General features: G+C 37.0%; 1 protein-coding gene and 1 pseudogene across 2 annotated transcripts; one reads left to right on the forward strand and one right to left on the reverse strand.

The window, feature by feature from the left end:
- Positions 1–27,651: 27,651 nt before the first annotated feature.
- Positions 27,652–47,822, reverse strand: LOC308420072 (acidic mammalian chitinase-like; the record flags this gene model as incomplete). The annotated part of the gene is made up of 11 exons (XM_080916016.1): positions 27,652–27,662; positions 28,664–28,805; positions 28,892–29,011; positions 30,485–30,670; positions 30,934–31,057; positions 31,694–31,818; positions 38,085–38,250; positions 39,172–39,228; positions 44,672–44,873; positions 45,391–45,420; positions 47,747–47,822. The coding sequence occupies 11 exons, from the start codon at positions 47,820–47,822 to the stop codon at positions 27,652–27,654; spliced, it is 1,239 nt and encodes a 412-aa protein (XP_080772142.1).
- A 467-nt stretch (positions 47,823–48,289) lies between these two features.
- Positions 48,290–50,646, forward strand: LOC308420073 (WD repeat-containing protein 37-like; annotated as a pseudogene). The gene is made up of 2 exons: positions 48,290–48,421; positions 49,169–50,646. The product of its transcript is annotated as a WD repeat-containing protein 37-like (transcript).
- Positions 50,647–72,089: the final 21,443 nt, after the last annotated feature.

The following is a 72,089-nucleotide window of genomic DNA, read 5'->3' on the forward strand; positions in this document are numbered from 1 at the left end:
ACTATTTCAGAGTAAAAGGGTGGGAAAAAAACTTCCAAGCAAACAGCCCCAAGAAGCAAGCTGAGGTGGCTATTCTAATATCGAATAAAGTAAATTTTCAACCAAAAGTTATCAAAAAAGATAAGGAAGGACACTTTTTACTCATTACCAGGGAAATCTGCCAGGAGGAACTCTCAATTTTTAACATATATGCTCCAAATATAAAAGCACCCACATTAATAAAAGAATCCCTACTAAAGCTCAAAATAGTGGGAGACTTTAATACCCTACTCTCGCCAATGGACAGATCATGGAAACAGAAACTGAACAAGGACACTGCAAAACTAGCAGCGACTTTGAACCAACTAGAATTACTAGAAATCTACAGAACATATCATCCTAAAGTAAAAGAATACACGTTCTTCTCACCACGCCATGGCACCTTCTCGAAAATTGACCACATAATTGGACAGAGAAGGAGCCTCAATCGATATAAGAAGATTGAAATACTCCCATGCATCCTCTCAGATCACCATGGTCTACAGCTGGTGTTTAACAACAACAAAGACAACAAAAAGGCCACATACAAAGGGAAACTAAATAATGTGCTGTTAAACGATAGCAGGGTCAAAGAAGAAATAAAGGAAGAAATTAAGGATTTTCTAGAATTTAACGAAAACAAAAACACAACATGCCCAAACCTATGGGATGCAATGAAAGCAGTACTGAGAGGAAAACTGAAAGCCCAAAATGTTTGCAAAAAGAAACTGAAGAGAGCTTACATCAGCAACCTGACAGCACAGCTAAAAGCCCTAGAACAAAAGGAAGCAGATATACCCAAGAACAGTAGACAGCAAGAAATAATCAAAATTAGGGCAGAAATAGACCAAATAGAAACAAAAAGAACCATTGAAAAAATCAACAAAACCAAGAGTTGGTTCTTTGAGAAAATCAACAAGATTGATAAACCCCTCTAGCCAGACTAACTAGAGGTCAAAAAGAGAGTATACAAATTAACAAAATCAGAAAGGAAAGTGGAGACCTAACAACTGAAATTGAGGAAATTCAAGAAATCATCAGATCCTACTACAAAAACTTATACTCCACAAAATTGGATAATCCGGAGGAAATAGATGAATTCCTAGACAGATAGAAGATCCTAAAGTTAAACCAAGACCAAGGAAACCATCTAAATAACCCCATAATACCTAAGGAAATAGAAGAAGTCATCAAAAGTCTCCCAACCAAAAAAAGCCCAGGTCTAGACAGGTTCAGTGCAGAAATTTATCAGACATTTATTGGGGATATAACACCAATACTCTCCAAACTATTCCAAAAAGATAGAATCAGATGGAATACTACCTAACTCATTTTTTGAGGCTACAATAACCTTTGTACCTAAACCACACAAAGACCCTACATGGAAAGAGAACTTCAGACCAGTCTCTCTTATGAACATTGATGCAAAATTACTCAACAAAATCCTTGCAAACCGAATCTAAGAACACATCAAAATGATCATTCATAATGACCAAGTAGGCTATATTCCTGGGATGCAGAGATAATTTAATATAAGGAGATCCATCAATGTAATCCACCATATAAACAAACTCAAAGAACAAAGTCACACCGACATATCACTCGTTGTTGAGAAGGCATTTTCAAAATTCAACACCCCTTCATGTTAAAAGTCCTGGAAAGAACAGGAAACCAAGGTCCATACTTAAACATAATAAAAGCAATATATGGCAAACCAACAGCCAACATCAAAGTTAACGATGGGAAACTTGAAGCAATCCCACTAAAATCAGGGACTCGACAAGGATTCCCACTTCCCCCTACCTATTCAACATAGTACTGGAAGTCCTGGCTGGAGCTATTAGACAGCAAAAGGAGATCAAGGGAATACAAATCGGAAATGAAGAGATAAAAACATCAATCTTTGCTGATGACATGATAGTGTACTTAAGTGACCCCAAAAATTCCACCAGAGAACTCCTACAGCTGATAAACAAGTTCAGCAAAGTGGCCGGATACAAAATTAACTCTAACAAATCAGTAGCCTTCCTATACACAAAGGACAAACATGTGGAGAAAGAAATTAGGGAAAAGGTACCCTTCACAATTGTCACAAAAACTATGAAGTACCTTGGTGTGACTCTAACTTAGCAAGTGAAGGACTTGTATGACAAGAACTTCAAATCTCTAAAGAAGGAAATTGAGGAGGATCTCAGAAAATGGAAAGATCTCCCATGCTCATGGATTGGAAAGATCAATATTTTAAAAATGGCCATCCTACCAAAAGCAATCTACAGATTCAATGCAATCCCCATCAAAATTCCAACCCAGTTCTTCATGGAATTGGAAAGATCAATGTGCAATTACATATAGAATAACAAAGACCTAGAATAGCGAAATCCATCCTCAACAACAAGAAAACATCTGCAGGAATCACTATCCCTGAACTTAAGCTATATTACAAGGCAATTTTGCTGAAAACTCCATGGTACTGGTACATAAATAGGCATGTTGATCAATGGAATAGAATAGAAAATCCAGAAATGAGCCCTCATATATATGGTCACCTGATTTTTGACAAAGGTGCCGTAAACATTCAATGGAAAAAGAACAGCCAATGAACAAATGGTGTTGGTCCTACTGGCAGTCAGCATGCAAAAGAATGAAAATAGACCCTTTCTTATCTCCTTGTACAAAGCTCAAGTGTAAGTGGATCAAAGATCCCCACATTAAATCAGATACACTGAAACTATTAGATGAGAAAGTAGAAAAAAACATTAGAACACATAGGCACAGGAGAAAATTTTCTGAACAAAACACCAATGGCTCAAGCTCTAAGGTCAAAGATTAACAAATGGGACTTAATGAGATTGCAAATTTTCTGTAAGGCTAAGGACATAGTCAAGAATACAAAACCGCAGCCAACAGAATGGGGAAAGTTCTTTACCAACTCCACATCAGATAGAGGCCTAATATCCAAGGTATACAAAGAACTGAAAAAGCTAGACACCAGAGAATCAAATAACCCTATTAAAAATGGGGTACAGAGCTAAACAAAATGTTCTTAGTTGAGGAATATCGAATGGCTGAAAAACATTTGAGGAAATGCTCGACATACTTAGCCACCAGGGAAATGCAAATCAAAACAACCCTAAGATTCCACCTCACACCAGTCAGATTGGCCAAGATTCAAAACTTAGATGACTACAGATGCTGGCGAGGTTGCTGAGAAAGAGGAACACTTCTCCAGTGTTGGTGAGTTTGCAAAATAAAACAACCAGTCTGGAAATCAGTCTGGTGATACCTCAGAAAATTGGACATAGTACTACCTGAAGACCCAGCTATTCCACTTCTGGGCATACCCCAGAGACACTGTAATGCACAACAAAGATATATGCACCACAATGTTCATAGCAGCTTTATTTATAATAGCCAGAAGCTGGAAAGAACTCAGATGTCCTTCAGTAGATGAATGAATACAAATATTGTGGTACATTTACACAATGGAATACTACTCAGCCACCAGAAACAATGACTTACACAAATTCTTTAGAAAATGGCTGCATCTAGAGAATATCATCCTGAGTGAGATAACCCAGTTACTAAAGATCAGACATAATTTGCCATAACTGATAGTTTGATGCTAACCCCAGAGGCTTGCACTACCCCAGAAACAAATCACCGACTATATGAAGTCCAAGAAAAAAAAAGAAAACAAAACAAAACAAAAAAATAGTCATGCTCAAACCATACCCACCATTGACAAATTGCGTGTTGTACCCTGTATTACATGTACTGTCTGCTCATTGTAACAAAAAAAAAAAAAAATCTTTACACACCAAAAAAACTTTGACTATTTCCAGGTTGCATCTTGTTTTACATGTACTTTATGCTCATTGTTACTTGTGGGATCTTTATCACACTATCAAACCTTTAAAAAAAAAACAAGTACTGACAAAAATGTATTGTATAATTATATGGAAAAAATGCTTAAAATCTGTACATTTATCTTTGTTTTGTAAAATAAAATTGTTTAAAAAAAGTCTTTAGCAAAAAATAGAAAAAGGTAGAAATTATGTTTAAATAACACAGACAGAGAAAGACAAATACATCTATTCTGGTATGAAGAATGTAAATTTACATGTACATATGTTTTGTGTGTGCATATGCAAACATGTTGTTTGTGCATGACATGGTAGTAGAAATTAGTAAAAGTGGTCTTTAGGGAGAGGATGTGGAAAAAATACAGTACAAGTAACATGCAATCAATCATATCTGCTGATTCAAGAATTATTGAGGAGGAGGAGATCAGGACTAAGGAGGAGATGGAACAGGTAAAGGACAGTTGAGAAAGAGGGTAAATAAAAAACATACAGTGATATCTAAAAAAAATCTTCAACAAATTATAAAAGAAAACTTTCCTTACCTAAAGAAAGAGATGATGATGAACATACAAGAAGCCTACAAAATCCCAAGTAATTGTACCAGAAAAAAAAAAAAAAAAAAAAAAAAAAAAACTCCTCCGGACACATAAATGTGAACACAGCAAATGTTCAAAACAAAGAATACTAAAAGCAGTAAGAGAAAAAGGACAGGAAACATATAAAGGCAAACCAAACAGAATTTACCAGACTTTTCAGCATAGACTATGAAACCTAGAAGATCCTGAACATACAGATGCTTAGAGAATACAAATGCCAGCTCAGTTTACTATATCCATCAAAACTCTATATTACTATAGATGAGAAACCAAGATGTTCCAGGATAAAAGAAAATTTACCCAATATTTGTCCACAAATCCAGCCCTACAATGACAATAGATGAAATGCTCCACCATAAAGAAGGAAATACCAACCTAGGAAAATTAAGAAAAAAATCTTCTTGCAAAAACACCAAAGAAGAAAACATAGCTCTACCAGTAACAACAAAAATAGCAGGAAACAAAAATCACTATTCTTTAATATCCTTTAACATTAATGGTCTAATTCTCCAATAAAAAGAAATAGACTATTAGACTGTATATATAAACAGTATTCAGCATATTGCTGCATACAGGAAACTCATCTCAGCAACAAAGACAGGCACTACATCAGAGTAAAACATTGAAAAAAATACTTTTCAAGCAAATGGTCTCAAGAAACAAGCTGGAGTAGCCATTCTAATATCAAATAATATAGATTTTCAAAAAAATGTCATCAAAAAAAGAAAAGGAAGAACACTCTTTACAAATCAAAGAGAAAATCTATCAAGATGAACAATCAATCCTGAGATCTATGCTACAAACACAAGACCACTCACATTCATAAAAGAAACTGCTATAAATCAGAGCATATATTACACCACACAAATAGTGGGAGACTGCAACACCGCACTCTCATAAATGGACAGATCATGAAAGCAGAAACTGAACAGAGACACAGTGAAGATAAAAGAAGTTATGAACCAAATGGATTTAACAGACGTCTATAGAATATTTCATCCTAAAACAAAAAAATATATGTTTATCTCAGCACCTCATGGCACCTTCTCCAAAACTGACCATACACTCAGTAGAACAACAGGCCTCAACAGATAAAAGAATATCGAAATCATCTCATGTATTCTATCAGATCACCACGGACTAAGGCTGATCTTCAATAACAACAAAAACAACAACAAAAAGCACACATACATATGAAAGCTAAACAATGCTTTACTCAATGATGGCCTGGTTAAGGAAGGAGCAAAGAAAGGAATCAAAGACTTTTTAGAATTTTACAAAAATGAGGTGACAGCGTACCCAAACTTATGGGATCCAATGAAAGCAGTGGTAACAGGAAAACTCATAGCGCTGAGTGTGTCCAAAAAGAAATTGAAGACCACACACACTAGCAACTTGATAGCACAACTGAAATCTCTAGAATAAAAAGAAGCAGATGCACCCAAGAGAAATCAAAAGGAAAAAAAATAATAAAATTCAGAGCTGAAAACAACCAAATAGAGACAAAATGAACTCCCTCCCCCCCCCCAAAAAAAACAACAACAAAACAAAGAGAAAATCTATATAAAACCTTTATCAAGACTAAATGAGGGACACAAAGGGAGTGTCCATATTCACAAAATAAGTAATGAAAGGGGAAACATAACCACAGAAACTGAGGAAATTCAAAAAAAAAATCATCAGATCCTGTTTAAAAAGCCTATACTCAATAATACTAGAAAATCTAAAAAGATTGACAATTTTCTAGACAGATACCAGGTACCAAAGTTAAATCAGGATCATAAAAACCATCTAAACAGCACATAACACCTAAAGAAATAGTAGCAGTCATCAAAAACCTTCAAACCAAAAAAAGGCCAGTACCAGGTGCAAATCAATATCTTCTAGTTGTACAAAGCACAAGTCCAAGTGGATCAAAGTCCTACACATAAAACCAGGTACACTAAAACTAACTGAACAGAAACTTAGGAAGAGCTTAGAACATATAGGCACAGGGGAAATTTTCTTGAACAGAATACAAATTGCAAGTTTATGCTCTAAGAACAATAATTGACAAATGGAACCACATGAAATTGTAAAGTCTTTGTAAGAACAAGGACACTGTCAAAAGGATAAAATGGCAACTAAGGGATTGGACAAACATCTTTACCAATCTTACATATGATAGAGGACTATTACCTAATATCTACAAAGAACTCAAGAAGTTAAACACTAGAGAATCAAATAATCCTGTTAAAAATGTGGTGTAGAGCTACACAGAGACTCTCAATGAAGGAATATCAAAAGCCTTCGAAGCACCAAAAGAAATGCTAAATATCCATAATCACTAAAGAAATGCAAATTAAAACAACCCTAAGATTCCACCTCACACCAGTCAGAATGGGTAAGATCAAAAACTCAGGTGAGATCAGATGCTGGGGAGGATGTGGAGAAAGAGGAACACTCCTCCACTGTTGGTGGGATTATAAACAGGTACAAACACTCTGGAAATCAGTCTGGAGAAACATCAGAAAACTGAACATAGTGCTACCTGAGGACTCAGCTCTACCACTTCTGGGTATATATCCAAAAGTATTTACAACATCTAACAAGAACACAGGCACAACAATGTTCATAGTAGCCTTATTTATAAGAGCCAGAAGCTGTAAAGAACCCTCAAAAGAAGAATGGCCACAGAAACTGTGGTACATATACACAATGGAGTACTACTCAGCTATTAAAAACAGTGAGTTCATAAAATTCCTAGGCAAATGGATGGAACTTGAAGCTATCATTCTAAGTGAGGTAAAATAGTAACAAAAGAACACTTATGTTATGCACTAACTTATAAGCAGATACTACCCCCACACCAAAAATAAGAAACTTCAGAATACCCAGGAAACCATCCACAGAAATTATAAAGCTCAAAAAGAAGGAAGACCAAAATGTGTATGCCTCAGCCCTACTTAGAAAGGAGAAAAACACAGTGGAGTAAAATAAGGTCATAAGGATAGAACACTGTCAAGAAAACAAAACGGCAGCCAACAAATTGGGAAAAGATATTTACCAACCCCACATCAGATAGATGCCTAATAGCCAAGGTCTACAAAGAATTCAAGAAGCTAGACACCAGATAATCAAACAACCCTATTAAAAATGGGGTACAGCGCTAAACAAAAAGTTCTTAATTGAGGAATAGCCAATGGCTGAGAAGCATCTAAGGAATCATCATTAGCCATCAAGGAAATGCAAATCAAAACAACCCTGAGATTCCACCTCACACCAGTCAGAATGACTAAGATCCAAAATTCAGATGACAGCAGATGCTGGTGAGGATGTGGAGAAAGAGGAACACTTCTCCACTGTTGGTGTGGTTGTAAACTGTACAACCACTCTGGAAATCAGTCTGGTGATTTCTCAGAAAATTGGAAATAGTACTACCTGAAGACTCAGTTATTCCACTTCTGGGCATATACACCAGAGAAGCTCCAACATACAACAAAGACACATACACCACAATATTCATATCAGCCCTATTTATAATAGCCAGAAGCTGGAAAGAACCCAGATGTCCTTCAGTATATGAATCGATACAAAATTTGTGGTATATTTACACAATGGAGTACTACTTAGCTATCAGAAACAATGACTTTATGAAATTCTTAATAAAATTGATGCATCTAGAGAATATCATCCTGAATGAGATAACCCAGTCTCAAAAGAACAGACGTAATACGCTGTCACTGATAATTGGATACTAACCCCAGAAAGCTCTGAACACCCCAGAAACAACTCACAGGCCATATGAAGCTCAAAAAAAAAAAAAAAAAAAAAAAAAAAAAAAAAAAAAAAGCAGTATGGAGCACACTCTTAGAGTGTGGTATGCCTAGACCTTAAATCATTAATATTTCAAGACCTGTGAATATAGCCCTGTGGCAATTGTTGGAATTCAAAAATCATTATGTTTAATTTATTCACATTAAGAAAACTCTGACAGTTCTCGTGTTATGTTCCATTCTATATGTACTTTATGCTTATGGTAACTTGTAAGATTTCAATGCATACCATCAACTTCTAAAAGAATTAATTACTGACAAAAATATATTCATATAGTGTTATGCCAAAAAGCTTTAAAAATCAGTACTTGTGTTTCTCTTTTTTTTAAATAAAGTTTTAAGAAAAATAAAGTAATTTAGCTTTTCTATTCCTCTGTGGCCTTGCTTAGTTGAATATGCTTGACTCCAAGTAATAATAAGATTAAATTCAATATCCACCAGTATGTAGAAAGAGATGGGATCACGGTATGGTAATAAAACCTATGAATATGACTGTTATCCCTCATGACCAAAACTTAGAATCTCACATTTTAGGAGGCAGAGATAGAAGAATCACAAGTTTGGGCATGCAGAACAAACACTCAATCCATTTGCCACCTGGAACAGCACAGATCCATGGATGAAGGCCTGGTGAGATTGTTCCATGAGTGGCCAGGACTCAGAGAGTTCTGGGCTGAGTGCATGGAAAGCACGGCCCCACGATTGGCTTAGGGGATCAGAACCCTGGAATAGGGACTTGGTATCCGCTGAAAAGGCCATCACGTGCGAAACAAATGCTCTGGGCATTTGCCAGGACGAATAGCAGAGATCCAGGGACACAGGCCTGGCAGCAAGACTGCTCTGTAAGTAGCCAGGGCACAGAGAGAGCTAGCCTAGCACACAGTAGGTGCAGCCCTCCTGTTTTTCCAGGGGAACAGGAACTCTGCTGTAGGGACACAGTGTTCACCCAGAAGGCCTTTGATTGTGGAACAAATCCTCAAGCCATTTGCCACCTAAAACAGCAGAGATCCAGGAACACAGGTCAGGTACAGTCAGAGACTGGAAGCAATCACTGACAAGACCAATTATGATCACAGACAACAAGATAGCAAGAGGAAAGCAAAAGAACATAAGCAATGGAAACCAAGACAACCTGGCAAAATCAGAACCCAACTCTCCCATCACAGCAAGCAGCGTAATGTCAAACACTCCAGGATAAAAAGACTCAGACCTGAAATCATACATCAAGATGATGATGGAAATATTTGAGAAGAGCATGAATAACTCACTTAAACAAGAACTAAAGGAAAACCATAGACGAAAAGATTTTAAAGAGGAAACATGAAAAACACTCAAAGAAATCAAAGAACTAGAGAAAACTGAAACAAAGAAATGAAGGAATTGATGAAGGAATTGAAAATGGAAAAGGAAACAATAAAGAAAACACTAAAGGAGACAACCCTTGAGGTGAAAAACCAAAAAAAGAAAAAAAAAATCTGGAGTCACAGATGGAAGCACATTGAACAGACTACAAGAGATGGAAGAGAGAATCTCAGGGACTGAAGACAACATGGAAAACAGACAAAACAGTCAGAGAAGATGCAAAAGCTAAAATGCTCCTAAAACAAAATGTGCAGGATATCCAGGACACAATGAGACAACCAAACCTAAGGATAATAGGAATAGAAGACGATGAAGAATATCAACTATGAAGTACATTAAATATCTTCAACAAAATCATAGAAGAAAACTTTCCTACCCTTTAGTATGAGATGACCATGAGCATAAAAGAAGCCTATAGAACTCCAAAGAGAGTGGACCAGAAGAGAAATTTCTCCCAACACATAATAGTGAAAATGGCAAGTGTCCATAACAAAGAAAGAATACTAAAAGAAGTAAGAGGAAAAAGTCATGTAACATATAAAGGCAGTCCAATCAGAATTACACTGGACTTAACAACAAAGAATATGAAAGGTAGAAGGTCCTTCCAATCCAGGAGCATGGGAGTTCTTTCTATTTTCTGAGATATTCCTCAATTTCCTTCTTGAAAGTTTTAAAGTTCTTGTCATAGAGGCCCTTCACTTGCTTAGTTACAGTCACACCAAACTATACCATATGTTTGTGACTATTGTAAAGAGTATCTTTTCCCTAATTTCTTTCTCTGCATGTTGGTCCTTTGAGTAGAGCAAGGCTACTAATTTGTTTGAGTTAATTTTATATCCAGCCACTTTACTGAAATTGTTTATCAGCTGTAGAAGTTCTTTGGTAGAATTTTTGGGGTCACTTACATACACTATCATGTCATCTGCAGTGATGCTTCTTCTTCTTCCTTTCCAATTTTAATCCCTTTGATTTCCTTTAGCTGTCTATTTGCTCTGTCCAGGACTTCAAGTACTGTGTTGAATAGATAGGGGGTAAGTGGGCATTTTTGTCTAGTCCCTGATTTTAGTGGAATTGTTTCAAGTTTCTCACTGTTAAGTTTGATGTTGGCTATTGGTTTGCTGTATATTGCTTTTATTATGTTTAAGTATGGGCCTTGGATTCATGTTCTTTCCAAGACTTTTTTAACAGGAAGTAGTGTTGAATTTTGTCAAATGCTTTCTCAGCATCTAGTGAGATGACCATGTGGTATTTTTCTTTGAGTTTATTTATGTGGTGGATGAAACTGATGGATTTACATATATTGAACCACCCTTGAATCACATGGATGAAGCCAACTTGATCATGGTGAATGATAATTTTGATGTGTTCTTCAATTCATTTTGCAACGATTTTTCTGAGTATTTTTGAAACAATGCCCAAAAGTGAAATTGGTCTAAAGTTCTATTTCATTGTAGGGTCTTTGTGTGGTTTAGGAATGAGGGTTATTATAGCCTCAGAAAATTAGACAATGAGTTAGGGAGCCAGGGGTCAGAGAGATCTCAGAGGAGCACTCTGAAAGTGTGCGCATGCCCACCCAGCGTGATTCAGAGATCCAGCAACCCGGCAGCATCAGGCCCTCTGTTCCCAGTCAACGGCTTCCAGGGTGCACAACAGGCACTTGAAACATCCCTACCAGGAAAGGTGGAGAACCAGACAACACAGGACTGGCGAGAACCAGGTGAGAAGGGATTCTGAGTAGCCAGGGGGCAGAGAGATCTTAGCGGAGCACTCAGAAAGTGTGCTCCTGCCTGCTTGTGTTGATTCAGGGATCCAGGAACCCATTGGGATCAAGCTTTCTGTGCCCAATCGATGACTTCCCGGGTGCATAACAAGCACTCAGAACATCCCCACCAGGAAAGGCACAACAGGCACTGGGAACATCCCTACCAGGAAAGGTGGAGAACCAGACAACACAGGACTGGAGAGAACCAGGTGAGAAGGGATTCCAACTAGTTAGGGAACAGAGAGATATCAGCTGAGCATGAGTAAAGTGTGCACCTGCCCGCCCAGCTTGATCCAGGGATTCAGGAACCTGGCTGAATCAGACCCACTGTTCCCAGATGATGGCTTCCAGGGTGCACAACAGGCACTCAGAATATCTGCCACCAGGAATAGCAGAGATCCAGGGACACAGGCCCGGTACAATGGAAAGGCAAGAATCAGTCACTGAGAGCAAGATGGCAAGAGGAAAGTGAAAGAATGTGCCCCAGGGAAACCAAAACAACCTGGCAACACTAGAACTCAGCTCTCCCATCACAACAAACAGCGAATCCAAAACACTCCAGGAAAAAAAGACTCAGACACAAAATCTTACCTCAAGACGATGATAGAGATCCTTAAACAAGAATGGGAGGAAAGCATAAAGAATTAGAAGCTTTTAAAGAAGAAACAAGAAAAACACTAAAAGCACTAGAAGAAAACAGAACCAAAGGGATGAAGGAATGGAAAAAGGAATTTAAAATGGAAATAGACATAATAAAGAAAACACTAAAAGAGACAACCCTAGAGGTAGAAAACCTAAAAAAGAAATTAGGAGTCAAAGATGGAAGCATTTCCAACAGACTACATGAGATGGAAGAGAGAATCTCGGGGGTGGAAGACAACATTGAAAACATAGACAAAACAGTCAGAGAAGATGCAAACACCAAAAAGCTCCTAATCCAAAGTGTCCAGGAGATCCAGGAGACAATGAGAAGACCAAACCTAAGGATAATAGGAATAGAAGAGGGCAAGGAATATAAACCAAGAGGTACAGTAAGTATCTTCAACAAAATCCTGGAAGAAAACTTCTCTACCCTTAAAATGAGATGACCACGAGCATAAATGAAGCCTACAGAACTCCAAATAGGTTGGAAGAGAAAAGAAATTCCTCCTGACACATAATAGTCAAAACACCAAGTGCCCAAAGCAAAAAATAATACTAAAAGCAGTAAGGAAAAAAGGTCATGTAACATATAAAGGCAGACCAATCAGAATCACACCCAATTTTGCAAGAGAGACTATGAAATCTAGAAGAGCCTGGACAGATATCATGCACACCCTGAGAGAGCACAAGTGCCAGCCCAAACTGCTATACCCAGCAAAACTATCAATCACCATAGATGGCTAGAAGATATTCCAAGACAAAACTAAATTAACACAATATATGACCACAAACCCAGCACTACAATGAATTTTAGGTGGTAAACCCAATAGAAGAAACCACCTCATAATAAAAACAAGAAAACTCATAAGGAAGAAAACCAAAAGAAGAAAGACAAACAGGCACAATTCAAAGTATAGCAACAATAGCAGGAAACAACAACCACTATTCCTTGATATCTATTAACATAAATGGACTCAACTCCCCAATAAAAAGATATAGGCTATCAGACTGGATACATAAACAAAATACAGCATTTTGCTGCATACAGGGAACTCACCTCAAGACAAAGACAGACACTATCTCAGAATAAACGGTTGGGAAAAAAACTTCCAAGATAATGGCCCCGAGAAGCAAGCTGGAGTGACTGTTCTAATATCAAATAAAGTAGATTTTCAAACAAAAATTATCAAAAAATAAGGAAGTACACTTTTTACTCATTACAGGGTAAATCTGTCAGGAGGAACTCTCAATTCTTAACATATATGCTCCAAATACAAAACCACCCATATTCATAAAAAAAACCCTACTAAAGCACAAAAAATACATTTTACCCTACACAATAATAGTGAGAGGCTTTAATACCCCACTGTTACCTATGGACAGATCATGGGAACAGAAACTGAACAAGGACATTGTAAAACTAACAGAGAGTATGAACCAACTGGAATTAATTGATATCTATAAAACATATCATCCTAAAACTAAAGAATACACGTTCTACTCATTACCTCATGGCACATTCTTGAAAATAGACAACATAATTGGACACAGAACAAGCCTCAATTGATACAAGAAATTGAAATACTCCCATGCATCCTCTCAGATCACCATGGCCTAAGGCTGGTCTTTAATAACAACAAAGACAAAAAAAATCCCATATACAAATGGAAAATAAACAATGTTCTATTAAATGATATCAAGGTCAAAGAATAAATAAATAAATAAATTAGGGATTTTCTAGAATTCAATGAAAATGAAAACACTACATACCCAAACCTATGGGATGCAATGAAAGCAGTACTGAGAAGAAAACTCATAGCAATGAGTGCTTCCAAAAAGGAACTGGAGAGAGTATACACTAGCATCCTGACAGCACAGTTGAAAGCTGTAGGAAGGAAGCAGATACACCTCAGAGGAGTACATGGCAAGAAATAATCAAACATAGAGCAAAAATAGACCAAATCTAAACAAAAAGAACCATCAAAAGAATCAACAAAACCAAGAGCTGGTTCTTTGAGAAAATTGACAAGATTGATAAACCCTTAGCCGGCCTGACAAGAGGGCAAAGGGAGCGTATCCAAATTAACAAAATCAGAAAGGAAAGTGGAGAAATAACGACAGAAACTGAGGAAATTCAAGAAATCATCAGATCCTACTACAAAAGCCTATACTCAACAAAGCTGGAAAATCTGGAGGAAATGGATGAATTTCTAGACAGATACAAGATACCAAAGTTAAACAAGGACCAGGTAAACCAGCTAAATAATCCCATAACACCTAAAGAAATAGAAGCACTCATCAAAAGCCTCCCAACCAAAAAAAAGCGCAGGTCCAGATTGGTTCAGTGTAGAGTTTTATCAGACATTAATTGACATCATAATACCAATACTCTCCAAAGTATTCCACAAAATAGAATCCGAGGGAACACTACCTAACTGAATTTTTGAGGCTACAATAACCTTCGTTCCTGAACCACACAAAGACCCTACAAGGATAGAGAACTTCAGAACAATCTAATTTATAAATATTGATTCAAAAATACTCAACAAAATCGTTGCAAACTGAATCCAAGAACACATCAAAACGATCATTCACCATGATCAAGTAGGCTTCATCACTGGGATGCAGGGATGGTTTGATATAAGGAAATTCATCAATGTAATCCACCATGTAAACAAACTCAAAGTAAAAAACCACATGGTTATCTCACTAGATGCTGTGAAAACATTTGACTAAATCCAACACCACTCATGTTAAAAGTCTTGTAAAGAACAGGAATCTAAGGTCCATTCCTAAACATAATAAAAGCAATATACAGCAAACCAACAGCCAACATCAAACTCAACTGTGGGAAACCTGAAGCAATCCCACTGAAATCAGGGACTCGACAATGCTGCTTACTCTCCACCTACCTATTCAACAAAATACTAGAAGTCTTGGCCGGAGCAATCGAACAACAAATGGAAATAAAAGGGATAAAAATTGGAAAGGAAGAAGTAAAAAGATCACTATTTGCAGATGACATGATAGTGTGCTTAAGTAGCCTCCCCAATTCCACCAGAGAACTCGTAAAGCTGATAAACAAGTTCAGCAAAGTGGGTGGATATAAAATTGACTCAAATAAAATAGTAGCATTCCTATATTCAAAGGAAAAACATGTGGAGAAAGAAATTAGCTAAAAGATACGCCTCACAATAGTCACAAAAACTATGAAATACCTTGGTGTGACTCTAACTAAGCAAGTGAAGGACCTATATGACAAGAACTTCAAACCTCTAAAGAAGGAAATCGAGGAAGATCTCAGAAAATTGAAAGATTGCCCATGCTCATGGAATGGAAGGATCAACATTGTAAAAATGGCCATTTTACCAAAAGCAATCTACAGATTCAAATCAATTCCCATCAAAATTCCAACCCAGTTCTTCATTGAGTTGGAAAGAGTAATGTGCAGTTTCCTCTGGAATAACAAATGACCTAGAATAGCGAAATCCATCTTCAACAAGAAAACATCTGTTGGGATCACTATCCTTGACTTCAAGCTATATTACAAGGCTATTTTGCTGAAAACTGCATAGTACTGGTACAGAAATAGTCATGTGGATCAATGGAGTAGAATAGACTGTCCATAAATGAGCCCTCACGTATATGGTCACGTGATTTCTGACAAAGGAGCTGTAATCATGCAATGGAAAAGTAATAGCCTATTCAACAAATGGTGTTCATCCAACTGGCACTCAGCATGCAGAAGAATGAAAATAGACCCTTTCTTATCTCCTGGTACAAAGTTCAAGTGTAAGTGGATCAAAGATCTCCACATTAAACCATGTACACTAAAACATTAGATGAAAAATTAGGGAAAACTTTAGAACACATAGGCACAGGAGAAAATTTCCTGAACAGAACACCAGTGGATCAAGCTCTAAGGTCAAAGTTTGACAAATGGGACTTAATGAGATTGCAAACTTTCTGTAAAGCTAAGAACATTGTCAAGAATATAAAATGGCCGTCAACAGAGTGGGAAAAGATCTTTACCAACACCACATCACATAGTGGCCTCATATCCAAGGTATACAAAAACTCAAAAAGCTAGACACCAGAGAACTAAACAACCCTATTAAAAATAGGGTAACAACTTAAACAAAAAGTTCTCAATCGAGGAATATCGAATGACTGAGAAACATCTAAGGAAGTGCTCAACATCCTTATCCATCAGAAAAATGCAAATCAAAACAACCCTGAGATTCCACCTCACACCAGTCTGATTGGCCAAGATCCAAAACTCAGATGACAACAGATGCTGGCAATGATGTGGAGAATAGGAACACTTCTCCACTGCTGGTGGGGTTGTAAACTGATACAACCACTCTGGAAATCAGTCTGGCAGTTTCTCAGAAAATTGGACATAGTACTAACTGAAGTCCCAGTTATTCCACTTCTGGGTATTTTCCCCAGAGATGCTCCAACATAAAACAAAGATACATGCACCACAATGTTCATTGCAGCTTTATTTATAATAGCCAGAAGCTGGAAAGAACCCAGATGTCCTTCAGTAGATTAATGGATACAAAAATTGTGGTACATTTACACATTTACACTCAGCTATCAGAAACAATGACTTAACTAAATTCTCAAGAAAATGGATGCATCTATATAATATCATCCTGAGTGAGATAACCCAGTCACAAAATACCAGACATAGTATGCAGTCACTGATAATGTGATACTAACCCCAGAAAGCTCTGAACACCCAAGACACAACCCATAGACTGTGTGAAAATCAAGAAAAAAAGAAAATAAAGCAATATATTTTAATTAAAATAGAACTGTATCACATCCCCCTTTCCTCCCTACATCCCTTCCTAGTTTCTCTCCTATTCCCTCAAATTAATAGCCTCTTTTCCTATATTATTGTTACATATATATATGTGTGTGTGTGTGTGTGTGTGTGTGTGTGTGTGTACCCACAAATACTTAATTACAACCTTATGTAGCTTTACCATATAAAACATGCTCCTTCATAAATGTCTGAACAACTTGCTCCTCCCTAACACAGGCAGCAGAATGCCTAAGAATCTGGCCTTGCTTTGCTCTGCCGGTCTGATCTCACAGTGGTGACTGTGGCTGGGATGAGATTACCTAGATCCCATCATAACACAGGGCACATGACAACCCTGAATCAATTAAGGCAAGTTGAGGATGCTTACCAGGATAGGCAGAACACGCAAAACAATGCTCATTGTAGCCTAATATGTGTAATTATTTGGTACTGAATAATTAACCATGATATCCCCAAATATGAAATAGACAGGGAGCCTAGTAAGGTTTTCCTTGTTCTGTATCTGGTATTCTCAACCTTACTAATGTAACACTTTGCTACAGCAACTCATGCTGTAGTGACCAGCAGTCATTATTTTTTCATTGCTACTTTGTAACTGTAATTTTGCTACTGTTATGAGTTTTAATGCAAATATCTGTTTTCTGGTGGTCTTATGTGACCCCAGTGAAAGGGCTGCTTGACCCTCAAAGGTTGCAACCCACAGGTTGAGAACCAGTCTTCTATATAACCAAAAAAATTCCAAGACATAACAATGAAAGACTACCTTGAATCATAGAAGTAGAGAAATATGTCCTTTCAGCCAATTTCAAGACTTGAATTATGTTACAAATACAGAACCTCTCAAATGATGCGTGGCTATGTCCCTCAGAGGGCAATTTTAATACAGCATCGAAAATGTTTACTCTTGGGGGATGGAAGCAGGGAAGGTTAAAGGACTAACATCTCAAATGTAAATACAGAATAATAAAAATTTTTTTAAAAAAGTTAGGTAGTGGTCCATCTGGCTCTATTTCATGGAATAGTTAGGAGTGTATTGGTATTAGGTCATCAATAAGTGTCTGATAGAATTCTGAACTGAACCCATCTGGACCTCGGTTTTTATTGGTTGGGAGGCTTTTGATGACTGCTTCTATTTCTTTAGGTGGTATGGGATTATTTAGATGGTTTACCTGGTCCTGGTTTAACTTTAGCTTTTGATGTATGTCTAAAAATTCATCCATGTCCTCCAGATTTTCCAGCTTTGTTGTGTTTAGGCTTTTGCAGTTGGATCCCATATTTTCTTAAATTTTCTAAATTTCAGTTGTTATGGCTCTACTTTCCTTTCTGATTTTGTTAATTTGGATACTCTTTATGTTTTCTCTAGTCAGTCTGGCTAAGGGTTTATCAATCTTGTTACTTTTCACAAAGAACCAGATCTTGGTTTTGTTGATTCTTTCAATAATTCTTTTTGTTTCTATTTGGTCAATTTCTGCTCTGAGTTTGATTATTTCTTGCTGTCTACTCCTCTTGGGTGTATGTGCTTCCTTTTGTTCTAGAGGTTTCAACTATGCTGTCAAGTTGCTAGTATACGCTCTCCCAATTTTATTTTGGAAGCACTCAGAGCTATGAGTTTTCCTCTCAGTACTGCTTTAACTGCATCCCATAGGTTTGGGTATGTTGTGTTTTAATTCTCATTAACTTTAGAAAATCCTTAATTTCTTTCTTTATTTCTTCTTTGTTCATGCTATCATTTAATAGGGAATTGTTTAGTTTCCATGTGTATATGGGCTTTTTGTTTTCCTTTTGTTATTAAAGACCATCATTTGTCCGTGGTGATCTGATATGATGCATGGAAGTATTTCAATCTTCTTATATCAATTGAGGCTTGTTTTATGACCAATTATATGCTGAATTTTGTAGAAGGTGCCTTGAGGTGCTGAGAAGAAGGTGTATTCTTTTGTTTTAGGATGAAATGTTCTGTTGATCTCTATCAATTTCAATTGTTTCATAACCTCTACTAGTTTCACTGCGTCCCTGTTCAGTTTCTGCTTCCATGATCTGTCCATTGATGAGAGTAGGGTGTTGACATCTCCCACTATTATTATGTGGGGTGTAATGTATTTTTTGAGCTTTAGTAGGGTTTCTTTTATGAATATGGTTGCTCTTGTATTTGCGGCATATATGTTAAGAATTAAAAGTTCCTCCTGATAAATTTTCCCTGTAATGAGTAAAAAGTGTCGGTGCTTATCTTTTTTGATAACTTTTGGTTAAATATCTACCTTATTCAATATTAGATTGGCTACTCCAGTTTGTTTCTTGGGGCTGTTTGCTTGGAAGGTTTTTTCCCAATGTTTTGATCTGGTTTTAGATTCAGTTTGCAAAATTTTTGAGTATTTTTGCATCAATGTTAATGAGGGAGATTGGTCTGAAATTCTCTTTCCTTGTAGTGTCTTTGTGTGGTTTAGGAATGATAGTAATTTTGGCTTCAAAGAATGAGTTGGGTAGTGTAGCTTCTAACACTATTTGGTGGAATAGTTTGGAGAGTATTCATATTAGGTCACCAATGAATGTCTGATAGAATTGTGCACTACACTCATCTGGTCCTGGGTTTGTTGGGGACGCTTTTGATGACTGCTTCTATCTCTTTAGGTGTTAGGGGACTGTTTCTATGTCTGATCCTCATTCAACTTTAGTATCTGGTATCTGTCTAGAAATTTTTCCATTTCCTACAGATTTTCCAGTAATGTTGAGTATACACTTTTGTAGTACGATCTGATAATTTTTTGAATTTCTTCTGATTCTGTTGTTTTGTCTCTCCCTTCATTTCTGATTTTGTTAATTTGAATACTTTCCCTATGCCCTCTAGTTTGTCTGGCTAAGGGTTTGTACATCTTGTTGATTTTCATTAAGAACAAGCTCCCAGTTTTTGTTTGTTTGTTTGTTTTGTTTTCATTTTGTTTTATTTTTTATATGGTTCTTTTTGTTTCTACTTGGTTGATTTCTGTTTTGAGTTTGAATATGTTCTGCCATCTACTCTTCTTGGCTGTATCTGCTTCCTTTTTGTTTTAGAGCTTTCAACTGTGCTGTCAAGTTGCTAGTGTATGCTCTCTCCATTTTCGTTTTGGATGCACTCAGAGCTATGTGTTTTCCTCTTAGTACTGCTTTTATTGCATCCCATAGGTTTGGGTATGTTGTGCTTTTATTTTCATTAAATTCTAAAAAAATCTTTAATTACTTTCTTTATTACTTTCTTGACCATGTTATCAATAAATAGAGCATTGTTCAGCTTTCTGGTGTATGTGGAATTTTTGATGTTTTTGTTGTTCTTAAAAAACAACCTTAGTCCATGGTGATCTGATAGGACACCTGGGAGTATTTGAATGTTCTTTTATCTGTTGAGACTTATTTTGTGGCAGACTATATGGGAAATTTTGGAAAAGTTGCTATGAGGTGCTGAAAGAAGGTATATTCTTTTCTATTAGGATGAAATGTTCTGTTGATGTCTATTACTTCTAATTGTTTCATAACCTCTACTTGTTTCCTGAATAACTATTCAATTTCTGCTTCGATGATTTGTCCATTGATGAGAGTGGTGTGTTGAAGTCTTTCACTATTATTGTGTGTGGTACAATAGATGATTTTACCTTTAGTACGATTTATTTCATGAATTTGGGTCCTCTTAAATTTGGAGCATAGATATTTATGATTAAGAATTCATCACGATAGATTTTTCCAGTAATGAGTAAAAAGTGTACTTCCTCATCTTTTTTGATAACTTTTATTTGAAAATCTATTTTATTCAATATTTGAATGGCTACTTCAGCTTGTTTCTTGGGACAATTTGTTTGGAAAGTTTTTTTTTTATCCCAGCTTTTATTCTGAGGTAGTCTCTGTCTTTGTCTCTGAGGTGAATTTTCTGTATGCAGCAAAATGCTGGATCGTATTTACATATCCAGTCTGATAATCTATGTCCCCTTAATTTGGAATTGAGTCCATTTATATTAACAAATATTAAAAAATAATGATTGTTGTTTCCATACATTGTTGTTGTTAGAAGTAAGATTATGTTTCTGTGTCTTTCTTCATTAGGTTTTCTTGCTTAATTCTTTTTTTTTTCTTAAACAATTAAGTCAATTTATTTAAACAGTTGTCTTAGGCATCTGCAATGGTGATTTCAACCTCCACTCCTGGCTCAATACTGATGGAAGTAATCTGCTCAACAATCTCAAAAAGACTATGTAAGTCAATGAGTTGCTTGTGGATGCTCTTCTGGAAATGATACCCTATCTTGCAAACTTCACCTCAAGGCATTTTAGGGGTAGTGAGTCTCAATGTCTTGGTATGCATGCACACCTGTCCTTTCCCTTTCACATTCTTTTCTTTTACACCTCAGATCAAGTCCACACAAACCTTGTCCTGCAACTTCGCTTTGTATCTGGTGAGCATGATTTGAATTCAGTGAATTGCCACTTAAGCTTCACTAGCATCCTTCGGGTATTTTTTTTTTTAAGACTATATTTTATTTGTTTTTTTTTTATAAATCTAACAACTTTTTTTTAAAAAAACAAAGAGAAACGTACAGATTTTAAGCATTTTTGTATAAAATTATACAAATACATTGTTGTCAGTACTTGATATTTTTAAAAGGTTTGAAAGTATGCTTTAAAATCATACTAGTTACAATGAGCATAAAGTACATGTAAAACAAGATGCAACATGGAAATAGTCAAAGTTTTCTTGTGTGTAATGATTAAGCATAATGGTTTTTCACTTTTTTTGGTCTTTGTTTTTTCTTGAACTTCATATAGTCTGTGAGTTGTTTCTGGGGTGTTCAGAGCTTTCTGGGGTTTGTATCCAATTATCAATGACTGCATATTATGTCTGTTCTTTTGTGACTGGGTTATCACACTCAGGATGATATTCTCTAGATGCATCATTTTTACTAAGAATTTCATAAAGTCATTTTTTTTCTGATGGCTGAGTAGAACTCCATTGTGTAAATATACCATAATTTTTTATCGATTCATCTACTGAAGGACATCTGGGTTCTTTTCAGCTTCTGGCTATTATAAATAGGGCTGCTATGAACATTGTGGTGCATGTGTCTTTGTTGTATGTTGGAGCATCTCTGGAGTATATGCCCAGAAGTAGAATATCTGAGTCTTCAGGTAGTACTATGTCAAATTTTCTGAGGAATCACCAGACTGATTTCCAGAGTGGTTGTGCCAGTTTACAACCCCATCAACAGTGGAGAAGTGTTCCCCTTTCTCTGCATCCTCACCAGTATCTGCTGTCATCTGAGTTTTTGATCTTAGCCATTCTGACTGGTGTGATGTAGAATCTCAAGGTTGTTTTGATTTGCATTTCCCTGATGACTAGGGATGTCGAACACTTCCTTAGATGCTTCTCAGCCATTAGAGATTCCTCAATTAAGAATGTTTTATTTAGCTATATACACCATTTTTTCATAGGATTCTTTGATTCTCTTGCATCAAACTTCTTGACTTTTTTGTATACCTTAGATATTAGGCTTCTATCTGATATGGGGTTGATAAAGATCTTCTTCCACTCTGATGGCTGCAGCTTTGTTTTCTTGACAGTGTCCCTAGCCTTACAGAAACTTTGCAGTCTCATTAAGTTTCATTTCTTGATCGATGGTCTTAGAGCACAAACCATTGGTGTTCTGTTCATGAAATTTCCCCCTGTGCCTATGTGTTCAAAGGTTTTCACTACTTTCTCTTCTAATAGTTTCAGTGTACCTGGTTTAATGTGGAGATCTTTGATCCACTTAGACTTGAGCTTTGTACAAGGAAATAAGAAAGGGTCTACTTTCATTCTTCTGCATGCTGAGTGCCACTTGAGCCAACACAATTTGTTGTAGAGGCTGTCCTTTTTCCATTGAATGTTTTCAGCTACTTTGTCCAAAATAAATTTACCATATGTGTCAGGGTTCATTTCTGGATCTTCTATTTTGTTCCATCAATCAACCTACCCATCTCCTTACCAGTCCCATGCAGTTTTTTACATAATTGTTTTGTAAAATAGCTTGAGGTCAGGGATGGTGATTATAGCAGATGTTTTCTTGTTGTTGAGGTTTGATTTTGATATTCTAGGTTTATTGTTAGTCCAGATGAATTTGCAAATTGCAATTCTCTTTGAAGAATTGAGTTGGAATTTTGATGGGGATTGCATTGAATCTGTAGATTGTTTTGGTAAGATGGCCATATTTAAAATGTTGATCCTTCCAACCCATAAGCATGGGAGATCTTTCCATTTTCTGAGATCTTCTTCAATTTTCTTCTTCAGAAATTTGAAGTTCTTGTCATACAGGTCCTTCATTTCCTTAGATAGAGTCACACCAAAGTGTTTCACATTGTTTGTGACTATTGTAAAAATCTCTTTTCCCTAATTTCTTTCTCAGCAAGTTTGTCCTTTGAGTAAAGGAAGGCTACTGATTTGAGTTAATTTTATTGCTATTTGGTAAATTTCTGCTCAGAGTTTGATTATTTTTTTACTGTATACTCCTCTTGGGTGAATCTGCTTCTTTTTGTTCTAGAGCTTTCAACTGTGCTGTCAAGTTGCTAGTGTATGCTCTCTCCAGTTTAGTTTTGGATGCACTCAGGGCTATGCCTTTTCCTCTTAGTACTGCTTTTATTGCATCCCATAAGTTTGGATATGTTGTGCTTTCATTTTCATTAAATTCTAGAAAATTCTTAATTTCTTTCTTTATTTTTTCTTTGACCATGCATTCTTGAGCAGAACATTGTTCACCTTCCATGGGTATAAGGGCTTTTTTATGTTTTGGTTGTTATCAAAGACCATCCTTTGTCCATGGTGATCTGATAGGATGCATGGGAGTATTTCAATCTTCTTATATCTATTGAGGCTTGTTTTGTGACCAACTATATGATCAATTTTGGAGAAGGTTCGATGAGGTGCTGAGAAGTAAGTGTATTTTTTGTTTTAATGTGAAATGATTTCTACATCTCTATTAATTACATTTGGTTCACAACCTCTGCTAGTTTTACTGTGTATCCTTGTTTAGTGTCTTCTACCATGATCTGTCCATTGATGAGAGTAGGGTGTTGAGGTCCCCCACTATTATCGTGTGTGGTGCAATGTATGTTTTGAGATTAGTGTGGTTAGTTTTATTAATATGGGTGCTCTTGTATTTGGAGAATATATGTTAAGTATTAAGAGTTTCTTCTGATAAATATTCCCTGTAATGAGTAAAAAGTGCCCTTCCTTATCTTTTTTGATAACTTTTGGTTGAAAATCTACTTTACTCAATATTACAATGGCTATTCCAGCTTGTTTCTTGGGGCTGTTTGCTTGGAAAGTTTTTCCCAGCCTTTTACTCTGAGTTGGTTTCTGTCTTTGTCTCTGAGATGAGTTTCTTGTATGCAGCATAATGCTGGATTCTGTTTATGTATTTAGTCTGACAGTCTATTTCTCCTTATTGGGGAATTGAGTGCATTTATGTTAACAGATATTAAGGAATAGTCGTTGCTGTTTCCTGATATTTTTCCTTTTAGAGGTAGAATTATGTCTTTATGTCTTCTTTTGGTTTTCTTGCTTAGTTCTATTCTTGCTTTTTCTAGGATGTAGTTTTTCTCCTTGTATTGAGTTTTCCATCTATTATTCTTTGTAGGTCTGGATTTGTGGTCAGATATTGCATAAATTTGGTTTTGTCCTGGAATATCTTGATCTCTCCATCTATGGTGTTTTAGAGTTTTGCTAGGTATCTTAGCCTGGGCTGACATTTTTGTTCTCTTAGGGTCTGTATAATGTTTGTGCAGGATCTTTTAGCCTTCATAGTCTCTGTTAAGAGGTCAGGTGTAATTCTGATTGGTCTGCCTTTATGTTACATGACCTTATTCCCTTACTGCTTTTAGTATTCTTTCTTTGTTTTGAATACTTACTGTTTTGAGTTGAGAAGAAATTTTTTTCTGGTCTATTTGGAGTTATGTAGGCTTCTTTTATGCTCATAGTCATCTCGTTATTAGGGGTGGGAACATTTTGTCTACTATTTTGCTGAAGATATTTACTGTGCCTTTTAGTTGATATTCTTATTATCCTTTGGTTTGGTCTTCTCATTGTGTCCTAGATCTCCTGGACATTTTGGCATAGGAGCTTTTTAAATTTTGCATCTTCTTGGAATGTTTTGTCTATGTTTTCAACATTGTCTTTAGCCCCTGAGATTTTCTCTTCCATCTCTTGTAGTCTGTTGCAGATGCTTGCATCTGTGACTCCTGATTTCTTTTTTAGGTTTTTCATCTCCAGGGTTGTCACATTTTGTGGGTTTTTTTTTTTTTTTATTGTTTCTATTTCCATTTTCAATTCCTTCATCTCTTTGTTTCTGTTTTCTGGTAGTTCTTTGAGTTCTTTGAGTGTTTTTTGTATTTCTTCTTTAAGAGCTTTTATTCGTTTATGGTTCTCCTCCCGTACTTGTTTAAGGGAGTTATTAATGCTCTTCTCAAAGATTTCCATCATCATCTTGAGGTATGATTTCAGATCTGAGTCTTCTTATCCTGGAGATTTTGGCAATCCACTGTTTGCTGTAGTAAGAGAGCTGAGTTCTAATATTGCCAGGTTGTCTTGGTTTCTGTTGCTTAAGTTCTTTCATCTCTCCTATGGACTTGAAGGTCTGTGGGCTCAGGAAGATAACCCCTTCAGAGTTTTTGGCTTTCAGTGGGCAAGTGTAGTAGTGACTTCTGGTAGTAGTGACTCAGCTCTGTCTTTTTTGGGCTCAGGTGTGGGAGCTCTTGTGAGGCTGTTCTTGTAGCTCAGCCCTGTTCCCAGGGGTTCTGACTACTACTGGCAGGGACCTGGCTCTTTCTCTAGGTCAAAACAGACTTTTTTTTCAGATAGCACAGTACTTTCTGCTCTCTGAGAACTCCTGGTGTGCTCTCCCTGGCACATGTGCCAGGCTCCCCTTTGTTCCAGGTGTAAGAGGGCCTATAGAGTTAAACTTTAAGCACTGCCTTTCATGGGCAGAAACAGGCTTCTACTGACAAGGGCCTGTGCCTTACTGTGGGCCTATGAGTCTAGTCTGTGTACCTGGGCTTTCCGGGTGGACCACGAGTCCCTCTGCCAGAGGTCTGGCCCTAATGTGGACCAAAATAGGTTCATTTTCTGTTTCCTCCATGCAGCCTTTTCTGTGCTCTAGTCACTCACTGCATAATCTCACCTAGCCTGTGTCCCAGATTTCTGGTTTTCCAGGTGGCAAAGCGGGCAGATCCTGAGTTTCTCTGCCATAGGTCTGGCCTTACCGTAGGCTGCAAGGGTGCATTTTCTTTGTGCTCTGCCTAGCCCTCTCTGCGACTTGGTTAATCATAGTGCATTATCACCAGGCCTGTGTCCCCAGATCTCTGCTGTCCCAGGTGGCAAATGGCCTGAGCATTTGGCCCATGCACACTATTTTTATTTTTTTAGAAGAACATTTTTAAATTTATATTAGATAGGCAAATTACAAGATAAATTAAAATTTAGCTTTTTATTTTACTGTACACTCAAAACATCACCTAAGGTGCAATAAGTCTTATGAAAAATGAAATAGGATCCATTAGTAGACAAAAGAGACATCTTCACCTCCACTGTTAGAAGTCCAACAAAAGCCCTAAGCTAAAGAAACACAGCATTATGCAGATGGCCTATTGCAGACCTATGTAGACCCTGTTGCTATGGTTTTAGTCTCTGTGAGCTGCTACGAGCCCTGCTTAGTTGATTCTGTGGTCCATGTTGTCCTAATACCCTCCACCCCTCTGGCTCTAACAATTTTTTCTGACTTCTGTGGATTTTCCTGTGCTCAACTTAATGTTGGGCTAAGGGTCTTTGTAGCTGCTCGTATCAGTTGCCTGTTATGCTGAGTTTTGTTGATATTACTAGGACACCTTGTTTTCTCTGAATAGAAATAGAAATACAAAAATATAGAGGCAATGAATCTGGGAAAGGGGATATGGGAAGGGACTGGGAGGAAAGGTTCAGGGTAAACAGCAGTTGGATGTATTTATTATATAAGTATAGCAGAAATAGAATAAAATATATTTTAAAATTTATAAAAAATGAAATTAACTCAAATAAATCAGTGCCTTTCTTCATACAAATAATAAACAGGCTATACCTCATTTTTAATTGTGATATTTGGTTTTATTGGGAGTCTAACTCCTAGAATTCCTTTTATGTTTTGGATATTGGTCCTATATTGAATATAGGATTAAGTTTTAACAGTTTCAAAGCTCTGGCCCAAGCCCTAGACTAGATTTGCCAAGTCTGTTCCTGGATAAATAGATAGAATTAGAAGTCCATTCAGGAGCAAGTTTGATCAGTATGTCACAAAGAAAGGGGGTAAGAAGTAGTGTGGTATGTGTATGATAAAATGAATTGTACAGATTTGTGTAATTAACAAAGAAATATAAACCTATTTTAAAAGAATAAATAAATATAAATTTTGCTAAATTGAAAAATTATCAAAGACACTCATGTTCTGACTGCTTGTTTTATTTTAGTATATTAGGTAGAAGTAAGATGGTCCTAGAAAGGGGCAAGAGACACAATGTAGAGCCTCTGGAGAAAGGTAGCAGATAGTGTCCGTGTCTAGATCAGCAGTGTCAGCTGCTCTTAAGAACAGATTGTCCTTGTCAGTTCCAGAATGTGATTCCATTCAGGCAGTGCCAGGTGCTACTTCTGTTATTTGCTACTGAGTTAAAACAAAGGCTACAATGCCCCAGAGCTGCTGTTCTTGATACCAGTCCCGTTAGCTGGAAGAGCAGTTACCTTACCGGCAACCTAAAACATATAGCATAAAAAGAAGATCAATGAGTTTATATGAGGATATTGACTGCTCTTAAACAAGAGAACTGGGCAGGGGTAAGTGGCCTGGGGTGTTGGTACAATAAACTCAAGAGTTGCTCAGGTAGTATCAGAAATTATGAGCACTTATTGTATCAAGCCTGCCTAATTCACAATTTAAGAAGTTGACCTCCCTTTGTTGGGTAATTTATGTCAACTTGACAAAAGATAAAGTCATCTGATATAAGTGAACCTCAATTTAAAAAATTCTTCCATAAAACTGGAATGCAGGCAAACCTGTAGGGCATTGTATTATCAATTGATGGGGAGGACCATGCCCATTGTAGTCTGGGATAGTAGTCTGAGTTCTTTTGGAAAGCAAGATGAGCAAACAATGGTGAACAAGACAATAAGCAGCACCCCTCCATGGCCTCTGAAATAGCTCCTGCCTGCAGATCCCTGGTTTTTAGAAGTTCCTGCTCTAGCTCCCTTGAGGGAAATGGAAATGGAAGTCTAAGCCAAATAAATCCTTTCCTTTCCAAGCTGCTTTTAGTCATGGTGCTTCTTCACAGCAATAGTACCCTTAACTAAGACATTTCCCATATAACTCATTTAAGAAATAGCCACTGACACCCTGTATATATAAAACCTTTCTAGAGGTTGTGGTATAAATAACAAACAAATGCATTTTTTAAAAAGCATGGAATAAATATAGGCATTAGTAATCCCCATGAATAATAGGTTAGATTTATGAGATCTAGGTAGAGATTCCCATTAAACCCTCCCAGGGTGCCTATCTAATCTAAAAACAAATAAGAAAACAAAACAAAAAAACCTAAGAACTCCTGATTTCCCATAAAATATAAAATTTCTGGAATGGAGATTAGCAGTTAGAGAAATAGTGAGAATCTCACTGGGAAAGAGCCTGGCATGTCAATGCTTCCTAAGAATTGATGAAGGAACACATATATCTCCTGTATACTCTTACAATCACTTACTTGCACTGGCCACTTTGAGGGCTTTCTTCAAGGTAGAGGTCAGGGGAAATGTACCCTGATCACAGAAAGAGCCAGTGTAGTCATCCAAACCCATGGCCCAAATCATGGCACCTCCAAAATTGTTCCTTTTAAGCCACTGAGCCTGGTTTAAAAAAAATCACAGCAGGAGTTACTTGGCTTCCTGGGACTCAGAGTCAGGGCCTAGAGTATTCAAGAAGCTAAACTTACCTTGATTTGAAAGCTCTTGATATTGTCATAGCCAACCCACTCATTGCCATGGAAGGCATAGGGCACTTGCTGAGCAGAATTCCAGACTTGAACAGCTCCATTTTTCAGGAATGTACAAATCTTTGAAAAGTTAAGAATTTCAGATCATTTAAATATTAATTCCATGTAAAAATGTTCATATGTATTTTATTTTCTTTCTTTGTCTCCACAAGGTTTACCTCAAATCTGTAATTGATTAGATTTCTGGGAAACTAATTCTACAGATTAGATATGAGAATTTGGATTGCTTTATTTTGTACACTAAAGATCACCCCAAGGCCTTGCTAATAATAAGAATTTTACAAATGAGCTACAACCTCATTCCTTTTTTGTTTGAGAGATCTCAGTCTGTATGGACTCACTGCAAAATGGTGATACTCTTGCCTGTTTCTTGAGTACAGAGTTAATGTGTGCAAGCCACCATGCCTACCAAATATATTAATCATATATCACTATATACTATGAGATTATTTTTATTTTTGTGATAATGGGGACTGAAGCCAGAGCTGTATATGTTCTAGGTAACTGATGAAGAACTGAGATATATCTACACTTTTTAAGACTACACAAATGGCCCACAATTTTAGTGTTTGTTTATGAGATTCATGGTATTCGGAGACTTTTGTTTGTTTGTGTAGGTTGTCCTGAAGCTGTTTGCACTTTAATGTTAATTCCACTTTCCCAATAAGGGCTGCCCAATCACATACTCACAAGGTGACTTCATCTGAACCTTCCCATTTTAATTAGTAAAATAAAGGAAAGCCAGTGACTTGGCAAAGGTAAGAGAGGTGAAGAGAAATGAAGGATGAGAGGTCAGAGAATGAGAGAGAAACTACAACATGGAAGTCCAGAAAGACCAGCTAGATCCAGGTGGGAATAATTGACATTAAACAGCTATGAACATTAAGGATTTTATAAGTTTAATATCTCATATAAAAGGGTAGTTTGTATCTTTGTATATTTAATATAATCTTGTTATGCAGAGGGTTTGTGGATTGAGAATTGAATACATAAACCTATATAAAAGGCTATTGGGCTGTAGAGTTGTGTTTGTATGGGTTTTGGGGTAAACGAACACCCCAGGACAGAGGCTGAAAACAGGCGGTAGAAAACCAGCAAGGGAAGGGCATTGTGCAGACAAAGTTAGGCATGGGGGTAACTTGGACCAGGCGACAGTGGTGTGTGTGGATCCTTACTAAAACCTGGCCTGAGGAATGAGAACTTGGGGCCAATAAAGATATAAACTATACTTATTTTTTTAATATCTATTGCAACATGTTTATGCATGTATGTATGTATGTGTATGTATGTATGTATGTATGTATGTATGTATATAAAGATGAATATAAAGAGTATGGTCTGCTAATTGAAAGAACATGTGTTATTAAATGTTTATCACTTTTGGTTACTTGGAAGCTATGGTACAAAAAATTTAAGTTCTTGAAATAACATTCATCTCAGTGTAAGAAAAATTCAGAATAAACATTTAGAGTCAGCACATTTTTCTACTTAGGCACATAAGATTCATAGAGCACTGTACAGTCAACTACTAACCTCATAATAGGCCCAAAATCCAGTTTTCTTTGTGTAGGATCCTGGATGGCCACCACGATTGCTAGGGGCACCAATTTCTGTCTTAGTGGAATCACTCAGGATGAAGGTGTGTCCATAGGCTGGGAACCCAACAATGAGCTTTTCAGGTGGTACCCCTTTGCTCTTCCACTTATTCATGATATATTTCTGCAATGACAGAAATTAGCTATAGTGTCCAAGCCACAGATCATCTATGATTAATTATGTTGGCTATTTATCCTAAGCATTTAAAATTTCTATATTGACCTAAAAATGACTAGCAATTTTTTATAAAACATTTCAATAAATTTGAATTTTACTCAGTGAGATATGACTGATGACGTAAAATGATGAAATTTGCATTAATTGTGTTGTTTTTCTGCCTAAATCTAATTATGATTTATATCATAACTTGTCTTGCAGTATCTTACTATGTTGTGAAAGGCCTTGACTCCAGTTTCAGATGGATATTTATAGAGAGGGCTGTTTTGTCCAGTGTAGCCTTCCCAAGCTCCATGGAGGTCATAGGTCATGACTTGCATGTAATCCAAAGACCTAGGGTAAGGAGAAATTACTTAAAATCATTTCTTTTTTCTTTATCTTTTTATTGTTAATTATTTGAATTATATACCAAATGTTGCTCCCTTTTAGTCCCCTTTTTCAGAGATCTTACCCCCCCACACACACCTCTTTTTATTTCTAAGAGGGTGAAACCCCTAGGTATCCCATATCCCTAGGGAATCAGGTCTCTAAAAAGTTAGGAACATCCTTTCCCAATAAGGCCAGACAAAGCAGTCCTCTGCTACATATACGCTGGGAACCTCAGACCAGCCTGTGTTGCTTTTTGGTTGTTGGCATAATCTTTGAGAGATCCTAAGGATGCAGATTATTTGACAGTATCAATCTTCTATATGGTTGCCATCCCCTTCAGTTCCTGCTATACTTCTCCCAACATTTCCATAGGAGTCCCTGTCCTCAGTTCAATCCTTAGTTATGAATATAACTAAGGATTCTGTCTCAGTCAGATTCTGGTAGACCCTCTGAGATTAAAATCACTTTTTATGGTTATTTTCTACACATATTCAAACAAAAGATGACCTTTTCAAGGCCAAAAACTTAGATCAGTAAAACATCCCAGAGATGAGAAAACTGTTCACACTATAGTAGTTCAGTGCAAGGTACATCACTCACTGTGACAACTGGGGGATCTGATAGCCAAATTGGATTGTGGAGATGACACCAGCAATTGCGGCAGTGACCATCAGCCTGGGCATTTTATTCTTGCTTGCCTCCTTTTCAAAAGCTTCACGTATTTCCTATAGAGTAATAAGGTATAAAAAAGTATGTTGGAATTAATTTAGATCCTTAAATAAAATATAATCTCTTTAGAGTACTTTACATATTTTATCTTACTTTAGTAAGTCAATATTTCAGTAAAGACACTGGGTTAATGGTGTTAACTAACTTAACACATGCCTAATATTTACAGGCAATAGAGATTTTTCCCAAAACTACATAAAAATTAAGCAGACACTCAAAACCAAGGCAAAGGTCTCAGATGTCCATCAATGTATCCCTGGATCATCATGCTTGGACCTACAATTGCTTTGATGCCCTGGATCCAGCTTTCAGTTGTGTAGAAATTTGCTTTTATTTGTTCAATAGGTGATGTTTTATGAGACTGATATTCATTTCAATGGAAAGGAGAAAAAATAGGTAGAAGACAGATCATTTTAAGTAGCAGATGATGATTCCTTGGTAAGTTTTGTGATTCAAATATTACTTAGAATATTAGGTTTTACTCCTATTACAACATTATTTGGGAGTACCAGAAGGTATTGAGATAGAATGCCTCAGAACTGCCATGTAGACAGTAGTTAAAGTGACTAGGCTGTTATACTACAAGATACATTATAAGTGAGGTATTTTACTCTCTTTACATATTGAATCCCATATATTGCACAATATATGGATTTGTTCTCCATTGTGCCAATGAGGGAAAATAGAATGGTATCTGGAAATTATAAACATACTGGAAGCATGGTTTAGCTAAGAGTCCAGATACTATTTTTGACAGTTAAATATGTTCAACAAAAAGTAAATTGCTACTATAGAACCTCTATAATATATACACAAGCATACAATCAAAAATAGTTAAAATGGAGTTATAGGATAAGTAGGCAACAGTGTCTCTACTAAACACAAAAACAATTTTTAAAAAATATCAGAAACTGGTCATCTCCTGGAGTTTTTTTGTTTTTTTTTTTGTTTTTTTTTGTTTTTTTTTTTTTTTTTTTTTTTGCTAGTGCATACACTTGCTCACTTTCTAATTAGATTTGGGGCCCACTTCACAAACTAAAACCCACACTTGGCATAATTATTAAAACAAAGAACTTATGACTACACAGGTGAAAGATTCTAGGGAAGAATCTCCTATTATTCTGTTAAATGGACATAGATGAAACCAAATACAAATGACCAGTCAATATACTCATAGATTAATGCATCTCTCAGCTCTTCTCAGAGGTTAGATTTATAGTAAATAGATTAAGACGAAGACACACAATAGAACAATGTGAAAAAAGAAGAATGCTTTTGAATACTCAAATCTAAATTGGTCACCATAGTTCCTCATTCAGATCCTGGCTGATAATATCCTGTTCAGACAAAGAAAAAGAATCTGTCCTGCAAGAGTAACCATAAAACCTAGAGTGGCCTATAGATTCTTCTTTTCAGGAAGAGAGTCAGAAAAGTTATATTAACTAGAAGCTGTAGATTACCAACAGAAAACATTGTTTCTGAACACATAAGTACAGATACACATATAAATCCAAAGTAATTATAACAATATTCAGATGACCTATATAAACAAAAGCCAGACAAAATTCTGGAATGAAAAGATGGTTGAGTAAGGATAAGTGAGTTTTCTTTAAGAGTGTAAACACTAAAAAAATGGATTATGCTTTAATGGAAGGTCACTTTCAAGAACATGTGGGCAGCAAACATTGTACTAGATAGATTTTAAAAATAAAGCACAAACTTATTTGGTACAAGAGAATTTTCAAGTAGTTGGCAAGGAGCAAATATGATCAAAACACATTTTATGAACTTCTCAAAGAATCAGTAAAATGGTTTAACAGACTTATCTATTTATATACATGTAGTTACTATCCTTAATTGCATAGCACCAGACTGTTTTCATTACTGAGAGAGCATTTTATGTACTGTAGTGAATTAAATGAGAAATACCCCCTATAGCCTTAGTAACTTGAGAAGATCCCCAGTCAGTGATGTATTTGAAGATTTTTAAAGGAGTACAACTTTGCTAGAGGAAGAAAGTCATAGGTGGGGAAAACTATGATATAAAAAATCATGTCTACTTCCAGTTTACACTTGCTGTTTCATGTTATACTTCAAGCTGTAGCTCTCAAAATATTGGTCCATTCACCATGCCTACTGCTTACTGCCATGCAGTCTAACTCTCTACAACTTCAAGGCAAAATAAACACTTCTATAAATTGTGTTGATCATAGTATTTTTATCCCAGCTCAGATAATAAATAATACTTTGTAACGCACTCTTTTTTCCCAAAAAATTATTTAAAACTCTCTGCATTTACATTTTAGATGTTATCTGTTTTCCACAATCCCATCCCCCTCCCCATCTCATGGTCTCCATGAAGGTGCTCCCTCATCCAACCACCATCTCCAATCTCGGCACCCTAGCATTCCCATACACTGAGAAAATGAGCCTTCACTGAACCAAAGACCCCTCCTCCTATTGATGTCAGAAAATGCTATCCTCTGCTGCATATGTACCTTAGGCCATAGGTCTTTCTATGCGAACTCATTGGTTGGTGTTTTAGTGACTAGGAGCTGTGGTGGGTTGGAATAGTTGTTAATTTTGTTATTCTCATGGGGTTGCAGAACTCTTTAGTTCCTTCAGTTCTCTCTGTAGCTTCTTTATTGGGATCCTCCTGCACAATGTGATAGTTAGCTGTAAGTATCCTCCTCTGTATCACTATGGCTCTGGCAGAGTCTCTGAGGAGGCATCCATACCAGGTTCTATGGGATCAGCAATAGTGCTTGGGTTTATTGGGCACATATGGGTTGTATCCCCAGGTGGGCCAGTCTCTGGATGATCTTTTCTCCAATCCATGCTCCTCTATTTGTCCCTTTATTTCTTCCTATGAAAGTTTTGTTCTTCCTTCTAAGAAAGACTGAGGCATCTACATTCTGGCATTTATTCTCTTTGAGATTTTTAAGTTCTGTAAATGGTTCCTTGAGTATTCCAAGCTTTTGGGGATAGTTTTCACTTATAAGTGAGTATATACTATGAGTCTTCTTTTGTGACTGCGTTACTTCAATCAGGAAGATAGCTTCAAGATCCATCCATCTGCCTAGGAAGTTTATGAAATCATTATTTTTGATAGCTGAGTAGTACTTCATTGTGTATATCTACCCCAATTTCTGTATCCATTTATCTCTTGTAGGACATCTGGGTTCTTTCCAGCTTCTGGCTATTACAAATAAGGCTGCTATAAACATGGTTGTGCATGTGTCCTTGTTAGTTGTTGGAAGGAAAGCACTTCTCATCTTTCCATGAACATTTGTTTAAATAGACTGTACTATTTTATGTTTTACATTCCTTTATCATGTCATTCATCAAATATATTATTCAATCATAATACTTTAACTTTTTACTTATTTTTTAAGAATTTTACACAATGTATTTTAAACATATTAATTCCCCTCTCTCAACTTTTTCCAAATCCTCCATTACCTCCCTACTAATCCAAGTTCATACATTCTTTCTCACTAAGCAAAACAAATTATATAGGCCAGTTTGTATGGACTATATACTCTTGAACATGGAGCTTAATCTGGGATGTGATTGAAATACCAAGTGTCAAATAATTAAATATGATATTTTCTGTTTTCTATTAGCAATGTGTTACATATAGCCATTTGGCCAGGGATAAGAATTTGTACCAACTTCACCTCTTTTCTGCTGAAATTTTATTTAGGTTGAGCTTGTCCTGCTCTTCTGCATGCTGTCACAATCTCTCTGACACATGTGTTCATATGTGTATTATTTTGTGTATAAAACACTCTGTTTCTTTAAAATTATCTACCACTTTTGGCTTTTAGAGATTTTACCTCACACTAGTCAGAATGGCAAAGATAAAAAACATAGGTAAAAGCAGATGCTGGCATGGATATGGAGAAAGAAGAACCCTCCTTCACTGCTGGTGGGACTGCAAACTGGTACAACCACTCTGCTAGTTATTCAGAATATTGGACATAGTACTACTTGAGGATCCAGCTATACTACTCTTGAGCATATACCCAAAAGAAGCTCCAACATCTAATAAGGACACATTCACAACTATGATTATGACAGCCTTATTTATAATAGCCAGAAGCTGGAGAGGACCCTGCTATCCTTCAACAGAGGAATAGATACAGAAATTTGGGTACATATACACAATGGAGTACTACTCAGCTATCAAAAGCAATGACTTCATCAAATTTCTAGGCAAATGGATGGATCTTGAAGTTATCTTCCTGAGTGAAATAACTCAGTCACAAAAGAACACTCATAATATGCACTCACTTATAAGTGGATACTAGTCATGAAAGCTTGAAATACTCAAGGAACTATTCACAGAACTTATGCATCTCAAAGAGAAGAAAGGGCAGATATTGGATGCATCAATCTTTCTTAGACTAAATAACAAAACATACATGGGAGGAAATAAATGTATAAGTAGAGAAGCAGGGATTGGAGAAAATATCAACCAGAGACTGGCTCACCTGGGGATACAACCCATATGTGCCCAATAAACCCAAATCCTATTGCTGATGCCAAGTAGTGCTTCCTGGCAAGAACCTGGTATGGATGCCTTCTCAGAGACTCTGTCAGAGCCATAGTGATACAGAGGAGAATGCTTTCAGCTAACTGTCACATTGTGCAGGAGGATCCCAATAAAGAAGCTAGAGAGAGAAGTGAAGGAACTGAAGGGTTTTGCAACCCCATGAGAATAACAAAATTAACAACTATCCAAACCCACTACAGCTCCCATGGACTAAAACATATACCAATGGGTTCACTTGGAAAGATCCATGGCCCAAGGTACATATGCAGCAGAGGATAGCATTTTCTGACATCAATGGGAGGAGAGGCCTTTGGTCAGCGAAGGCTCATTTTTCCAGTGTATGGGAATGCCAGGGTGCCGAAGTTGGAGATGGTGGTTGGATGAGGGAGCACCTCCATGGAGACCATGAGATGGGGAGGGGGATGGGATTGTGGAAAACAGATAACATCTAAAATGTAAATGCAGAAATTTTCCAATAAAAGAAAAAATAAAATAAATTTTTCTCCTCCATTTATTGCTTTCTATGTTGTTTACTCTTTTCCTCCAAACAGAAGCTTCTCTGATGAGGAGTAAGTGATTCGCCAATATACATGCATAGCAATATGTCATTAGGAGTCACTTTGTTGCTATGTTCATCTAGTGGAATAATTATAGTCTGTTTTCTCTTAGGAGCCATGGCCTCTTTATTCATGTTCTTAGTCTCATTGTCATGTATGGATTCTTTCTCATGAAAAAGGCTCTAAATGTAGTCAAAGAATTTCCAGTTGCTTTTTTAAATTTTGTGCTACTGTTGCATTAGTGGCAATAACTTGAGGATAGGTCATTAGTGTAGTTTGCATGGTTTATAGCTGGGTGACACTAATGATTAGTTTCATTCACTGATAGTTTGTATGGTACCATCAAGCATTATAAATACTAGCCAATAGACAAGAATTTTCTATATGAGTATTATTTATATTTCTCTATCTAGTATGACCCAAGTATGTGGTATGTTTACCAAAAGTGTTTTGCTACCAGATTATGAATGGTAATCAATAGTATTAGCAATAGACTGAAATATCTGGAAGGTCTTTAGGATTCCATTGGTCAACAACTAGAAATGATATTTTTCTCTTATCAAATGGTTATATTTGGTAGCATATAGTCTTAGATGGAATATTATGGTGCCCACCTACCTATGGAGGTGTGTGTGTGTGTGTGTGTGTGTGTGTGTGTGTGTGTGTGTTTGTGTATGTGTGCAATACTTGTGGTATCCACATAAAATAATGAAAAATGTGAATTTGAAATGAATTACAGGTCTTAAAACTCATGTAGTCATGGGCTAAAGGCATGGCTCAGCAGGTAAGAGGACTGTCTTGTCCAGGGTTTCTGAGTTCAATTTTCAGGACCCATACGTTGGCTCAAATTTGTCTATAACATTAGCCAATGTGATCTGATGCCCTCTCCTCATATGTAGGCATATATTCAGACATAACACCCATATGTGTAATACCAAATAAATAAATCTTGTGTTTGTAAACTACGTGTGGTAAAAACTACTAGTATATACCTTGTTTCATGAAGTTATGATAATTAAGAATCTTTGCAATTATAGTACTTTATAAATCTAAATTTATATTCAGTTTTGTCATATAATAATTCCACTCAGAAATACAAAATTTCAAATCTTCTAAGAAAAAAAGATATTTTTTTTGGTTTTCTTACCTGCATTAGGATAGTAAAGAGATGTTTGTCCCTAGAACGGCTTCCATAACAGCCAGGGTACTGCCAAGCCATGTTAAGCCCATCAAATCCATACTTTCTCAGGAATTTTATAACTGAAGCAATAAAAGAATGGCGGCTCTCAGGAGTGGACAGCATGGTGATAAAACTGAGGGAATCCAAAGAAACCAAAATAATGCTTTAGGAATCCTCATACACTGGAATAAAGAGGTTTTCTTGGATAATGCCAGCCTCTGAACCTTTCTTCAGGACCATTCCCCCAGATTAAGCCTCTGAAGTTCTCAAGAAAACCATGTACAATCTCTGCTTTGGGTCAGTTTTCCCTTTATTTTAGTATTGCTGATTCTAATGCTCCATGTTTTAAATATGGGTGTCTTTGTTTTGAATGCAACTAATGTATTGGCTTGTTTGGTCTTCAAATAGTTCTCAAAGTCATGTGCTTTCTATGAAATCTTACTGCTTATACAGATCCATTTTCTCTCTCTTCTTTTGGAAACAAAGATCAAAAGTATACCAGTTTTTCCTCTGGATTTGTATTCTGAGATACATTAAGAAGGACATCTGTTATGAAATGGGTAGCTAAATCTTAGGGGATGGAGTGCCAGAATACTAATCCAAACATTTAAACATATGAAATGCACATTAGTCTTTCCAATGTCTTCTAGTTTGTCTTGAAGTTACACTGTAGACATTTATTTAGTTAATATGTTCCTTTAGTGGACACATTTATTTTTTTAAACAACTTTATTTTACAAAACAGAGATAAATGTACAGATTTTAAGCATTTTTGCATAAAATTATACAGTACATTTTTGTCAGTACTTTTTTCAGATTTTAAAATAATTTTTACATAAAACTATATGAATATATTTTTTAGTCAGTACTTGCTTTTTTTAAAGGTTTGATAGTATGCATTGAAAACTTAATAGTTACAATGAGCATAAAGTACATGTAAAACAAAATGTAACATGGAAATAGTCAAAGTTTTCTCATTTATACTCCATCTAAAACTGTGTAGGATAAAAAGACAGAGCTCTTGCTGCAATAGATTGTCTTCAAGAGGACTTACGAGGCAGCTCCAAAGTTCCAGCAACCAATAGACAGGAGTGTTTTCAGCTTGTTGTTTCTTTAAAGTAAAAGAAAAAAGAAATTTCAAATTCCATGGGTATTCCTATTTAAAGTGGAACTGTTTGTGGTATTGGGTATGTTTTATGATTTAATCTTGTCATGATATTATACAGTGAACTTGTGAGCAATTTTTCTATTAATAAAGTTGTATTACAATTTTTGTTTTGCCATAATCTTAAATAATATCAAAGTAACTTGGGCAAATCTAAAGTATGAATTTCTACAAGCTACATTTTTATTTTCAAAATTTTAAGATAATATTACTCCCTCTGAGGCTTCACATGTATACCATCCCACAATCGACTTCAAATTTATGACCTCTTGTTTCTCTAATTTTATTTGTAGACATATAAGCATAATACTATTTAGAAACATAGATATTGATGATATAGATATAGACATGGATTTGGACTTAGATATGAACATGGATATGAATATGGATATGGACATGATATAGATTCCTATTTTATATATATATATATATATATATATATATATATATATATATATATATATATATATATATATGTCTTAAGTGTGTTCTGTATCTACATCACTCCAACCCCTTCCTTCCTCTCGCCATTCTAACTCTTCTCATACTCTTACTTCACAATTCATGCAAAGAATATACTGGGCGATATTTCTAGTGCCTACAACTCAGAAGGACAATTAACTCATACCCTGCTTGATGAAGTAAAATGGAATGTTTTATTTGAAATATCATGTCTTCATTCTCTATGATAACTAATACAAAATCAGTACAGAGAATAGGTGAGTGGGTGAGTAGATGGGTGGGTGGGGGAGTACTCACATAGAAGCAGGGTTAGGGAATGGAATAGAAAATTTCTACAGAGAAAAGTAAGAAAGGGGATAATATTTGAAATGTAAATCTTAAGAAATATATATCCAATATAAAAAATACACTGACCCTTGGGAATACTGGTTTTAAACTATCAATTTCCAAAGTGCATCTTTCATGAGAAGACAATGCTAAAGTTTTGGATACATTGTCTCTTTCTCTACCTGATTCTGGTTCTGTTGTTCTGGCATAGGGACTCACATATTATCAAGTAATTTTTGATGCAAGAAATCAAATAGTTACTCCCAGTATAAATAATAGCTTAATTTCTAATTATATTCATGATAGTACCATTAATCATGGTAGTAATTGCCTTATTTTTGTCTTATGTGTGAATAAACAGATCAGATACACACATTCCAAGGTGTTTTATTTTTCACAAAAGATGTTTCTATTAAAATGCAACATCAAACTAAGTGGTGAGAAGCTTGAATCAATCCCACTAAAATCAGCTACTAGACAAGGCTGCCCACTCTATCCTTACCTATGGAATATAATAATTAAAGACTAGCCAGAACCATCAGACAGCAAAAAGAGGTAAAAAAGATAGAAATTGGAAAGGATGAAGTAAAAATATCACTGTTTGTAGATGATAGAATAGTATACTTAAGTGACCCCAAGAATTCTAACAAAGAATTTTATGAGTGATAAATACTTTCAGCAAAGTGTCTGGATATAAAATTAACTCAAACAAATCAGTAGCCTTTCTCTACTTGAAGGACAAACAGGCTGAGAAAGAAATTAGAGAATAAACACCCTTCATAATACTCAGATAAAAATATAAAATACATGGGTGTGACCCTAAACAAGCAAGGGAAGGATCTATATGACAAGAACTTGAAGGATCTGAAAAAGGAAATCAAAGTAAAACCTCAGAAGTTGGAAAGATATCCCATGCTCATGATTTGGAAAGATCAACATTGTAAAAGTGGCCAACTTGCCTGAGGCAATCTGCAGATTCAATGTAATCCCCATCAAAATTCAAACTCAGTTCTTCATAGAGTTAGAAACAGAAATTTGAAGATTCATTTGGAATAAGAAGCCCAGGATAGCAAAAACTATTGTCAACAATAAAAAAGTTTTTTGGGGGAATCAACATCCCTGACCTCAAGCTGTATTACAGATCAATTGTGATAAAAAACTGCCTGGTATTGGTACAGAAACAGGCAGGAAGACCAATGGAATAGAATTGGAGAGCCAGAAGTAGACCCACACACCTATAGTCATTTGATCTTTGACAAAGGAGCTAAAAATATTAAATGAACAAAGGACAGCTTCTTCAACAATTGGTATCAATTCAACTGGCAGTCATCATGCAGAAGAATGCAAATAAAATCCTTATTATCTCCTTATATAAAACTCAAGTCCAAGTGGATCAAAGACCTCCACATAAACCACATAGACTGAAACTAATAAAAGAGAAAGTGGGGAAGAACTTAAAACACATAGGCACAAGGAAAATTTTTCTGAACAGAACACCAATGGCTTATGCTCTAAGATCAAGAATCAACAAATGGGACCTCATAAAATTGCAAAGCTTCTGTAAGGCCAAGGGAACTGTCAAAAGGACCAAACAGCAACCAACAGATTGGAAAAAGATTTTTACCAATCCTATATCTGATAAAGGGCTAGTATCAAATATATACAAGAAACTCAAGAAGCTATACAATAGAAAATCAAAGACTCCTATTAAAAATGGGTTACAGAGATACACAGAGACTCACAAAGTATATTCTAGAGAATCAAATAATCCTATTAAAAATGGCAAACAGACCGAAACAAAGAATTCTCAACTTAGGAATATCGAATGGCTGAGAGGCACCTAAAGAAGTGCTCACGATCTCTAGTCATCAGGGAAATGCAAATCAAAACAACCCTGAGATTTCACCTCACACCAGTCAGAATGTCTAAGATCAAAAACTCAGGTGAGAGCAGATGCTGACTTGGATGTGGAGAAAGAGGAACACTCCTCCACTGTTGATGAGAAAGTAAACTGCTACAAGCACTCTGAAATCACTCTGGCAGACCTCAGAAAATTGGACATAATACCATCTGAGGACCCAGCTATATCAATCACTCTTGGGCATATACCAAAAAGATGCTCTAACATATATCAAGGACACATGAACAACCACATTCATAGCAGCCTTATTTATAATAGCCAGAAGCTGGAAAGAACCCAAATGTCCTTCAACAGAGAAATGGATACAGAAATTGGGGTACATATACACAATGGAGTACTACTCAGCTATCACAAATAATGATTTCTTCAACTTGCTAGGCAAGTGGATGGAACTTGAAGCTATCATCCTGAGTGAAGTAACGGAGTTACAAAAGCACACTCATAGTATGTACTCACTTATAAGTGGATACTAGCCCTAAAAAGCTTGGAATACCCAAGGAACCATCCACAGAAATTATGAAGCTCAAAGAGAAGAAAGACAAGAAAGTGGATGCCTTGGTCTTTCTTAGAAGGAAAAATAAAAAACAACCCTGAGATACCACCTCACACCAGTCAGATTGGCCAAGATCCAAAACTCAGATGACAGCAGATGCTGGCGAGGCTGCGGAGAAAGAGGAACACTTCTCTACTGTTGGTGGGGTTGCAAGCTAATACAACCACTCTGGAAATCTGTCTGGCGATACCTCAGAAAATTGGATATAGTACTACCTGAAGACCCAGCTATTCCACTTCTGGGCATATACCCCAGAGACACTTTAATACACAACAAAGATATATGCACCACAATGTTCATAGCGGCTCTATTTATAATAGCCAGAAGCTGGAAGGAACCCAGATGTCCTTCAGAAGATGAATGGATACAAAAATTGTGGTACATATACACAATGAAATACTACTCAGCCACCAGAAACAATGACTTAACCAAATTCTTAAGAAAATGGCTGCATCCAGAGAATATCATCCTGAGTGAGATAACCCAGTCACAAAAGAACAGACATAATATGCAGTCACTGATAGTGGGATGCTAACCCCAGAGGCTTGCACTCCCCCAGAAACAACTCACAGACTGTATGAAGTCCAAGAAATAAAGAAAACAAAAAAATATACATATATTTACAAAACAAGAAGACTTTGACTATTTCCATGTTGCGTTTTGTTTTGCATGTACTTTACGCTTATTGTAACTATTAGGTTTTCAATGCATACTGTCAAGCCCTTGAAAAAAATCAAGTTCTGACTAAAAAAATATATTCACATGGTTTTATGTAAAAATTATTTCAATGTCTGAAAAAACAGTACTGACAAAAATGTATAATTTTAAGCAAAAAATGTTTAAAATCTGTACATTTATCTTTTTTTGTAAAATAAAGTCGTTTAAAAAATGTTAATGAGAGAAAATAAAGGGACAAATAAAGGAGCAGGGATTGGAGAAAAGATCATCCAGAGACTGCCTCATCTGGGGATACTTCTCAAATGCACCGAATAAACCCAAGCACTGTCGCTAATGCTAAGTAGTGCTTCCTGGAAAGAACCTCATATGGATGTTTCCTCAGAGGCTCTGACAGAGCCATAGTGATACAGAAGAGGATGCTTCCAGCTAACTGTCAGACTGAACAGGAGGACCCCAATAACAGAGCTAGAGAAAGGACTAAAGGAGCTGAAGAGTTCTACAACCCCATGAGAAGAACAAAATTATCAATTATCTAAACCCACTACTGCTTCCAGGGACTAAAACACCAACCAAGAGTTTACATGGAAAGACCCATTGCCTGAGGTACATATGCGGCAGAAGATAGCGTTTTCTGACATCAATGAGAAGAGAGGCCTTTGGTCCAGCGAATGCTCATTTTCCCAGTCTAGGAGAATGCCAAGGTGCTGAGGTAAAAGAGGGTTGTTGGGAAAGGAAACACCTTAATTGAGGCAATGGGAAGGGGAGAGAGGATGGGATTGTGAGAAAGGGAGAACATCTGAAATGTAAATGCAACAAATTCCAATAAATAAAAGAAAAATGTAAGTAAAAATGTAATACATACAAGAATTACAAAATTTCACTGATATAGGAAGCATAACTGCAAGATACCACATTTATGCAACATGGAGCTTATAGTTTATAATAATACAGGCCTTTTTAAAGACTGGAAAGAAAGATTGGATTACTGAAAATAGAAGTGTTTAAGAACAGGTAATATATCTCAGTTGTTAAATTAATAAATATAAGCCCAATCACTTCAGTTAAATTCCCAGTATCCATATGGTGAAAAGAGAGAGAGCTAACTCTTGACAGTTGTTCTCTGACTTCAATATAGGTATTTGGCATGCATATGAACATTTATATACATCTGCAGACACTATAAATGGATGTAAAAAATTTATAGATGTGGTCAAGACAATGCATATATTAATTTACTGAACAATTTCAAAATATATTTCAAAACTTATGTTTTTGCCAAAAAAAAAAAAAAATGTATGCCATTTGGTGGAGATAAAAGGGATCAACTTGCCAAATGGGCTTCTACATCAAATCTTTCAGTCCTGTAGTTAAGAAGCATTGACATGTGGTGACTATTGCCCTCATAATAATGTAATGTGGTATCATTACATATCTTCTCTTTCTCTTACCTCTCTTTTAAGTCATTTAAATCTTTGTAGTCATCCAAATCTTTCCTTTTCATCATGGTGATGTTGTTTTCCCAAATCCCAGAAAAAGAATAGATTAGGTGAGTACAGAGACAAGGGTCAATGTCATCAAGCTTCAGACCTCCCACGTGTGGCTGATACTGAGGCCAGTTGTTGAAGTAACACATCAGCTGGTAGGCAGAGTCTGTGAAAGGTGAGGGTTAATGATGACAGTGTTTTGTTGCTACTAATGACTTGTGCTCATAGTTTGGCCCTGCTTCTTTCTATTCCTGTACTTTGGATGCCTAATCTTTGATTAGAGATGATTGTTGTGAGCTCTCACACATGAGCCCATCTTGGAAATAGTAATTGACTTAAAGTGCCTTATATTCCATTTTGAAATATACATTGGGGAAGTTTGGCTTACTTAGAAGACAAAACATGTTTAGCTGTTATATGGAGCTAGGTAGGCATTAGTTTATAGCACTTAAGTGGTCATGCTATACTGAATAGCAATGAGAACAGAACTAAAACAGTCAACTCTCCACAAAGTACACCTATTTTGTTTCATAGTATAAATTATCTCGTAATTAAATTTTTTTCAAAAATTAATATTAGAATATACTTTAATGATAATCTATATTAAGAAAAATATTGGATTATAAGTAATTTAAGGAGATCTGGTTCTTTGCTAATAATAAAACATGTAGTCAGTTACTTACCCAGCTGAGTATTCAATAGGAGGTTGAGACCTGGAAACAGAAGACACATTAACTTGCTGTTCTCTAGGATCTAACTCAGAAGGCTTGTAGGACATCTTGAATATTATAGATTGTTATATCCCTGGTAATGCTCGTTAACCTATTCTTTTTTTTAAACAACTTTATTTTACAAAACAAAGATAAATGTACAGGTTTTAAACATTTTTTTCTTAAAATTATAAATTTTTGTCAGTACTTTTTTTTTCAGATTTTAACATAATTTTTACATAAAACTATATGAATATATTTTTTAGTCAGTACTTAATTTTTTTCAAGGTTTGATAGTATGCCTTGAAAACTTAATAGTTATAATGAGCAAAAAGTACATGTAAAACAAAGTGTAACATGGAAATAGTTAAAAATTTCTTGTTTTGTAAATACTTTTTGTTTTGTTTTGTTTTCTTTATTTCTTGGACTTCATCCAGTCTGTGAGTTGTTTCTGGGGGAGTGCAAGCCTCTGGGGTTAACATCACACTATCAGTGACTGCATATTATGTCTGTTTTTTTGTGACTGGGTTATCTCACTCAGGATGATATTCTCTAGATGTAGCCATTTTCTTAAGAATTTGGTTAAGTCATTGTTTCTGGTGGCTGAGTAGTATTCCATTGTGTATATGTACCACAATTTTTGTATCCATTCATCTTCTGCAGGACATCTGGGTTCCTTCCAGCTTCTGGCTATTATAAATAGAGCCGCTATGAACATTGTGGTGCATATATCTTTGTTGTGTATTAAAGTGTCTCTGGGGTATATGCCCAGAAGTGGAATAGCTGGGTCTTCAGGTAGTACTATATCCAATTTTCTGAGGTATCGCCAGACAGATTTCCAGAGTGGTTGTATTAGCTTGCAACCCCACCAACAGTGGAGAAGTGTTCCTCTTTCTCCGCAGCCTCACCAGCAACCTATTCTTTTACTACTCAGAACTAGCCATAACTCTGTCTTTTGTTTTCTATTTAATATTTATTATTAAATATAAAGGCTATAGAAGACAAACTGACATTCACTTGACTAAGAGACCACATGTTCGAATATGCCTCTTCTCCCACAGATTGGATGAGTTTAGGCATATAACATGCAAAGCATCAATTAAGCAGGGAACTTAGTTTCTCTTAGATCACAGTGATGTTCATTGAGAATACTGTGGCAAAGCATTTTGTAATGATGACAGAATAACAATGAAATAAATCTCAAGATGTCTTTACTCAGCTTAAACACACAATGTTTTCTTTTGACAGGGTCTCTCTGTGGAACTTAGGCTTGCCATTGTCTGGAGTTCCTTCTGCCTTAACAATTTGAGTCTTGGAATTAAAGGCTTGAACACCCTCAAGCTGAGCAAATCCCTATTTCTCTGACTGTTTCACTAATTAAGCTTGGTGTTATGTTTCAAAAAATATTATGAATGTCAGTGAGTTTAAAACTATGTAGATTTAGTGCAGCTAATATATTTTGGAATTATATAAAAGTCATGCTCTATGAATGACTGTACTAAGAATCTAATGCCATCACTGACTTAGAAATGTTTAATATAGGATAATTAAAAGAATAATCCTACGTAACTGCTTTCATAGCTTTGCCTCATGTTCTGCAGATCTTCATCTCAGAGTTAGCTATTCTACAAACATTCTCAAATAAATAAACATAACACCAAGAAACAAAGAACATGACCCAGTAAACAGAGAAAAATAAAGTGTGGAAACATACAAATACCCAAAACTAGTAGTGAAGTTCTAGATCTTGGCAGACAACATCTAGTTTCCAACTTTCTAAACCAGAATAACTCCTAAATATATACTAAATACTTGTATTACTACCCAGACTTAAGTTTGATTCTTACCCATTAAAGAAACATTCTTACAGCATCTTGAAAAAGATTGAGACCATTAAAGAAAATGATCAAAATACAGAGAACAAGTGACAATGTGGTTCCCAGCCCCAACTGCTATAGCTATAACTCTTAACTCAAGACTCAAGGATAGCAGTAAAAATATGGCAGAAAGATTCTAAGAAACAGGGGAACAGGAAGATTGCTGTGAGATTTCCATACCTAATGATGTCAAATAAGCTACACCAGCTAAGTCTCATCAACAATTACCTGAACAAGGACACCAATACAAATGCTAATACAAAAGGGGAAAAGTTTTATGTGGTCTCACTCCTACACAAGACTGAAAGAAATTGTCCTCCCAAGGAAAGCCCCCAAATTGATTATCCTATAGCAAGCGCTCACCACAACCTTAATATACATACAAGTAACATTACAAAAAAGAGTAATAAAGAAACTATGTAAGAAGGCTCTATAGTTGATTATACACTCACCCATGATGAGAAGAAGCTTGGATATGGATGCCTTCAGTGCTGACCCAGCAGAGTCTTCACTAGTTTTATATAGCATTTCTGTCCCTAGTAATGACAAGAGTTTTTAAATAGAAATTGCTTACTACAATGTATATATGGTTGATTTGTAAATCAGTAGATCGTTCTTATGGACTCTGTTTTTAATACTATTCCTCCTAGCAGGAGGTAAAGTCCACAGTTACACAAAGTGCTCACTTGCTTAATGCCGTTTCCCCTACATTCTGAGGCTGTACAAATCTGTTGAGATAAGGCAATCAGATTTTATTTCACATAATTTTCATACCTGGCATCAAAGCAAGTTTCTGTTGGCAGGTAAATAGCAAGATCCTTTAGAAATCATTGGTTCTCTTTGAATCTTGCTTGTTCCTGTAATTATTTACATGTTATTTATATGGTCAATGCCCTAATCATTCCTTCTCTCTACTCAGGGACTAATTTCCTAACATTCTATCCACATTTGGTATATGAAATGGCCAAGATGTGGGGTAATTAAGATTTCAAACAATGGTAGTTACACTTACTGGGGAAGTAGATACGGAGGGCCAAGTGTTGCAGAGAACAACTCAGAATTGTGGCTTGAGATGTCAAAATGAAATGCTTACTGGAACTTTGATGTATATATTTAAAGATAGAGAAGTATGGGGTAGAAATAAAAATTAAGAAGTCCTTAGGATAATGACTATGTTTAAGCCTATATAGGAATAACTTTATAAATAAGCCAAGCCAGAATGAAAAAAAAAATCTAGATTGAGCCAGGAGCCTTCTCATGCTTAAACAATAAAAAGGTGAGGAATCAACATAAGGAATTGAAGAATATTCATGAAATACAAGAGGACAAACAAAGTTATAACTTTAAGAAATAAATTGTTTAGGAACCAGTAATCAACTATACGGTAGCTTAAACCTATAATCTTCGCAATGAAAAACTGAGGCAGCAGGATTGTTAGGAGTTCGAGGCAAATGTGGACTAATAGTGAGCTTCAAAATAACTTGGACTATAGTAACACCTTGTCTCCAAAATAAAGGAAGGTAGGATGGAAATAAAGAAGAGAGAAAGAAAGAAAGAAAGAAAGAAAGAAAGAAAGAAAGAAAGAAAGAAAGAAAGAAAGAAAGAAAGAAAGAAAAAAGAAAGAAAGAAAGAAAGAAGGAAGGGAGGAAGGAAGGAAGGAAGGAAAGAAAGAAAGAAAGAAAAAAAATAAAGAAAAAAAGAAGAAAAAGAAAAAGAAATGGTTGTGTCAGTGCAGGAGTCAACCAGTTTGCTGCTCTGGGTCTATCCAGGGAGCCTTGTCAGTAGGGATTTACAAATTGAGTACGACCTAGGCTGGTTCCAGGCAGACAAAAGTGCTGCTGCTGTGACAGCTTATTGTAGGAGTGACCTTGTAGAAGTTAAGCCCACAGAAAGCAGAACTTTGTTCAACTGCTCCCGACACAAAACAAAAGTGCAAATCTCATAGCCTTCCTATATGAAGAACTAACAGCTTGGAACAAGAGAGAACTCACTACCAAGAGAAATGTTAGAAGGACAAGATTCTAGACTGCCATCCTCAGTTTGCAGTGCATTACTGGAACTGTTTGGTCAGATCAAAAGAGAATTTGAAAATCTTTATCTTGCAAACTTAGAATTGCAGAGAGAAATTGCGTTTAGCTGGTGAAGGACAAGTAATCATTGGGGCAGAATTGAGTATGGGCCAGCTCAAAACAAAAGCTAGTTATAGTACTGGTCAGATTTCTCAGAAGCTTAAGACCACCTACAAGGTATCCACCATCAAGAGTTTCTTCAGCTTTAAGACTACATTAAGGGCCATCTGTCAGCTTGTGAAGGAGTATATTGGCCACAGGGATGGCATCTGGGATGTCAGTGTCACAAGAACATAGCCTATAGTTCTTGGGACAGCATCTGACAATCACACAGATTTATTATGAAGCATAGAGACTGGTAATGTTTTGTCAAATATGCCAGCCACTAGGGCTCAGTAAATTCTATAAAATTTCATCTCTCAGAGCATTTGGCTCTTGCTGCTTCTGAAGATCAGATTGATCATATTTGGAGATATGTGGTACAGCTTCCAACAGCTCAGCCTGTTACCAACACTAGTCAACAAATTTCTGGTGAAGATAAAATAGAATGCTCTGGTAAAGATAATCTTGGCATTGATGGAGACATGTCCAGTGACTGCCCTCCTGTTTGTAGGGCATCTGACATCTCCCAAAAGCCAACAGGGTGTGGTTATTGCTGCTGACTGGCTGGTTGGTGGAAAACAAGTGGTGACAGCCTCATCAGACAGAACTGCCAAACTATATGATGTGGAGACATCTGAACTTGTTTGTTCTCTGACAAGGCATGACCAGGAGTTAACACATTGTTGCACACACCCACCCAGTGACTCTTGGTGACCTTCTCCTGTAACACAACTTTCCATCTCTAGGATTTCAGGGACCCTTCCGTCCACTCTGTGAATGTTTTCAAAGACACATGGACACTATGACCTCTGCTGTGTTCACTGTGGGGGACAACATCGTTTCAGGCAGTGATGACTACACAGTAAAAGTCTGGGATTTAAAAAATATATGAGATCTCCAATTGCAACAATCTGTACAGACTCTGCCATTAATAGGCTCAATCAATGTGTTGGCCAAAAAATCATAGCCCTCTCCCATGACACTGGCAAGTGTGATAGTTTGATATGTCAGGCATGTGACAAGTACAGCTTCACTGAAGCAGTTGACAGAGTCACAGATAAATGGTGTGCTGCTCAACGTGGAGTGAAGACTACCCTTTATGCAATTTATTTACATGTGGGTTCAATTGGTAAGCTATTGGGTGAAACATCAATATTCCTGAATTGTTACAAGGAAAATAAATCAATGGTATTACTTAGTTCGAAGTTTGTCATGGACTCTTGATTCATGCAGGGTTTTCTGCATATTAATCAGCCAGTATTGTGAGCATTTGACCCTGGGAAGGGTACCTTGTATATGTTCCTTTCACATTGTGGTCAGCTTGTATGAAGTGTACAGAGAGATGTGTGATTCTGTTCTTTATTTTTGTCTTGTGTATATTGGCATCCTCTGGTCAGTAGAAATGAAGCTTGCCTCTCATGTAGCATACAAAATGTTTTGAGTCTTTGACTCTAACAGATGAGCAGTAGGGAATTATATTACATCGTATGTATTAAATTTGAACTGTGTATTTGTTGTGAGCAAAGACAGTCTGTTACATTACCTGGAGTAACTCTACATAACTACCTTGTCCTGGGAAGACTACACAGCTCATTTGCATTGGCTGGCAAAAGGCAGGACTGACTAAGATTTCATACTTGCTTTATGTGAAGTTGTATAATGTGCTGTTGCGTAATTCCATTTCAACTCTTGACTTCTGTTGCAGTTCTGTAAAAGTAACCTGGATTTGCGACATTTGCAAAAATTTTCTTTTGAGAAGAAAATGTTTTTGCTATTTTATAGAGAATTATTTTAATCTCTTGATGTCTCATACAAGCAAACTTTAAAATACAATTATCTAATCACTGATTTTAAACATAAAACAAAATTCAAAACACTTTAATTTATAGCTGTGGTTATAAATGGTTTTTAGAAGGTTCAAATCATTTATCCATTGAATGTGACTTGACCTATATACAAGGCCCTGATACCTGAATACAAAATCTTATTTATTTTCTACATCTTTGGTTTTCATATTTTTAAATGGGTTCACTTTCTTGGTGGTGTTTGAGAGCCAAGAATGCAAATAAATGAGCACTACCTCAAAATAAATATTGGGAAACCTTTTATGTCTCACTGCTGCATGGGTAAAGCACTTGATTCAAAGCTGGAATATTGACTTCAAGGTAGAAGGCAAGAAATAACAACCATCCCATATATACCTTGGAGGTGAAAGGCTCTCTAGGTATCCTGGGAAGGTGATTGCCATGCCAGGCAGTTCATAGGCCACAGAAATGCTTGTCTTGAACAGCCTGGAGACCTCTCAGCACCAGTCCTTCTGCTGAATGAGTGAGCCTTTTGTTCTCACCTAGAGATCACTATTCATCTGATATCTGTAAGTTTGTGTTCCTTATAGTGTTACAGTTTTGCTAAAGAGACATCTCAGTTACTGCCCCTCATATGTTAACCCTTTACGTACTGCCCTTCAGAGAGTGGCCATTTAGGGAAAAAAGAAGAGGAATATTTTGTTATGATTACATAATTTCCCACCCTTTCCCAGTCCCTGGTTTTCTCTTTGGGGTGGAACAGGGGGCCATCTGAACTTGTAATTGGTAGAAAGTTGAGTGTAAGATGTGTGATGTCCATAGAGCATTTGAGTGACACATGCCGGGAGTAAGAACTTGGTTATTGGCATCTTTGATTTGGGAACCAAAGTTGCTAATCTTACAAACTTTGTATCTGACTCATGTAGAGCGATTCTTTGAGTATTTTTTTTCAACTTAAAAAAAAGTATTTTTAAAGTCTGACTGTTTCTGATCACCAGTTTTACCATGGTGTATTTGAGAGCTGAGTCAGGCTGGTCACTGTAGTTGATTAGAATTTTAAGAGCCAACTCTGTCTATCTTGAATGTATTTGCTTGATAGTGGAGTACTGTATGATGGTATTCCTGGTGCCTTGCTTTACTTTACAGCAATCAGGGTTTCCATATCCCCTCCAGTCCATTCTATTGAGAGTTGTTAATATCAGTGACAAGCCATCTTCTTATGTTCTTTGCATCTTAATCTGAAAGTCTATGTGTAGTTAGGATCATTGAAGAAAGTGTATACAAATACAAACATCAAAATCAAACATAAGACCTACCAGACACAATTTTGGAGCTTTAAAAATCTTTATTGGTAACTATCAAATTGTATGCAGACTAGTGATATTCACTGCCAATGACTGTTTGTTTTCTTTGGCTAACAGGAGGGATCTGCCTCTTACACAGACATGAGGCTCTCCACTCATTTCCACGAGGTCAAAGACCCTAATGGTGCTCAGTGAGAGTGCTCAGGAGCAGGATGTGACTCATATTAACTGCTGTTTGTCATCTGTTCACTGCTGCTGTAACCACAGTGTTATCTTCAAGAGTTCATGACTTGCAGGAGCTTGAGCTCATGAATGCTATGAGACCTGTGTGCCTGTGGTTCAGGAGAAGTCATGCTGTCAGCCACAGGTAATCTTATTAGAAATAGTGTTTGGAGGAACACTGTTATATGCTGAAGTGTCCAGATTTTCATTTGAAAATGGAGGAGAAATATGTGGTTACTAAATGTGCGTTAATACAAAATTTCTCAAGAGGTTTGTTGGACAGAATATCTCTGCCTCCACCATAACTGATGCATACCAATTTCTATAGAGTCAAAAAAGCTTTGAACATATTTGGGAATCTGAAGACTTCTGTAAATCATTTGTTACTTAAATCTTTGGGGGTGGAGGTTTTATTTTGTTTTGTTTTTGAAGGGAAAGTGCATTTATAAGTGTTTGGTGGAATCAGTTATTTTTGCTGTAGTAATGTAACTGTTTCTAAAGGTTCAGTGTCTTCATTGCAATACAAAGTTTATTAAAATACCTGTGTTCCATTAAAAAACATATTGTTAAAAAGGTGCAGAACAGGCGCTCAGGCTATCTGCCAACAGAAACAGTGGAGATCCAGGGACGAAGGCCTGATAAGACTGTGCTGCCAGTAGCCAGGGTGCAGAGAGGTCTTGGCCAAGTACGCAAAAATCGCACCCCCCAGTGGTTCAGGGAAGCAGAAACTCTGCCACAGGGACTCAGCTTCCACCCGGAGGGCCCTTGTGTGCAGAACAAATGCTCAGGCCATCTGCCACCAGAAACAGCTGAGATCCAGGGACACATACCTGATGAGACTGTGCTACAAGTAGCCTGGGTACAGAGAAGTCAACCTATCATGCAGAAAGTGGGCCCCCTGATTGGTTCAAGGGAGCAGGTACTCTGTTATAAACACTCAGTTGCCACCCAGAGTGCCCATACAGGCAGAAAAAATGCTCAGGCCATCTGCCACTGGGAACAGCAGACATCCAGATACCCAGGCCTAGTGAAACTGCTCTGTGAGTAACCAGGGCACAGAGAGGTCTGGGCTGAGCTTGTGGAAAGCACCCCCCTCTACTGGTTCTAGAGAGCAGGAACTCTGCCATAGGGACTTGGTATCGACCCTGAGGGCCCATGTGTGCAGAACAAACACTCAGGCCATCTTCCACCAAGAACAGAAGAAATCCAGAGACACAGGCAAACTACACGGGAGAGATGAGAACCAATCATTGACAACAAGACCACCTATAATCACAGACAACAATATGGCAAGAGGAAAGCGAAAGAACTTACCCAATGGAAAACAAGACAACCTGGCAACACCAGAACCCAGCTCTCCTATCAAAGCAAATAGCAGAATACCAAACACTCCAGAAAAAGAAGACTCAGACCCGAACTCATATGTTAAGATGGTGATAGAGATCCTTAAAAAAGAAAGGGATGATAAGCTTAAAGAAATAGAAGCTTTAAAGGAGGGAACAAGAAAGCACTCAAAGAAATCAAAGAACTAAAGGAAAACAGAACCAAAGAGATGAAGGAATTGAAGAAGGAATTTAAAATGGATATGGAAACAATAAAGAAAACACTAAAAGAGACAACCCTAGAGGTAGAAAACATAAAAAAAGAAATCAGTAGTCACAGATGCAAGCATCTCCAACAAACTACAAGAGATGGAAGAGTGCTGAAGAAAACATTCAAAACATAGACAAGACAGTAAGAGAAGATGCAAAAGCAAAAAAAGCTCCTAACACAAAATATCCAGGGGATCCAAGACACAATGAGAAGACAAAACCTAAAGATAATAAGAATAAAAGAGGGCAAAGAATATTAACTAAGAGGCACAGTAAATGTCTTTAACAAAATCGTAGAAGAAAACTTCCCTACCCTTAAGAATGAGATGACCATGAACATAAAAGAAACCTACAGAATGCCAAATAGAGTGGACCCGAAAAGAAATCCCTCCTGACACATAATAGTCAAAATGCCAAGTGCCCAACGCAAAGAAAGAATACAAAAATAATAAGTGAAAAAGGTCATGTAACATATAAAGGCAGACGAATCAGAATCACACCCGACATCTCAACAGAGACTATGAAAGCTAGAAGATCCTGGACAGACATCATGCAGAAACTAAGAGAACAAGAGTGTCACCCGAAGCTGCTATATTCAGAAAAACTCTCAATCACCATAGATGGAGAGATGAAAATATTCCAAGAAAAAACTAAATTTACACAATATCTGACCACAAACCCAGCACTACAATGAAATATAGGTAGAAAACCCAATACAAGGAGGGAAACTATAATCTAGTAAAAACAAGAAAATACCTAAGCAATAAAACGAAAAGAAGAAAGACACACAGGCATAATATGACCTTTATAAGCAAAAAGAGCAGGAAACAGCAACCACTATTCCTTAATATCTGTTAACATAAATGAATTCAAATCCACAATAAAAAGATATAAGCTATCAGACTGGATACATAAACAGAATTCAGTATTTTGCTGCATACAGGACACTGATCTCAGAGAAAAAGACAGACACTATCTCTGAGTAAAAAGTTGGGAAAAAAATTCCGAGCAAACAGCCCCAAGAAGCAAGCTGGAGTGACCATTCTATTATCGAATAAAGTAGATTTTCAACCAAAAGTTATCAAAAAATAAGGAGAAACACTTATTACTCATTATAAGGAAAATTTGTAAGGAGGAACTCTCAATACTTAACATACATGCTCAAAATACAAGAGCATCCATATTTATAAAACAAACCATACTAAAGCTCAAAAAACACATTGCATCACAGACAGTAATAGTGGGAGACCTCAAAACCCTACTCTCATCAATGGACAGATCATGGAAACAGAAACTGAACACTGACACAGTGAAAATAGCAGACATTATGAACCAATTGGACTTAATAGTGATCTACAGAACATATCATCCTAAAACAAAAGAATACACCTTCTTCTCAGCACCTCAGGAACCTTCTCCAAAATTGACCATATAGGCGGTCAAAAAACAAGCCTCAATAGATATGAGGAGATTAAAATACTGCCATGCTTCCTATCAGATCACCATGGTCTAAGGCTGGTCTTTAGTAATAACAAAGACAACAAAAGGCACATATACACATGGAAACTAAACAATGATCTATTAAATCATAGCACGGTCAAAGAATAAATAAAGAAAGAAATTAGGGATTTTCTAGACTTTAATGAAAGTGAAAACACAACATATTGAAACCTATGGGATGCAAGGAAAGCAGTACCGAGAGAAAAATTCATAGATGTCAGTGCTTCCAAAAAGAAACTGGCAAGAGAATACATTAGCAACCTGACAGAATAGTTGAAAGCTTAGAACAAAAGGAAGTAGATACACCCAAGAAGAGTAGATGGCAAGAAATATTCAAACTCAGAGCAGAAATTGACCAAATAGAAACAAAAAGAACCACTGAAAGAATCAACAAAATCAAGAGCTAGTTCTTTGAGAAAATTAACAAGAGTGATAAACCCTTAGCCAGCCTAACTAAAGAGCAAAGAGAGAGTATCCAAATTAACAAAATCAGAAATGAAAGTGGAGACATAACTGAAACTGGGGAAATTCAAGAAATCTTCAGATCGTACTGTAAAAGTCTATACTCAAAAAAGCTGGAAAATCTGGAGGAAATGGATAAATTCCTAGACAGATACAATATACTAAAGTTAAACCAGGACCAGGTAAACCATCTAAATAATCGCATAACACCTCAAGATATAGAAGCAGTCATCAAAAACCTCCCAACCAATAAAAGCCCAGGTCAATATGGGTTTAGTGCAGACTTCTATTAAATATTTTTTGATGACCTAATACCAATACGCCCCAAACTACTCAAAAAATAGAGTCATTTGGAACACTACCTAACTCATTTTTGAGACCACAATAACCCTCATTCCTAAACCACACAAAAACCCTACAAGGAAAAAGAACTTCAGACCAATCTCAGTTATGAACATCGATGCAAAAATACTCAACAAAATCCTTGCAAACCGAATCCAAGAACACATCAAAACTATCATTCATCATGATCAAGTAGGCTTCATCCATGGGATACAGGGATGGTTTAATATACGGAAATCCATCAATGTAATCCACCATATAAACAAACTCAAAAAAAAAAAAAATACCCACACGGTCATCTCACTAGATGCTGAGAAAGCATTTGACACCCCTTCATGTTAAAAGTCTTGGAAAGATCAGGAATCCAGGGCCCATATGTAAACATAATAAAAGCAATATACAGCAAACCTATATCCAACATCAAACTTAACAGTGAGAAACTTCAAACAATCCCACTAAAATGAGGGACTAGACAAGGCTGCCCTCATCCTGCTACCTATTCAACATAGTACTGGAAGTCCTGGCTGGAGCAATTAGACAGCAAAAGGAAATCAAAGGGATAAAAATTGGAAAGAAAGAAGTAAAAACATCATTATTTGCAGATGACATGATAATGTATGTAAGTGACCCCAAAAATTCCACCAGAGAACTTCTAATAAACAAGTTCAGAAAATTGGCTGGATATAAAATTAACTCGAACAAATCAGTAGCCTTCCTCTACTCAAAGGAAAAACGTGTAGAGAAAGAAATTAGGGAAAAGATACCCTTCACAATAGTCACAAATAATATGAAATACATTGGTGTGACTCTAACTAAGCAAGTTAAGGACCTGTATGAGAAGAACTTCAAAGTTCTAATGAAGGAAATCAAGGAAGACCTCAGAAAATCGAAAGATCTCTCATGCTCATAGATAGGAAGGATCAACACTATAAAAATGCCCATTTTACCAAAAGCAATCTATAGATTCAATGCAATCCTCATCAAAATTCCTATCCAGTTCTTCATAGAGTTGTAAAGAGCAATGTGCAATTTATTCTGGAATAACAAAAGACCTAGGATAGCAAAATCCAACCTCAACAAAAAGAAAACATCTGCAGAAATCATCATCCCTGACCTCAAGCTATATTACAAGGCAATTGTGTAAATAACTGCATGGTACTGGTACAGAGATAGGCATGTGGATCAATGGAATAGTATAGAAGATACAGAAATAATCCCTCACATAAATAGTCACTTGATTTTTTGAAAAAGGAGCTGTAAATATTCAGTGGAAACAGGACAGCCTCTTCATCAAATGGTGTTTGTCAAACTGGCTCTCAGCAAGCAGAAGAATGAAAATACACTCTTTCTTATCTCTTTGTACAAAGCTCAAGTGCAAGTGGATCAAAGAAATCCACAATAAACAAGGTACAGTGAAACTATTAGAAGAGAAATTAGGGAAAACCTTATAACATATAGGCACAGGAGAAAATTTCCTGAACAGAAAACCAATGGCTCGTGCTCTAAGGTCAGATATTGACAAATGGGACTTAATGAGATTGCAAACTTTCTGTAAGGCTAAGGACACTGTCAAGAAAACAAAACAGCAGCCAACAGAATGGGAAAAGATCTTTACCCACCCCACATCTGATAGAAGCCTAATATCCAAGATATACAAAGAACTCAAGAAGTTAGACACCAGAAAATCAAACAACCGTATTAAAAAATAGGGTACAGAGCTAAACACAAAGTTCTCAACTGAGGAATATCGAATGGCTGAGAAGCATCTAAGGAAGTGCTCAACATCATTAGCCATCGGGGAAATGTAAATCAAAAGAACCCTTAGATTCCACCTCACACCAACCAGAATGGCTAAGATCAAAAATTCAAATGAAAGCAAAAGTTGTGGGGGGGATGCAGAGAAAGAGGAACACTTCTCCACTGCTGGTGGGGTTGTAAACTGATACAACCACTTTGGAAATTAGTCTGGCAGTTCCTCAGAAAACTGGACATAGTACTACCTGAAGACCCAGTTTTTCCACTTCTGGATACCAAAAAAATCACAAATGAAACCTGAGTGCAGTGTCTTAACAAATGTTTACTGGCCCTGGAAATGGCCCAGAAAAGGCATTAAGCAGGTGAGTACTTATTATAAGACTTTGTCTCTATCTATGACACATGCCATTGCTTTGACCACACTGGGGAGTGGGGGGACTGGGTGGTGAGGGGACCAAGGAACTCAGTCAATTGGGAAGTAGAGCTTATGATTACCTTATTTACCACACACATGCACACACATCCTGGTTAGAACTTTGTGAGAACCAAGGTATCAGATTGAAAAAAAAAAAGCCAGTGAAAGCTCTGTTGGGCCCATTACAAAGGCACCATGGTCAAGTTTATTATTGTAAAAGATGAATCTTCAATAAGACACTGAAACTCAATCTTTATTTTTTATTGGATAGTGACTGTATTTATATTTTATGTGTTATCCTCTTTCCCCCTTTTTCATTTTTCGTATGAATATTTGCCAATTGAATATTTCTAGAACTCTAATTTTTAAATTAATTATAGGTTTCTCTTTCAATAATCCACCTGCTACCATTATCAACTAACTCTCCTTTCCAGACAATGGGCTCTGTTCATTGTCTTCATACATATTTTGTTCGTCTGTGCGGGAGCTCACAGTTCACCCTCTCCTCACTGTTTACCCCAATCTCGACAAGTCTTCAGTGTCCAAATTGTTTTTCTTCACATTTGATGATCTTTCTTTCTTTCCTCTTCTTGAGTCCTGTGTATGCTGTGTGTGGCACATGTGCTTTTCTCCTTTCTTTTTATCCTGTGGGTGTGAGAAAAAGTTTTAAAATGCTCACCTAACAAAGTGGTAGTAGTATATTCTCTTCTAAATTTGGTAACCTCATTGGCCCCATGATGTTGGCTACATTTCTTGAACCACACATATTTCTCCCTAAATGAACCTTGGTCCAATTAACCAGCTTTTGGTTATCATCAACATATGAGGCCAAGAATGTTACAGCTTTTAGAAGAGAATCAAGGATATTTTGGCAACCTGCACAGTGCATGTAGTTGAAGTCCTGGTTTTCTCATCAGCAACAGCAGTGGGAAGCAGTAGAGATGCTGAGAGGCTGAGAGGCAGAGGCAGCATTGTGAGCCTGTCCAACCAGGCAAGTCCAAGAATCATTTATGAATGCTTTGAGAGAGATGTGTTTCTTATAAGAAATAAACATATGTATTTTATTCTTTAGGCAATTTACAAAGCCTATATCTTTTGATTGGGAGTTGAGACTCTTAATATTCAGAGAAGTCAGAGTAGTAAGAGTAGAGGACTTGTTTTCAGCATCTAGACTAATCATGAGTCTCTACACTAATCACAAATAACTTCACAAAGAAGTGTCTTAGATCAAGGCCAAAGAGTACACTTGTCAGTGGGTATAAAAGTAAATATTTAAAAAGTGTTTGACAAAGAGTTCATTTTTAAAAAGAAGTAAATTAATTCCTAGTGCCTATGGCATTCCCAGTCATAGAACTCTGAAGTATGAGACATAGATTCATTTCTACATTGCAGACGACACTTCTAAACAGAAATCAGTTGGTGACTCCCCTATTATTTACGCCACTGTTGTACCTGTGACTACCTCTTGTCTAGCAAATTGTTATGGTAGCACTCAGAAAAATAATAAATTTGAAGTAACTATGTCATTAACTAGAAACTTATCCTCGTCTCAAGCAAATGTTAACCACTAATTGGAGAAGGCTGGGACTCCTTTGTTCCCTGTCTTCTATGTAAACGTCATCTTCATAGAATAATGTTATTAAAGAATGTGACTTAAAAATATGACAGTGTGTGGTAGGAATTTATAGCTTCTCAAATTTCAATATATCAATAGCCATATCTGGCCCAGGAAACAGCATTTCATAACACTGAGGAAATAACATTGTAGTAGTTTTGGGGGTAATCTTGAAGGCAATTCACAACACACACAGACACACACACACACACACACACACACACACACACACACATACATTAGGAAGAACGAATGAAGTAAGGTTGATCTTCGTACCACAATTCTAAATCAACTTAGGAAGTCACTTAAAACACAGCTTTTTGTAGCAAAATGTTATATGAGAATAATGGAAAGAAAGGGAGGCTTTAGCTGCTATATAAAGAGTTCATTTTTAAAAAGAAGTAAATTAATTCCTAGTGCCTATGGCATTCCCAGTCATAGTACTCTGCAGTATGAGACATAGATTCATTTCTACATTGCAGACGACACTTCTAAACAGAAATCAGTTGGTGACTCCCCTATTATTTACGCCACTGTTGTACCTGTGAATACCTCTTGTCTAGCAAATTGTTATGGTAGCACTCAGAAAAAATAATAAATTTGAAGTATAATATATTATTATACTGAATAATGAGCTAAGGCATCTATCTTAGTCTTATCTTTAATGCATCTGACTGAAGGATGAGGTAGAAATTCTTTCTCACACTTTTTATAAAAGTTAGAAGTCTTAAACTATAGTTCTAGCTTTATTGACATGTTCTTCAGGCCACCGAATTCCTTGTAGTGAGTAGTTTCACTGAATGACGATCTTTTTCTGTGTCTTGTAAAAGACAATAAGGTCAGTATGTGGGAATGGCTGAAGAGTCTGAGCACTGAGAGCAGAGGCTGACAGTTACTGAGCATATAAACCAGCACACAGAGTGTCTAACTTAGATGGGAGTGACCATGCATTGTGGAGAATATTCTCAGTGGATTATAGATTTAAGAAACCACAAATTTCTTAAAAACTTTGCTTGGACTCTGTGAAGGAAAGATTAACGTGCACATTACACTGAAGTTGCAATATTCAGTAGATAAATATGCTTAGTGATATCTGTTACTCTCTAGGGGTCAAGTAAAGAACTGCATAAGCCATTATTTCTAGGTTAAATAAAACAATGTGGGGGTGGAGAGCTGGTGGAATGACTCAGTAGTTAGAAGCACTGAATATTCTTTCAGTGGACCCAAAATCAACTACCAGTACCGATATGACAGCTAATAACAATCTGTAACTATAATTTCAGGGTTCTAATGCCAACTTCTACCTCTGCAGTCACTGCACATGTATGATTCACAGACATACCTTCAGGGAAAACATAAATACACATAAAACAGAAATAAACAAACCTAAAAACTAACAAAAATATAATGGTGGAAAAGTCTTATCTCCATGTGTCTGAGCAGTGAAAAATAGCAATTAACCAATGCTAACTTATCACATAAGTACCAATCGTTATTCTGAAAGTTTCTATTTGTTTGTTCCCTGATCCTCACCTTAAAAATACAAGATGTTACCATGGTTTTCCTCCTTTTTCTCATCTATAAAGAGACATAGAAGGAATTATGATACAGTTTTAGTTAGTACTTATAGCTGTATCTTTTCTTCCACAGAGACGTAAACTTAACAGCAGGAGTCAAGAATTCCTGTGTCACCTGAGATGTGTTGTTTGTTTCATTCCCTCCCATGAGCTGCCTCTTCTGTCACTGCTCAGAGAAATGTTTTCCATGTTCAATAAGAGGTCAGATTTAAACATGCTGGCCCAGCGCAAAGGCATACATACTTATTATTTCTCCTTGTTAGAATTTAGTTTTTGAAACTGTATCTTATATACCCTTAAACTCAGTATGTAACTAAGGATATTCTTGAGGTTCTAGTATTCCTGCCTCCAAAATCCAAGCAGAGAGATAATAAGCATGTGCCACTACACTTAACTTAATATTGATTGATTGATTATTCTTTCTTTTTTGACTCATGTAATGAATATTTATTTTTCTTCTTAAATATGTACAAAAATAAAATAACATGTTTATTGTTGATAGATTCCCTCTCTCCCATTTTCAAAATTATTAAGTTACATTTACTCTTTTTTTAATGTGGAAGCAGATTATACACACGAGTCTCCACTGCTTGTTATTCAGAAAGGGTCATTCTTAGAATTTGTCACAAACCCTCTTTTCCTGTTGCAATTTTGTATTAAACTATAAACTATAAAGGAAAATGTTTTAATTCATTTCAAACTTCCTAGGTTTCTGTGTTGGGATGTGCCTTAGTCTTTTAGGAACCAGTTTCAAGGTGACAGCCCACTGTGTATTTTTCTATTGGCTCCAATTTCTAAACACTGAGGAAGTTTCAACAATGTGGAGACATGGAATGAAATACCTGTCCCCCATCTTTTTTGGATTACCAAAACCTAAAAGTTCTTTGTTTGGGTGAGATTAGTTCAGGACAAGCTTTTCTATCTTTCTGGGGTGTTTTTGTTCAGGAAGTGAGGCTCAGCAAAACTCAGCCAACACGGTGAGCAATGAGATGCATGGAAATCCACCAGCAGACACTTATGGACCTGACACTATACTGCTCCTCTGTGGCTCCCTACCACTTGCTCTGGCAATGGCTTCAGGCCAAAAAGAAAGGTGATTCTAGGCTTGTCTTTGGCCACAGAGCAGACCACCAGTTCCCAGAGAGACTAGAGAGAAGAGCTGTCAGGCAGCTACAGATCTGTCTCTCTGCTCTAGAATCCTGAGCCCACCTCTAAGGTCAGCCAACCATGTTTGCAGCTAATCCCAAGTCCTGTAGCACAGGAAGTATATAGAGCATGTATTTCCAACACTGAGTTTGTCTGTCTTAGATCAGAGACCGACTAGTACCCTGGAGGGTCCCCAGGCTGTCAGTTTCAAAGAGCGGCATTTGGTGTGCATGACTGGAATAGAGTTGATCCCAGGATGCAAACCTTTGGCAACAAGGAGTTCGGTGGGCTCTCAGAAAAGTGTCCCATGCTATTCTTTGGGGTCCTCTTAGTTACTGCACCTACTCTCCATCCCATTCCATTTCGCTGCAGCTCTGAAGAGCAAATAGCTGGGATGAGTCAGCCTAAGCTGCTCTGGGCCCCAGGGGCAGGTAGAGACAGAAGGCAGGGGACAGAGAGAAGAGCTTCCCTGGGAGGACATCAAAGTGCTTCAGGGCAAATTTAGGCCTTCCCATAGAAGCTGTTCGATTCTTGGGGTAGGATGTGCCTGGCTATCCAAACTAGTTCTCAGTGCACAGGGGCACATACCAATCCTTAACCCTAAGAGAGCTTCTGAACTGTTCTCTCAAAGAGATGGCACATGCTTTCATGACTGTTAGGGTAAGCCGTTTTCTCTTGACCTTCCAAGGGCAAGAAGATGAAACAGCTTCAGCTCTCCAGAGAACCTCCCAGAGTTGGTTTCAAAAGTGCAAGGGCTCCCACGCTTTCCACAGCTAGGGTGGATAGCCTCACATCTTCTCATCAGAAGCAAGACAAAGCATTGTCTGCTGCCCACAGCCCAGCAGAGCTTCCTGCTCAATTTACAAAGCTGCAGTTGGATTTTTAAAGGGGTCACTTGAGTTGGAGGACATGCTTGTAAACAATGAAGCACTACAGTGTCCAGGATCCCCATGTCATCCAGGAAGTTCTGCAGCAGGTCTCGGAGACAGGGTCCCAGCGCAAATCTCTACAAGGCTCAAGAGATGCCCCATAACAAGGCTAGAGGAGGCACTGACTATATCCTTTTCCAGACAGCTCAAAGGACAGCTTAGAAACGTATCACCGTAAGATAAAGCACAATGACTCAAGGGAGAGTCATGTTTGAGGAGAGAGGGCTCTGCAGAAACAAGTACTCAGGCATGGCCCAATGGAGAGTCCACCCTGGCATTCACCATGACATCCCAAAGGCTACTCTCCTAACCTCCTTTTGGATAGAGAAGAATGCTCTGAATCTCCAGGTATGCCTCTTCTAGGCCAATGGCAGAAAATGTCCACAAGCCATAGGTAAAATATATTATTGCAAGATTATGTACATGGTCATAAGGGATACTCTTGTGTTTCTTACTGACATAGTAGCACCATGTCTTCCTGTACAAGGCCCAGTAGCTATTTACTAAGATTCCTCTCGAGATATTTAGCAAAATGACCTTCCTAAGAGCAATCTGAAGACTTGGGGCCAGTAAACTGATATTCTTCTTACCCCATCCATAAAGACTGCACCAAGAAGCAGCTTATCTGGTTTATACACTCAAGAAACATGGAGATGTAAAAAAAAAAAAAAAAAGGGACATGCCAGGTCCCCAGGCTTGAGATGAGTAGACTTGCTGCTGCCCTTGAAGGTTTCACATGAAGCTATGAGTAACTTGCAGAGTCCTGGAGGGCTCTTGGGGCGGGTGGGGGGCAGAGATGGGCAATAAATAAGGGCCCAGCAAGCTCAAAGAAATTTGTTGAGTGGCTCCGGCTTCATCTCCATAGGGAGCAAGTGAAAGAGTCAAAGTAAGTCTGTTACTGGGCCTTGGGTCCCAACCCATTCCCAGCAGTCTTGTAACAGTCTTGTGAGGTGGAAGAGATGGGTCTCCAGATTCTAGGGTGGCTGAGATCCCAGCTCTCTCAAAAAGGAGTGCACCAAAAGCTCCTGTTGAGGGACTCAACTCCATCAGGGCTAGGATCTCCATCAGCATGGTCTTGAAGCCTTCCACCATGTTCTCCATGTTGAGAATGAAGGTGTCCTCATTTGAATGATGCTCAGTGATGTTGTCATCCATGTTGACCAGGATGCCCTTCTTGCTCTTCTTATAAAGCTTTGTGATTTTCTCCATCGGCAGCCTGTACTTCTCAGACAGTGCTTCCATGAGGCCCTTCACCATGGGTGATTTCAGCATCAGAGCATCGAACACATCATTGCTCTCCTTCCTCACATATAAAAGCACTGCAAGGGAAGGGAAGGACCAGAGTTGGCAGAGGCTTGGGACTGCTTACCGTCACGTGGAGCATCCAGCTGGCATCTTATTATTCTTTCCTATACTACATCCTGAGCACAGTTTCCCCTTCTCCCATTTCTCCCAGTCCCTCCTCCCACCTCCACTCTCCCCAGATCTACTCCTCCTTTTCCCTTCAGAAAAGAGCAGGCCTCTCAGGGAAATCAACCAAACAGGACATCTCTAGTTAAAATAAGACTAAGCACAAACCCTTATATCAAGGCTGGAAGAGGCAACCCTGTAGGAGGAGCAATCTGTCTGGCTATCAACAACTCTACTTCCCACAATGCTACCATACCATGTGGGTTCCAACACAGAACTCTAGGTAGGAACCATGAAGAACCAAGCACTCACATTATTTACAAAGATTCTTTAGCACCATATCATCCTGAACCCTTCACCAAAGGGTGAACTCTGGTCTTCATTCTCTATACTTCTGCTTGGCAATCATATGCCTCAAATGGTAAAACAGACAGCACATATGCCTGTGCCTGTTAGTTAAATGGCTTCCTCTTACTTCAGAGCTTACTAAAAACTATCAGCTCTCCAAGTTCCTTGATATATGTTCCTGAATAATATACACAAGTAAGAAATGTGCTGCAACTAAATTCTACATGGTCATACTAACATATATTGTGCTTCTTTCTTAATGGTGGAGGAGTACACGTACAACAATTTACCTGTCACTTTAGAAAAAATAAATATACATGCCCCACACCACTAAACTAGGTATTTTACTGAGTAATGGTGCTCTTTATTTTTAGTTGGACATGTTTTCCGTCATCTGATGCAGACATATTTTATCAACAAGAACAGAGTAGTTGATACCTACTTGGTCCAATCAGCATAATGGCACCAATTTAAAAAACCAAGTACAATATCCTCATGTAAGAGACAGGAGCTCAAGATCCCTGATAACTAAATTTTTGGGAGAAAAGTCTAGAAAGTTAATATATCATTGAGGTCAAATGGTGAAGATGTTCCTAGACCTTTCCAGATAAAAGCAAATTGTTTCTGGTGGTTCATACGAGTATCAAGGGGAAAATGGAAAAACATTATATGCCTATGAAGCACCAGAAGATTCATTATTCAGCTTAAGGAAGAAAAATATATCTAGTATAACATCTATGAGTGGAATCATTACTTAAGTTTACCATAATCAACCAATCCATCTATCTTCGGCAAAAGTCTAATAGAGCTTAAGGGAAAATGTAGTATAACTATCACCCTGCATCTTTTAAGCCTTTCAGAGTGATAATATGTAATCCACTGGTGTGTATAATGCTTGTTTTGATTCACTATTGTGAGTAGAGACAGTGTAAATGTCCTTTCTTTGGGCTTTCCAACTATAAAAACCTTCAATCCACAGTTTGTGGAATCAGTGTGTGAATTCTGCAACTTCTACATGTGTCTATCCCAAATTATGAATTGTTAAACTGAGAGAATAGCCACATGGTAAGTTTGGAGATCTATTGAACCAGCTATGAGTCAGACCTCAGCTAAATTCCCTGGCCATTTGTCCTCGTTGTGACTCTACTTTAACTGGAGGACCACAGAGTACTTCGGAAGTGCTCAGAATCATTATCAATTCAAAGTCAGTGTCTTGTAGGTTCCAGAAATGTGTCATTACTGCATATGTTTCAATGCAGTTAGTTATCCTAGTAAGGGGCCTTAGTCCTAGGAGATGAATGAAAGAAAAGTATCTATAAACTTTTTCAGTATTGCAAAAAGGGTCTTCCTCAAGAATATCCAGCATCCCTTTTATTCAAGGGGTTCAACATCTTTAAACTAATTCATCTGAAAATTTGTTCAAAATCCATGATTCTATAGTACTATGATTCACAGTAATGTTTCATTTGTTTTGGAATGTTTTTACTAACACCCCATATACAAGAACTTAGTAGTCATCTTATCTATTTCTCTAGTGTGGAAATTACAATTAATTAGACAAAGAAAACATATACAGGTATCAGACCATTATGAACATTGTTTAGCCTATGCTATCCACTAAATTCCCAGGCATAGAACAGTAGTTTCCAGTAGTTTTTCAGAATGTGTAGTGTAGCCGTATCCTTAGCACCTAATGATGAACAAATCATTTATTGAATGCTCAAGATCTTTTTCTGAATTTCAGAAATGACTTTAATGAAATGAGCACATGAACAGAATCAGTATCTTAAGAATAAAAGGCCTCTGACCTGGCCAAGGTTTGGCATGTAAGTGTGTAGGCATAGTCTAAAACTTTAAAGAGGCAGAAGAGCTTTTACAAAGGAAGTTCTCAGGGGATTAGAAATTTCTTGAGAAACTACAAGTTCCTGGTGACGTTTCAAAGGGGGGATTAGCATGAGAACTTTGTGTATGGAAGTGAAATAATATCTAGTAGACACATCAGCAATAAAGATATTCTTAGAAGTAATCTAACCCTCTGGCAGAGAATTAAAGAACTTTGAAAGCCATTGCTAAATGGTTAAAATCAAATCTGATGAATCCTGATTTCTGTGTGTTTCAGTCTTTTACCCACAATTAGTATAGTGATTAGTAATCCTTAATGACATCTAAGCACTAAATATTTTTTCTGATAATCAACATTTATTTTTCATGAATTTAACTCAAACATTATGAGGTAAGCACTGCAAGTTTCCTTGTTTTACTTCTTTGGAAACAGACACACAAAAAAACTGAGATCCTTGTGTTTCCTGGGAAAGGTGTGTCTGTCTCTTTTAACTAGCTGATCCTGAGTATGGGTGGTAACCTCTCTTCTGTCTGCTCCCAGAGAACACTTATTTTTCTGACTCAGACAAATTATATATATAGACATACTCTCACAGAGAAATCATTATGCTGATACCTTATTTTTATTTATCCATTTTGAGGTAGGGTCTCATGCAGCCAAAACTATTCTCAAATTAGCTATGTAGCCAGGCATGACCTTATTTCTGGTGAACCTGCTTCTACCTTGTAAGTGTTACAATATAAGCCACAGGTCATCATATTGGACAGTATTTTTAAAGCAAGTTTTACATGATAATTTATTCACATTTTTCTCTTCCTTTATCTCTCTCCAACCCATTCTTTATAAAACACCTCACTTTCCTTCAAATCCATGACCACTTTATTACTTGTTACTACATGTATTTATTTATGTACATATGTATTCCTAAATATGACCTATTCTGTCTATATAATGTTATTTGTATGGATACTTTCAAGTCTGATCATTTGGCACTGGATAGCCAGTTATTATGCTCTTCACTAGGGAAGACCATCTCTCATGCTCCTAGCTTTTCTCAGTTGCCTATAATTCTTTCTGTCAGTCAAAGGTACAAAGTATAAAACCAATAAATATGACCATGTATATGGAGATTGACAATCATCTTCTATTATCTATTAAAGGGGAAAATTGGAAGGGTTCCTTAAGTTCAGGTTTTGACTTTGTAAAATTAACTTACAAGTGCTTACTTTACAAGCTACCCTTAAGCATTATATAAAGTATTTGTTAACAATAAAGACTAGTTACTGTAATCTGCCGGGAAAGGCTGTGCTTGCAGATGAGACACACATGTGCTTTTCAACCTGGACCAGCAGATAACCTGGGCACAGGCCTGGGGAGGCTGCAGCATGAGCACCCAGAGCCTGGTGGCCTGTGCTTGTGGCAAAAGTTCCTTTTCAGCCCACAGTAAGAGGATGTCCAGATCTGCCTGGAAAGGCTGTGCTTGCAAAGGAGATGCCCGGGCACTTTTCCACCTGGACCAGCAGAGAACCTGGGGAACAAGCCTAGTAAGGTTGTGTCTTGAGTACCCAGAGAACAGAGAGAGCTTGGCAGTGTTGTCCAGGCCTGTGTCAAAGAGAATTATGATCTACCTGGGAAAGGCGGTGCTGGAAGATCAGCTCCCCAAGCACTTTTGCACCTTGACCACAGGTGAGCCTGACACATAGGCCCAGGTACGGCAAACCATGAGTTCTTAGTGAGCAGAGAGTGGTATGCTCACTGAAAAAGGGTCCTTTGTGGCCTAGAGAAAAAGCCAAATCCCCACCACTAGCACTCAGGACTAGTGGGCAAAGAGCTGAGCTTCAAGAACAGCCTCACTAGACTTCCCACACCTGAGCCAAATAAGAAACCTGAGTATCTGCCACCAGAACTCACTGCTTGCCCACAAAAAGCCGAACACTCAGAAGCAATTTTCTTCCTGAGTCTATGGGCCCTCAGATCCAAGGGAGAGACAGGTGCCAGTCACTGACAATAAGACCACATATACTCACAGATAACAAGATGGCAAGAGAAAAACAAAAGAACATAAGCAATGGAAACCAAGATAACCTGGCAACATAGCAACTCAGCTCTCCCACCACAGCAAGTAGTGGATTCCCAGACACTCCAGAAAAACAAGACTCAGACTTGAAATCATACTTCAAGATGATGATGTTAATCTTAGAGAAGAGCATGAATAACTCCCTTAAACAATGAAAGGAGAACACACATAAACAAATAGAAGCTTTTAAAGAGCAAACACAAAAATAACTCAAAGATCTACAGGAAAATACAACCAAAATGGGGAAAGAATTAAAAATGAAAATAGAAACAATAAAGAAAACAAAGAAAGGGACAAGACTGGAGACAGAAAACCTAAATAAAACAATCAGGAGCCACAGATGCAAGCATCACCAACAGACTACAACTGATGGAAGAGAGAATCTTAGGAGCTGAAGACAATGTTGAAAACATAGAAAAAAGAGTCAGAAAATATGCAAAAATCAAAAAACGCTAAATGAAAATGTCCAGGAAATCCAGGACACAATGAGAGGACCAAACAAAAGATAATAAGCATAGAAAAGGGCAAAGATTATCAATTAAGAGGCACAATAAATATCTTCAATAAAATCGTAGTAAAAAACTTCCCTACCCTTAAGAATGAGATGACCATGAGCATAAAAGAAGACTACAGAACTACAAACAGATTGGACCAGAAAATAAAATATTCCCAACACATAATATAGTCAAAACTCCAAGTGTTCAAAACAAAAAAAGAATACTAAAAGCAGTAAGGGAAAAAGGACATGTAACATATAAAGTCAGACCAATCAGAATTGCATCCAACTTCTCAACAGAGACTATTAAAGCTAGAAGATCCTGGAAAGACATCATACAGACTCTAAAAGACCAAAAATGTCAGTTCAAGTTACTATATCTAGCAAAACTGTCAATCACCATAGATGGAGAGACCAAGATATTCCAAGACAAAACTAAATATACACAATATCTGAATACAAATTCAGCCCTACAAAGAATAATACATGGAAAACCCAACACAAGGAAGGAAACTACACCTTAGAAAAAGCAAGAAAATAACTAAGCAAGGAAAGCAAAAGAATAAAGACACACAGAAATAATTCTACTTCTACCAGCAAAAATAGCAGGAAACAACAATCAATATTCCTTATTACCTGTTAACATTAATGGACTCAATTCCCCAATAAAAAGACATAGACTGTCAGACTGGATACATAAACAGAATCCAGCATTTTGCTGCATACAGGAAACTCATCTTAGACACAAAGACAGACACCATCTCAGAGTAAAAGGCAGGGGAAAAATTTTCCAAGCAAACGGCCCCAATAAACAAACTCCAGTAGCCATTCTAATATCGAATAAAGTTATCAAAGAAGATAAAGAAGGACACTGTACTCATTACAGGGAAAATTTATCAGGATGAATTTCCAATCCTTAAGATATATGCTCCAAATACAAGAGCAACCATATTGATAAAAGAAACCCTAAGAAAGCTTAAAACATACATTGCACAACACACAATAATAGTGGGAGACTTAAACAGGCCACTCTCATCAATGGACATATCATGGAAGCAGAAACTAAACAGAGACACATTGAAACTACCAGAGATGCTCAGTCCCCAGGCAGTGCAAGGTGGAGCAGAGAGGTCTGTGCTGAGCACTAAGAAAGTGCGCCACCCACCCCCATTGGTTCAGGGGAGAAGGAACACTGCCATAGGGTCTCAGTTTCCACCCAGTGGATCGGAGTGTGAAGAACAGGCCCTCAGGCCAACTGCCACCAGGAACAGACAGATACCAGATACTAAAGTTAAATCAGGACCAGGTAAACCATCTAAATAATCTCATAACACTTAAAGAAATAGAGGCAGTCATCAAAAGCCTCCCAACCTAAAAAAGCCCAGGTCCTGATGGGTTCAGTGAAGAATTCTATCAGACATTTAATGACAACCTAATACCAATACTTTCCAAACTACTCCACAAAATACAGTCAGATGGAACACTACCTAACTCATTTCTCAAGACCAAAATAACCCTCATTTCTAAACCACACAAAGACCAAACAAGGCAAGAGAACTTCAGACCAATCTCACTTAAGAACACTGATACAAAAATACTCAACAAAATCCTTGCAAACCGAATTCAAGAACACATCAAAACTATCATTCACCATGATCAAGTAGGCTTCATCCCTGGAATACAAGGTTGGTTTAATATACAAAAATCAATCAATGTAATCTGCCATATAAAAAACTCAAAGAACAAAACCACATGGTCATCTCACTAGATGCTGAGAAAGCATTTT

Source organism: Micromys minutus, assembly GCF_963924665.1.
Source record: "Micromys minutus genome assembly, chromosome: 4".
NCBI lineage: Eukaryota > Metazoa > Chordata > Mammalia > Rodentia > Muridae > Micromys > Micromys minutus.